Genomic DNA, 72089 nt, shown 5'->3' on the forward strand with positions numbered 1-72089 from the left:
ATTTTAATAAGTTACATTTTTTCACTTTGGACTTTGCTCTTAAAGTTTATATTGTTACTGTAAACCCTAATAAAAATGGTGCTTTATATGGTATTGTTGGATTTCATTTAATGAAGCTATTTTATTAACATCAAACTGAATTATGGGTATTTTTTATTTTGCTATTTCAAATGGTCTGAGACTTGAAATTTCAGATTATCATAATATGCTTTTAAGGTGCAGAAACAGGCATGCGTTTTTTTAAGATCCCTTCAGCAAGACTAGTTATTTTTAATGTAGCAATATACCATTTGGTTTGTTTTCTAATTCTGGTATTTACAAGCTATAAATGAAACAACCCTCAATAAGTCAATACAATAATCTATGTAGATTTGAGAAACGTTGCAGGCTCTGTTGCATCCTCCTGTAAGAGGAATATCATGTTAGCAATTGCAAAGCAAAGTAATTATACCTAACCAATTCTTTCCTAACACCTCCTACAAACAGTGGAAAGACTCCAGCTGATTTTCATAGACTTGTAGTCCGAAGTTCCTGGGAAGTTATGGTCCTTGATATTTCTTTGCAGATTTTGTTTTGGGTTAAATATATAGAAGAGTGGAACGGTCTATTACTTGATCTGCTCCTTTGTGCATACTTGGGACATTACTAAATGTATGTCTTCATTTCCATTTAGATTAGGAAACAGCTGGCTCAACTTGACTTTACTGTCAGCATCAAAAATCCACTGAAGCTCAAGACATGCAACTTTATAAGGTTGTTTACTTGGTTTTAGATTCTTCCAGTTTATTATTTTTTTGACTGGCTCTCCAGGTTCATATTCCAGCCTAGCTGCATATTTAACATTCAGATCCTACTGTTCATGCTCAGGAAAAAACTTATCTTTAAACAATTGCATCTGGATGAAGCAGAGGTTTCAGAACCACTGATTTTCTCCTGCCTTTTATTGGTGCTTCAGTATCAGAGTGCTGCTGAGTAATGTAGGGCTGTGGGTTTTACTTTCTCCCTTTACAGAAAAGGACTGTCAGTGAACTCAAGCAAATTGGACTGGGAAAATAATTTAAGGAAAAAAAAAAAAAAAAAAAAAGGAAAGGTTTATATCTGATTCATTTCCTTCCTATGTAGTTGTGAGCAGCCATGCCACCAGACATGGTTTAAGAGGCCTCTAAAGTCTGCTAAAGTCTGTTGTAGCACATATCTTGCAGACTTCAGAAGTAGAAAAGAAAGTCCTAGCTTTCATTTCAGAGAAGTTCATTTTGGTTCATGCTGAACTGAATTCAGATGAACTGAAGCATGGCTTTGAAAGCAACATAGTCCCTTGTATGCTGTATGGCAAATAGCCACAAAAATTATTGCTATTCCAGGAAACAAAAACAGCCCTTCCACTGGTTTTTCAGAACAATGACCAGACACACAAAAAAATGGTAGCAGTTAGAGTAGCTGCTGGGTTATAGGATGGGTGGGGTTTGAAAGAAGGTCCCTTTGCCAAGATTCAAGAGAAATTTCCCTTAATTCTGATGGCTTTCAGCTTACAGCTGGAAATGCTCTGTTTCTGCAGAGAATGCAAAAGAAAGTGATGGGAGAAGTAAACTGGGTTTGGGGAGGTCTGAATTTTTCCTTCACAGGAAGAAGTAGATCTGGCCTGGGGCTCAGTTATCTGTGTACTGCAATGTTTTGTCAGTTTCTGTGAATTCATTTAGTTTGTTTTTGTACAGCAGTTCACAGAGAAAGAAAACACCACTCTATGCTAATTGCACTTCCTCTGACACCAGCAATGAGAAAAAAAATCCCAACATTTCCCTGAAATCAGATCAGGTTTTGCCTGAATGAAATAAAAGTAGTGGATTTATATCCACTTGGAATATATATATATATATCTTCAGAGGAACTATTTCTTATTTATTCCAAGGACTATTTACAACTTTTTGCCTAAGGAATTACTGTGTGACAAAACCATATCTTCCATCGCACTGAGTAAATGTGAACAGGAATCAGTCCCACAGCTGATGTACTAGTAAAATAAAAAATCACATCAGAATCACATCACATCAGTTTGTGTACATAATACTAAATTGTGCATGTCTATATCAAAAGCATTCTATAGTCTCTGAAGACTTCACAATTTCAGACAACATAATAGTATACAAGACATCAGCTTAAAAACAATTGTTTGATTTCCTTGCAAAATCTCCCAGTATTGTATCAATTAAATTGCCTTCTTTTTAATTATCTCAACAATTTGCTTATCAATTTTCTGATTCTTTTATTTCCATTGGCTTTAATTTAAGTGAAAAGATTAGCTGAAAATAATTGTCCCTTATTAAAAATGTATTCATTCGACAAAAAACTTAAACAGGAGAACAGCTTCAGTGAGGCCTAAATTCTTAACAGTTACACTTAAAAATAAATATAGACTTGTGTTGTTTGTTGTTGTTGTTGTTTTTCAGAGCAGGTATGGACACAAGTACATATTAAAGTACCTTCCCAGATCATTTTCTTAAATATGTGCATAAATCCTATTTATCTCGCTGACATGAAAGCATATAGCTTTATATGTATGCTTAAGCAACTTATCAGGATACTTGCCTGAATTAGGGCTGAAGTAGACAAAAGAATGTTTTGACTTCCTCAGCAAAAAAAAAAGTCAGTGAAATAAAAAGGAGTTCTACAGAAATTTTATCTTAGCTGATAACGTAGCCTACTCTGTGTTAAAAAAAGAGAAAGTTATAAAAAGTAACACTGGAGGGTGAATTTAATCTGTAGTAAAAATGTTGGCCTAGGGCACATTTTATTTTATAGAGAGATGCATAGGAAGGAGTCAAGAACTGCCAGGATGAATATCCTACATTCCCCTCCCATTCTGTAGATATAGAGAAAGAAATCCTTTTTGTTTAAAAGCCTATGTGTTTTTTAATCTTCAATAAATGACATAGAGATGGATAGATTTTTACTGACTTTGGTTATTACTGGGTCAATACCATGAGTCAGTAGTATAATTCTTATCATTTTTATATCTAGGAGTGTCCTTATGGGACTGCTACTAGTCTTGGGGTATTTCTGTCAATAGAATAGAATTTTCCTAAGAAAATAATATTGCAAAGATCAGTCACCTAGACTTGCAAAATTCTTGTTTTCTTGAAACACTGCTGTTAAAAATATTACAAATGTGCATATATATGTGTGTGTGTATGTGTGTATCGTGCACATATAGCCTTTCAGGTTCCTTTTTTGAGTCAGTTTATAAACATCTTGGATGGATATAGGATATCGCAAGGAATAGCAGGATTCCTTGTTCCCTATTTCAAGTTTTGTTCAAATGATGCTCACAAGAAACATGAATTAAAATGCACTTTTTAAATGTTCATAAAGCTAGTCTCTTATAATGACTTTTCTCAAAGTTCTGATGGTACCTGTTCTGTACAAGTTTCTACTGCAAAGGAGTAGGATAAGAACAATAGCTTCAGAATGAAGCAGTCAAATTCAGGAAAACAAAACAAAACAAAACAAAACAAAACAAAAAAACAGAATGGCACCTTTGTCTAATAAAATTGTGACCTGTAAATAAATATTCAGAGAGCAAAATCTTGATTCAGCAGCACGTATCTTGGAGATAGGCTTTTATGGTTTGATATGCCAAAACCCAAGAGTTTAAGAGGTTAGAGTAATAACAATTAGTATTTGGTACTACTGGAAATACTTTTATGTGTGTAAACAATGCAGTTCTCTAGCCTGCAGTTGGGACCAACCTGTACAACACAGAGAAATTTCTGTGCAGATGAATCTGATAGTTACAAAGGCACAATCCCAAACTCAGGACTCAGTAACTAACTCTATTCTGCCAGTTGCAGAGGCAGACCCTTGTGAGTTCTCCACTCATGTTCCACCATCCACTATAGAAAAGCTTTTACCATAGAAATACTAATACATGTGTTGATATGTTTTAAAGCACTTCTGTTCATCTGTAGATCCCCCTGACAACTACAAAGTGAGTGTAGCATAGGCATTCCAGGTAATATGTCATGTATATACTGCTCTCCTTGAACAAGGATCATGGCTTTAAAACAGTGTGTTTCTGTTCCATGTTATACAGTCCGATGGGAAATTTCCTTTCTAAGTAAACAGTCCAGAGCACATTTTATTACACTCCTTTTAAAACTTTTCAAATTTAAATGACAACAAAAAGAAAACATTTATTGCTGTAATACATAATAGCAAGTTGATATTTTTTATAAGGTATTTTAAAAACCCCAAGAAATAAAATACTGTTTGATGATTACAGAGACTTTAGTATGTGATTATACAGTGTTTTAATCTATGTTCATTTTATACACAAAATAAAGTTCAGGAAACAGTAAGCAGCAAACTTTGCTATTTACATGTGTATTAGCTACAATTAACAGCCTGATCCAGAAGATGCTGAGCACACTCCAGCAAGTGTTAGAAGATGGTCAGCAGCTACAAGGATGGGGCCCAAAGGATGCACTGGAAGGAGTATGTGATAGCAATGACAGCATTTTTATGAATATTTTTCTTATGGAATCACCAAGAAAATGTATTTCTAATAGTCATTGGTAAGCACCAGCTCACAACACGGCATGTGGCTGCATGACTTGCACATTATGTTTCCTGACACACTGCACATACAATACGTCTAGAATTCTCAGCACAGATAGAACTGAGAGGTTTGTTATGTAGCACTTACAAATCACCACAAGGAAAATGTATTTTTAGTAGCATTTTAAACAGTAAAGTTGCAATATTGTTTTAGTGACTATGTTTCCTATCCAAAGGAAAAGTAGAAAGTACTCAGTGACATACTTCCTGAAATTTTAATACTGGCTTTCAGGTGTTAACAACCTAAAGTGCTTTCATGTTTCATACATTTTAAAAAAAATTTTCAATTTATACAAAAAAAAACCACAGAATATTTATAAATTTATTCTATACACTTGTGAATGTGCTAGACAATTTAGTCTATTCCTGTTTCCTCACCCAAAAAGTTGGCATTGCCATCTCCCAAATCTCTCTTTTGAAACCAAGTCAGTGAGCTTGTTCCTTGAATATAAGCATCCAGAAAATAGCAAATTCCAGGAATATCACTGGGAAAATTTGGAGGAAGTTCTTCTCTTGAGCGAGGTGTGAACACAAAACCTGGATATTCTTTTAACAACCTATAACAAAAATTAATCATCTTGATTAAAAATGAATCAGTCACTAATTGTTACTACATGCATAGACATTCAATAATTATTTGTGTATTCTTTATAAAGCAGGGCAGAATTTGATTTTATAGTTATACATTATTTCATGAAAATATTAAAAAAAACAGTTTGTTTAGTAATTTTGATAACCAGTTAATTAATGCACCAGTGCAAACAGGAACATTGCCCTTTTTTTTTTTTTTTTTTTTTTTTTTTTTTGTCTGTGCTTTTAATGTAGGTGATATATTTGTTCTAAGTATTTGCAAAACTGGTCTAGTACTGACAGCTAGCTCAGCTTAGCATGAGACTGGTAGCATGATTAGTGTTAATGAAATACTGAAAAGCTTATTAACTGAACTATTCAGATCCTCTTACTACTTCTAAGAATTTTGCTTTTTCACACATAGGTCCACTAAACCTAGTGGTCTTTTATATCTGAAATACAGATCAGTACTCTTTAGAGATAAATAATGTAAACCTGTTACTAATGTTCCAGACAAATACTTTTACATATAGGAGATGTGCCAGGTGCCATAATGTTATCAATATCTGTTTATAATTCATGTACAAATCAGAAAGTAAAAACACTAAACACAAAGTGTGTTAACACATCATTCATGCAGGGGAAAAAAAAAACATACCATGAGAATAATAACAATAGTTTATCCTTTAACTAAATTGCCTGTTTTCTAGGCATCCAAACAATTATTTTTTTCAACAGTGTACTCATTTCAGATATTCTCTTGAAATGAATACACAGCCATGCAGAGTATGCCTCAGAATATAAAAAAATCTTGTGTGGAAAAACTGTCTATTGATTTAAGAGAAGGGTATAGCCAATCTGATTCAAAATGTTATGCCATATGCACATGGAAGAAATCACTGTTGGCCACCACTGTACTTCTAACATACACTATAGCTCTTTAGAGTACATGATCCAAAAGCAGGTTACTTGCTGTGTACTCTGATACCTCTAACACGTGTGTAAAAATCACCTATACAAGATAATCTATAGTTTGGCACCCTGTAAGTCACATAGCATGTGCTGCACAGAATGTCAGAGGATCCCATGCCAAATTCTCTAACAGTGGCCACAGGACCTTGCCACAAGATCAGATATGCAGCAGTGGGTACAAACTGAATAGGAATAGGTGACTGTCCAGGCTGCAGTGAAGGCAGTAGTGCTTCCTTAAAAGGAAAAAAAAAAATATATCCATATTTCTGGTTATTTTACCCATCCAGCAATATTGCTTCCTATTACTGAATTCACTTTGTGTAGTTCACTTTTTTTGGCCACTCTGGAAGAAACAATAATCTGTATCAGTTTAAGTGGCATAAAATTCAGACCTGGACCTGGAGTAACAGTCTGAACTGTTACTACCACCAAATTCAAACTTATAAAACACTATTACTTAGCCACAAACATATTTGCAAGGTAATTTTAAAATACAATTAAATAGATAATACAAAGAGTATTACAAACAGCAATACAAAGAGAGGTTGGGAGTATGAAGGGTACAAAAGAAAGATGCTGTATTTTCCATGGGAGAGCTTGCTAACTGCATGACAACAAATACCCTAAAAATGTCTGATTTGAATGGATAATAAATAGTACAGACTAGATTACATACTAAGGTTCAAACTTAGCTGTGATCAAGACAGGTATAAACTAAACACTGGCTTGGTTGATTCATTGCAATCTATTCATTCAACTACTCTAATCAAAAGAGAATGGAGATGCATAAGGTGATGCTTAATAATTGTGCAGTTAAGTGGTTATTTTCAAGGGCACCTGCATAAACTTGGCATCAGTTTACACTGAAAGATACTTAGCTCAAAGAGGAGACAACTATTTGAGAGAAGTAAAAATTCAAGAGATTTTTCTTTGGCTTCAGGGCAAGAAGCAAAATTGGCCCTGATCCTCCATTTATTTTAAACACAACATCTGAAAAATAAATATCAGCTGTTCTGTTTCACCCTTTTTATTGCTGCTGGTTGCATTCTGAATAAAAATAACCACTGTACGATCATGGGCAATCAGATAAAAAGAGAAAAAAAAAGAAAAATAAACAGTAGCACTTCAGAGGGAAGAAAAAAGATCAGCAAGATAATGAATAAATTTCACATTAACTACTTCAGGTGGACATTTTACAGACGTACATTGTAAAGCACTGTACCTGTAAGTTGTTGGGCTGACATTTATTTTTCTAGGTACACTGCAAGACTCAAACTTGTTGGCAAGAGTTACATTATTTCCAAAGAGACAATAACGAGGCATTTTAACCCCCACAACTCCAGCAAAGACAGATCCAGAATGAAGGCCAATACGCATCTTCAAATAAAAAGATAGACAAAAGCATTAAATAAAAATAATGAAATGGTTAAAGTCAGTTTTATGCATTTTTCCTTTAAAATAAATAAATAGATTATGAGCTAGTAATACAAATTCAGTTGGTATAGCCTCCTTAAAATGTCTGTATTCTGTTCGTTACTGCCTGCGCTAGCCCAAGTTTACCTCGATGTATAAACATCATCAGGAGATGTGAAGACACTTGAATATTTTCCTGGGAGGAACTGCATGGCACAATGTTAGACTGGTGACAGTTACTAAATCACACACTTTTCTGTTATGGTCAGAAGACTTAGGGAACAGTGAAGAAAATATGTATATGCTGCAGTTTCAGTTGAATTGTATTTACAATGTACCACTTAAGAGTAAATCCCAATATCAGAGTACATAATTTGGCTAATTAATGAAATTATACAGCAGTTGATACATTTTGGTACCTCTTCTTTAAAACTTGTACTCAGATTTTTGAGTTTTGCTTAGCTGGTACTGGTTTTTATGTTCCTTTTTTTTTTTTTTATTGTATTTTATGCTCATTATACATATGTAGACATGTTTTCTTCAGCATAGCACTCTGACACTACAATGGCTGATGTTGGGAAACATGCATATCTACTGTCTGTGCTGTTCTTTATATACACACAGAATACCATATCATTTATGAAGAAGTTACAATTTCTAGTTTTGAGTGAGAAAGCAAAAAAAGCAACAAAAGCAAAATCCACCCACACAGCAAAGATGGCTCATATACGTACATTGACACAGAAGTCTGATTTAAAATAAGCAGTTTGCAGTCACGCCTTTTCTTTGACAATTTATATAGAAAATGACAGTATACCATGACATACTTGTTGCTTTGCAAAACAGTCATGAAGCATTTCATTAAAATAGATGTGTGCTTTCATTAGAAATAGAAAGATTCTGTTTTCTTCTAAGAAGGTTCTCGAAGTTGTTTATACATTTTTTTTTATTTCTATTTTAAAATTACTTTTTGAATGTAATGACATTGCTCATTCAAAACTATAGAAGTAGCAATTGTGTGGAAATTATAAACATGTTAATAATAATAATAATAATGACAAGATGTTTCTATATTTTTAACCCTAGTTTAATTTGATATTGTGAAATACAAAAAGAATGGTATTTATAACACTGCTGTTATATAAATGTATGATAAATGTGGAACATGTTATCCTCTTAATAATCACTTTCTTGTTTTTGCAATACAAACATTCATTATCTATAATCAAAGAAGTTTGAAGTTTTCTAAAGGAATGAATGAATAGATGAATGTTAAAAATGAGCAAATGAAAGACATAATGAATCGAGACACCAGTATTTAAAAAAATAGACCACATTCCAGGACATTTGAACTTAATGGAAGGCCCACATCATTTGTCATGCACACCAATCTTTCTCTCTTTTTTTTTTTTTTTTTCCCAGTGAGAGGTGAACCTATGTGGTAAGTTCAGTACATGCTTAAGTCCTCATTGAAAGGAGGCCATAAATGTAACTACCACTGAATCAGGCAGTTGTCTTGCCATTCTTATGGTATTGGTTCAGTATCTGACTGTAAAACATGAACAGCAACAGAATCCATTAAAGATATGTGGATTGCAGTATTTAGAACATGTATTTGATTATTCATGTTTATACCTGTTGCCTCAAAAGACTTTGATGTTCTCATTAGTTCCAATTCTAAGGGATTAGTCTCCTAATTATAAAATGGTAACAGAATATTTCACGCCACTTACAAATGTATTGCTACAGAGACAAAACCAGCAGCTTATCAATGTGCACCTACTGATTTCACATTTAAGCTTTTGGCGTTAATTTTCAGATTTCTGTTTCATCTTTAACTCTCTACAAAACTCTCATTCATAGAACTAAAACGATCAGTTTCTCCAGCCATACACCGTTGATCCCACACCTTGTTTGAATTAATGTGAAATCTCCTTGACACAAAAACCCTGAAACCAACTAGACAACCAAAAATTTCCATTTTTACCATATAAAATACAAAAAAATATATGACCTTGATAGGCTCTCCATGGGGAGACACCACCTCATCTGATAGCTCCATCATCTTCAGGGCCATCAATGCTATTTGAACAGCATGGGTTTCACTTTCTTTGTGTAAACCTCCAGCAACACAGTAGGCATCTCCAATAGTCTCAACCTGAAACAGGTATATTTGTTCCTTAGTGTTATACTGCTTGACATATAAAAGAATAGTCTGTGGTCTCAGCAGGAATTTTTACCTAACTGTTTGACTGAGATTTATTTGTCCTGCTAAATGGTCCTGGGCAAATCCTGCAGTGTCATTCAAAAGGAAATAAATATACAACTTGTATTTATTGCTACGCACAATGCTAGAATACCTTTCCTTACTCACCTGTTGTCAGGCACCTGTTGCTACATTAAACACCTATTTACCCCAGATTCACAGCACTGTATCTGAAATTAATTTTTAAAATGACCTCTTAGGTTTTGATGGGTTTCTCACTTGGCTGCAAGCATGGCCGATGCTGTTGATATACTTTTAATTGTTTTGTGATTGATTTTAAATCTTTCATAAAATGAAGGTGTAGGGCAAAATATTTTTTGGACTTCTATTATCCTCTGTCCCATTTACTCATAATTTCTTTTCCTGCCACAGAACCCCACAGAAGAACAATAAATTGTGTACCTTATAGACATCTAGCTCTCCACATTGGTAATCAAAGCGAGTATAAAGCTCATTAAGCATGGTGATAACCTGCATAGGTGAGCACTGAGAACAGATGGCAGTGAATCCAACAATGTCAGAGAAAAGCATTGTGACATTATTAAATTTCTTGGCTTGCACAACTTGTCCCTGCCACAGCTGCTGAGCAACCTCTCCGGGAAAAATAGAAAACAGAAGATCTACGGTCTTCTTCTTTTCCTCTTCAAGTGCTTGATGGGCCTGCTCAAGGGTTGCTTTCAGCTTTCCTAACCTCTTTTTCAGTCCATCCTGAGCTCTGGCTTGTTCTCCGATCAGAACAACATCTCTCAGTGCATTGTGAATAGGAATATCTGAGAGGTATAATCCACGTCCTGTAAAATCTTCTAGCCTATCCACACACGGGGATCCCAAGAATAGGATGGCACTGGATTCAAGAATATAGATCATTTGGCCTTTAAGATCCATTACCTGAAACAGTTAAAGAAACAAGGATTCATGCACAACTTGCATGGCAAGTGCTTAGAAACAAGACACACATTTTGCTGAACCACAGGTGAATCAGAGTGGCCCATAGTCCTCACATCTTCATTCAGTTGCTAAAGAGAAAACATGGAATACAAAATCATACAGCTAAATTGTAAGTTCAGCTTATTTTACATGAGCCTTCTGGTGCAAAAGTTAAACCACAGCTTAAGGACAAACCCCTAATTATGTTTGGGTATTAGTAAGTATCAATTTTATCTTAGAGAGAAAAGAAAATCAAAAGAAGAATTTTGTGCATTTTTATCTACTGTTTAAGATTGTATTGATTACAGTGGTCAATGAATTTCTGCTAACAACTGGTTAGCAAAACCATGTTTGGTTCATGCACTTCTTTCTCTGTAAGATAAAGTGAAAACAACAGTTTCAGTTTTATTAGAGGATGTTCAGTACTCACTGCAATTTAAAATTAAAAAGCAAAAATGCCAGAAATATCCCACTTTAATGACCTGAAAAGGCACGGTATTTTGTGTGAAGTGCTGTTTTTATGTCTCTTCCATACTCAGTTGTGTAATGTGCAAGATGCTGCAGAGCTCTCCTTAACATTGCTTTGAATCACTATTTTTTTTGAGAAAAAAAAAAAAAAAAAGGATATTTCATGATAGTGATTGCATCAGTTCAGGTATCTGAATATCAAAGATACAAAATCCTGAAGAAAGCAAAGGCTCAATGAGCACAGGAAATGTCTATTCCTTTCCCCAAATCTTAGAACTGTTGTTTTTAGGTGACTCAATTGCACTTAGGTTAAGCTTCCCCTGCCACCGTCTCTGTAGTGGTGATGCTCTTATTCTCCGCAGCATGACATGTCACTGACTTTATCTCAATTCACTGAGTTTATCTCCATATTTCAAATTACTCCTTTTTTAATAAAATCATGTTAACAGTCAGATTTTACTCATGTAAAAAAAAGAAGTTCTAATGGAGAATTTTGACTAAATATTGGTTCCAGAATCTGAATTACATTACAGTGCCCTCACCATAGATCATTATTATTTATTTGTATTAGATGTTGAAAGGTAGACAATGAAAAATACAACATAATTTTGTTTGGTGGCTATTTTAACTGTCTCGCATCTCCCAAAAGAAAATAAATTCCTCACTGAAGCCATAGTTTTAAAAATTCTCTTACCATGGATGATTTCATATCAGTATTATCCCATCTTCTCACTCGTACAGTAAACTGCATATTTAGCATTGTCATTATTCCACTGAAAGTGCAGCTTATTTTAGGGGTAAGAATTTCAAAATACTCTTCAAAATTAGGCTTAGCTTGAAATTCTCTCCTGGTCAAAAGTCTTCTTATCCCATTTCCAACTTGTAGAACAGACATGTCCTTGTCAAACATAAAATGAAATGGGAAAATCTTACAGAATACAGAGGCAGGAATCACAAGTGAAGACTGTGGTTTACATGGAGATAAAGAAGGTTTTGCGCTTTTGACTTGTATAGAGTAAAGTAAATAAGGCTGATTAACAAACTCAGTGCAGTCATTATGGAAACAAGGAGGCATGAGCATGACTTCCACCTCAGTTTCATACAAAATATGAGCTGCTGCCTTAATAATGCCAGATAAAATAAGACTCGTGACTTTCTTGGGAAAGAAGTAATACACATTTAAGAAGTCCTGATCTTTCTCCAGGCATAATATGGAGGCTTCTTCAAGTCTGTCCTTTTTTCCTGCTTCTTGGTTGTGGCCACTTTGCTTCAGCAGAGTAGTGAAACTGTTCAAGAAGTCCTTAAGGGTTCCTCCAATAACTCCTAGTATGTGTTCATCCTCTTCATAGCATATTTTGAATAGCTCTTCACCAAGAGATTCCCGTAGAGACTCCACAGGCACACCTGCATGGAATCATATTTTAGTCAGAACTGCACACATCACGCTGAATCTCAGGCTAATCTCCACTTTTTTCATCCTACATCAAACCAAATTAGCAATTTCCTTCCTTGACCCATCACAGACAGCTGAGGAGTTTCGCTCTTAGGTGTCCTGTTATGACCAATTAAAGTTGTACTACCTGGTGCCTGGAAAACATGGAGGCAATAGGCTGTAGTTTGGAATGATCCAAGACTCAGTGCTGTGCAGTAGGGGGTGTAGACAGAATGAATGCAAATTTTGGCACAGGACTTAACCCAGTTCCCTTAGCCTGACATAAAGAAATAAAATAATTTTATAAAACTAAATAAGAGTCAAAATTAAATCGTCTTTGTGCACACATGCAGATATAAATATTATGCTTGATCCAATAAATTAAATGACCCTAGGAATATTCCAGGGCACTGAGACCAACTGGCACAGAACGGCTCACATCTTTGTAGCAAATTCATTTTAATGGGATAGCTGCACGCAAACTGATTGTTGAGTATGTCCCAACTCCCCAACTGTTACTGGGAATCATTTGGAAAACTGTTATCTGTCACAGGCCAACTGTGTGCCAGGACCAGCTTAACAGCTTAAGTATACAGAAGACCAAGTTTCAGTTTCTGGAAATGTTAATTTACTACTATAGATGTAGCCAGAGAGTTCTCCTATTGCAAATTAAAGCAGTTCTCTTCCCACAGACTAGAATCCTCCAGAAGATGTAAAGGATCAAACATTTTTTCAGTATAACACTGTCATGTATTACTGAATGTATCTTACAACTCCCTATATGTTGTTATCTTTGCAGTGTATGAATTATGACATCTCAGAGTTGAGAAACTCTAACTCAAGTCTTGACTCTCTGAGCTGTTAGTTGAACAGATGTAGTTTACTATCTGTGATGTCAGCATCACTCAAGCCATCATGATGAGGAAATTATTTCTTAATAACAAGACTATTTTATACATGCATGCATTACTTTATAGTTATATCAGCTTTATATAATCTATGTATGTGCAATATCGATGTATTATTAAACAAGCTTACATTACCTGCTGCATCAGCATGATCACTGATTATTTTTTCAAAATCTTCTCTATCCCCAGTTTTTCTGTAAAGATCATAAAAATATAAATAAAACCCCTGAAAAAATCAAGATAAACATGGTAAAAATAATATGCAACAGAAGTTATATCTAGCCTGTCTTTACTCAGTAAAGACCAAGTTCTGCTGATCAAATAGGCAGTTTTTCTTTCATGCAAAATAGGGTTTTGGTGGGATCTTAGATTATCCTGTGCATTTGAGATAAATTAAAATTTTAGTCTGAGCTCAGATTATGGATTGAGGCCGAATGCTGCAGGCTGTCATTGATTAAAATCTCTTACGTTGCAACAACCCTATTTTTAGTTTGGATTATATTTTGTTACTTGAAGTTGTAATTATATTTCATATTCATGTATAATATAACTGGAATATACATTCAAGCATTTTACATTCCATTAAATAAAAAAGATTTGAGAAGGTATTTCTGTTTTTATAGAATAATTCATTACTTTAAAATTACTTATTCATAGGTAGTAATCCAGATGTCTGTGATACAGAATGGCAGCTCTCTGAGTTCTGTGAGGTCAAAAAATATCACCTTGAATGTCAGATGCAAAATGATGAGAAGATGTAGCTTAGATGAACTTCTATATAAACAGTTAGCCATTGATAGAGATTTTCTGAATTTCCTTAATTGAAATATTTTAAATAAATACATATGCAAAAGCTGCATTACAGATGTTTAGATTTGCTTTAGATTTGCCTTAATACACCATTCAGAATAGAATACTATGTTTTTGTTTCAAACTAATACTGCATGAAACAATACGTAATTAAAGTATTCATTTCAGTCCGCATTTGCAACACACATCTGCTCAGCTTTCTAGACTATCTATGATCATTCACCGTATCCAAAGCCAACATTTTTTTGTGTAATACTAATCATTTGCATTTAAAATTCTTTCCCCAGGGTCATAGAAATATCAGTGTTTTATTTACTATTAAAAGGCCATACAATTGTGAAATAAGGCAACCATATTCACCTTTCCATCTATGTCTGAGTATCTCCAAGTTCCTCCAAAACACCCGCTTATTTTAAGCAATATTTCCCCGCACAAATGGCTTATTTTGCCCATCAAGCCAACTTACATTGCATGAAATGTCACACACCAATTTAACAAGGTAATAGAACATAGATTCCAGAATTCCTGATTCCCAGTCACCAGCCCAGTTGTTAATAACTCTCAGCAAAACATTTTTGGTGCACAATGCAGTTGCAAACCCATTACACATACATACCTGGTTTCTTTTATTCTGTGTTTTGCTAGTGTTCTTTGAAGTGCAAGATTTAGCCTTTCAAACTGGGGAAGAAAAAAAATCTACATTGATTAAAATATCATTGCTGAAAATTTAATCAGAAGAATAACATTTTTATAAGGAGAAATACTTTGCTGTCCCTGGGACTAACATCTTTTTTCGAGGTGGTATCATTAAAGGAACATGCTATTTTTGTGTTTGGGGTTTAGTTTATGTTGATGTCTTCAACTCCACTACCACTGTAATTAAGCCCCCTTAGCTGATGTGTACCTGTAGTTAGGCATTTAAAATAGTGATGTACTTTACCTCCAAGTTGTCAGAGGATAATAAAGACAGTGCTACTGAGAAATAACTAACTCAACTTTCTATCATAACCCGCCACACCCAAAAGAGAATTACCCCTCAGTTCAGAACTACTTTAGTAAATATAAAATTTATTCTCATGACAAAACAAACAAACAAACAAAAACAAACAAACAAACAAACAAAAATACTACATTCTGCATTCTATCCCCAGCAAAAGATATTAAAAAGTGGTTCTTCTAAATATTAACTTTTCTTCGAATAGTAGATTTTTTTTCAGGGCAATTTTCAAAAGTGTCAACGTCAAAATTGCTAAAGGTAACAGCCTCAAAAGCAGACATTAAAGATCAATATAACATTCTGTGTTTCAGATTACTTCCTTTTCTGTTTTCAAGACTATAACATTTCAAGATGATGTTATATGATATATACTTGTAGAAAAAGAAGGATTTCAGCTAGGTATTCTGCAAACCCAAGTATCCTCCAGATGAAAATCTATCCACTGTAGATAACCTTTGTAAATATTTTTCATAATAAAGAACCTTTAGAGTACCATGAAGATTTACCTCATTTTCCATCAATCCTCTCCTTCCGTATTCTTTCTGTAGTTTCTAATTGGAGCAGATACAATACTTCCCAAATGTGTATTACAACTGCTTTGTGACCTGAAGAGCTGTCTTCTGTATGTAGTCTCCAATCATTTGAAACCCAAACTTCAACAGAGACAGGGTCATAGAATAGCATTGCACTTCCATGTTAGAATTTGTGTGTTATGCTTGATTTGGTCTGGCTTTTCTTTGGTTTTCATTCCCTAGCAAAATTATTTTTTCCACTGTATCTTTTACTTTTTTTGTTTGTTTGTTTTTTAAAAGGAAAGTTTTCACTCCAGAATAAAATATCCCATGAAAGAGTGGCAGTATCTTCTGGGGACTGTTTCCAATCAAAAATCTAAACTGAACTTTGCTAGCCTTTTGTCATAGCTGAGGAACTAGCCTATCATATTTATATAATAGGCAGGTGCATACACATATACCACTCTTTAAAGGAAAAAAAAAAAAAAAGTATTTCATTAAAAATACCATCAACAACTATATACTAAAAATAAAATTAGATGAAATAGAAGACTACAGCCAATCTGACTTAAAACAGCAATCATGACACTATACAAAGGGTACTTTTCAGTTCATTTTTGCCTTGGAAGTCTTTCCTTTAAACATTTAAAGTAAAGATCAGTTTAAAGGGATGAATTTCTTCTATGTAAGTGCAGCAAAAGTAAAAAGTCATCTATAAAAAATGGATAATGTAGAGTTTTAGCAAAAGAATGAGATGGATACGTTGCAAAAATATATGTGCAAATAGATTCAAAAAACTCCAGCACATTTATTAAGGTACACTGATTGTCCCTAACTGAATTGTAATTAATGAACATCCAGAGAAGACCATTCACTGTATAATCCCAATATATATCAGTCAGTTCATTCACGCCTTCCTCCAAATTTGAGGCAAGCCCAAGTACAGAATGTTACACAGCTGCACTTTAAAGTTGTGATTCTTTATACAGAAATAAGCCCTGGTATTCATCTTCACTCAAGCAAACTGCTGTGAATGTATTGTGCCTGTTTTCAGCAGAGTTGAGCAGAGATGTAAGAATCCCTCTGTGAACTGCTACAGGATTTTCTTCATCTTAACTAATAGATATTAATTAGTTCAGTGTTTCAATATGATCATTGCATTTCCCAGTTGCACAGCTATTCTGTTCAGTCTCTCCAGGGCAGGGAGTAAGACATGGTTTCTGCTGTGGGGACACTGGAATTAGGTGTCAAGTTCTGTAGTCTTCACACATTTAAATCAGTTAGCTATGGTACAGCCCACTTAAGACAAGTTCTGTTTGCTATGTTTGAATTATTTGCTTGAATACATGCTTAAGGATTTTCCTTTGCATGAAACACAGACAGTAATATTTTTAAAAATAACATAGCAGAGGTCAGTATCATAGCAGATGAAAACAGTGATTCTTTTTTTTTTTTGTGATAATGAATAATGTACTTAGTATGGATTCAATTAGGTGAATTGACAAGGTAACCATGTAATTCCTATAATTCATATAATTCATGTAATTAGGTGACATGGCAGAGTTTCTCCAACTGTAACACTAATAAAATGCTATGGAAATGCATGTTTTTAAGGAGAAATGATCAGTGGAAGGTTGCAAATGGAAGGCTAAAAATACAGGGAAGTACAATGGAAGAGATATTGTAAGAGTGGACAAAACTCATTATGGCAAAATTGTATACAAAAGGAATGGAAAAGGATGAAATGAGGGTTTAAGCTACACTGAGCTAAATAAGAATACAAACTCTGAAGTCAAAACAGCTTTCAAAATGCTTACATCAATGCATTTTTAATATGTATAATGAAATGGTAGTATTAATACACATTATCTGTTTACCTCAGGAAAGATTAGCTTGCAGATGCTTTCAGTTAATGTGTGCAGGTACACTCTACTTCTGCTTGTTTTCCTTTGTGGAAGGTCTCCTTGAGCATCTTTTTCGTGGACCTCTTTGCAGATGGGCAGAGCTGCACTAGAGCTGTTTTCTGTGCAGTCCTTCTCACGTTCATCAGTAATGTGAGTTTGAGTCAGTAAGGAGAAAGGACATTCCCCTGTGATCTTCAAGTCTTTCAGTTTTGTACAGAACATACTGTACAAAGTCTCTCTCTGGAGATTAAGAGTACTTGGCTTTGTGTTTAATAGTTCTCTTTTGTTTACTAACAAGAGAAGAAGATGCCAGAATATTAGATGAGGCAACCACTGTGGAAGATTATTGGTAGTTAAAAGTCATCACGGGAACAAATATGCACCCCTACAAAACAAGAAAAATAAAAGCACACAACAAAACGTTATTTTATTTTCTCCTTTAAATTCCCATGATGTTCCATTTTTACCATATGTACATTAAAATAATGGCTTTTCTAGGGCCTTGCTCAGGAGAGCACTTAAGCTTTACTCATGTGACATTTTAAACATGTAATCCGTACTGATTTGAATGCTTCAGGTAATGCTTCAAGTGGTGTGTGTGGTTAAGTGCTTAGCTGAACTGTGGCTCCGGTGATTAAGGCAGAGGAAATGTTTTATATGATACATCCTTGGTCATAGTGATGGATGAGGCTCCTAACAGAGTAAAGACCTGAATTTCAATGAGAAACCTTCTTAATTCTTCACAAGCAGCTATTAAAACTACCCGATGTGGCACAATTAAACTGATTTGTAATGGACACTTAAATCTCAGTTTAATTGATGCTCAAGGTATCCTTTTTGTAACAGAGAACTGCGTGAATAAAGTTGACACTTTCACTGCTGGAACTGCAGACCATCCAAGACCACAGGTTAATGCCTCTTGTAAAAGCCACTGACTAGTGACAGCTAGACCACATAACTGATATAGTTGCTTGGAAAACACCAAGGGATTTTATGCTTTTACAGGTGATGTCTTTCAAACAACACATTCAGAACAGAGTTGAACAGTTGATTTTAGTAATTATTCCCTTTTTGTTACATATATTTTAGTAAGACTTAATCTGAAAAGGCTCTTCCCTTAAGGGCTACATTTTCTATTGACCGTAGCTCTTTGAATCAGATCCCCTCATCTTCATGTAATACTCTAACAAGGTAATCCTTGAGACCTTCAGGCAACTCTTGAAGCAGCTAACGTGTTACATTTCTCTCTCCAGAGATGTAGTACAATAACACTTTCTTTCAGAGACACTGTGGCTTTAATCAGCCTGTGCACCACATTGCATTTTCCTCCCTCTGAGACACCCAAAGGGCTTTTAGGGTCACATAGCAATTGCACCAGAGTTTAAAAATAACTAATTCTCTGATACAGGTTATCAACTGCTTCTTTTGAAACAGCTGTATGAATGGCACAGCAGGGGTATGCTGCAGAGCCAGCACAAGTGGCATGGATAAGAGAAGAAACAGGCAGAAGCCACTTTGGCTGGACCTCCTGCTGAAAAGGGGGGAAAAAAAAAAAAAAAAAGGAAAAAAAAAGCATTGGCAGAAAAGGCCTTTTAAAGTATGCTTTAATACTGATGGTGTCAGGTCAGCTTCTAGGGGACATCTATCAAAATTAATATACTATTAGTTTAAGAATCGGTAAACACAATGCTAAGAATAAGAGGCTAAAGACTGTTTAAGATTCTGTATTTCTGATTTCAGTTTTTATATAGAAAATTATTTGTTTCTACTGCATGGGTATCAGTAATGCTTATTTTTTTATTGTTGCACACTCTTGTGTAGCAGATGAGGCACTGAAAAATTCTAAGCAAGAATCACACATTCTGTATGCATGAATATATATTAGTTTTCTTTATAAGTATTTACATATATATGTAAATATTTTCCTTCAGGAACCATTATATAACCTCATATTGCTTTAGTAAAAAAGGAAAGCAGAAAAAAATGCATCTTTTTTGTACTTAATTGGACAGTGTACTGAATCTGTGTACTAAAACTGTTAAGAAAAATAGTAATGTAAGTATATATGTGAAGCATTGCCAAAAATAGATTTATGTCTGTGATGGATCATACATATATACATACATGCTTTGCTCAATTTGGGCCTTAAATGTCAAGATAAATCTTGAATTTACAAAGTAACACTACTAAAACTTTTTTTAAATCAAGAGCAGTAAAATTTTGGAAAAAAAAAATCTGAAATATTTTTTTGTTGAAATATGTTTAAGTGTAATAAAACACTAGAGCATCTCCCAGTTAATGCCATACTTCATTTATGTGTTGCTATTAAAAATAAATAAATTAAAAAAACACAAAAGGTTCTCTGTCTGTGAAGAATGTGAGACTGAGTTACTGGTTAAATTAGGTACCAACAAATTTCAGCGCATTTGCACTAAATTACGAACAAAGGTAGTGACTGACCTTCAGCAATGATTAGTAGTTTTTAGTTGTGTCCAACCCTTCCCCTCCCCCAGTTGGCAGAATTATTTCTTTCTAGAAGACAGTAATCTGGAATCACATGGGGGTTCAATTCCATTGTAGGATATTGTATTTTAATAAAGTTTCATTCAATGCAGTATAAAAAATATCTGGGCAGGCAGAATCAGCTCAGTGAGGGAACTTATTGCCATTATTTTACACCAGGAAAACCTGGAGTGGCCAGAAGCTGCATGGTGGAAATCAGGTCCCACCCTAAGATCATCGCAGGCCAGGACTTAACTCAGGGGCAAAGTGGGCAGTGACACGAAAATCCCTGAGTTGGCAGAGCTGCTGGGCATGCATCTGCTGTATTCACAGCTTCTTTCTGGGATGCAGTCTACCGTCCTCGGTGCTGTAGGACACCCACACTCTTAGCCTCCTCTTCCCCAGTGGGCGCTAGAATCTGTGCCCTTCCTCTGAATGTGATGTTGTGTTCCTGCCAACTGCTGTTTATATAAAAGCTATCATGCATTTGCAAGAATGTAAAATGAGATCTGTGACATTTCTAGTAATAACACTGTTGTACAAAAATAATATTTTTCATGTGCAGATCTTTAAATTCCAAGTAATTATGACACAGTTCCTAAAGAATGCTTTTGCAGAAATACTTTGTAACTATCCTTTTTTTCCTAGGAACAAAGGGGATGAACCTTTGATAGCATGTACTCCAGTTCAAACCAGTATCACCTTATTAGGCATAGCAAGTTTAAAGCAGTGATCACGTTAAGATTCTGTTCCTGCAATGACAAGACCCCCTAAATCACATCTTTAAAGACACAGAGTGGAAACCTGATTACATCACAACTTCAGAGGATTCAAATACTGAAAATAAAAACCATACATATACTAGGTCTTTCTTAATTGAAACATCGAGTTTCCATTTGGTATCTTAAGAGTATCATGTACTTAAAGTAACTAAAATTCAGAAAATAAAAGTCCGTTAAGTTCTAGGAAAACCTGCCTCACTCAAACAGTAATTAGACAGGGGTTTTAAGTGTCTGAAAGGAGAAGGACAGTGAATCACTACTGTAGAATTTAAGGAAGGAATTCCAGCAGTATAATGGACTAAGAGGTATGAGAAAGATGAGATGTGGCACATATCACAGGTTAAATCAAACATTTGCAGATGTGTTTCAAGAATAATGAACTCCAGCCTTTCCATGGTTGATAATATTTAAAGACACTTTCTGACCATAACTAGAAAAAAAAAAAAAAAAAAAAAAAAAAAAAAGAAAAAAACAACTTGAGGAAAAGTGAAAAAAAGTTTCTGGTTTTGATTTCTGTCCAAACATGCTTTCTGAGAGCTTATCCCAGGGAAGCTGCACTGTTTAATGTGAATTCTCCATCTCTGCTGTATTAATTGCTGTCTTATTTACCTTTGGAAACAAACTGAAAATTAAAATTAGATAATCTGTGGTGAGATTAAACTACAAGCAATTAATTTATTTGATGTCTGACTGAATAGAACATGGCATTGTGCCACTCAGAAAAACTAAAATGACTTTACATAGTATAGTCATAGCAGTAGGATAATTTAACAGTGCTCAAAATGCTCTGTGCAAACATTTCATTGTATATTTACATCTGTACTTGTCTTACAGCCAAAATGCCTTCCTGTATGCTTGTTTGTACTAGTTGCTTCTGAATATTTTCCTCTGCTAAAACATTTCCTTGACAATAGCATGAAATAAAGTGCAGTGAATCAATCATACAGTAAAACTCTTTAATATTAACATAGCCATTTATACGAATTAAGCAATGCCACTTGCTAACAGTAGCTAAAGTTGTTTTATAATCTTAACTTGCAGACGTGGGTGAAAAATTAGAAGCAACATTACATACTTTTTTCTTCATGTAAACTGAGCCCTTTGCTTAGAGAAGGGCAGAATCTGTTATGTGCTACTGTGTTACTTTTTTTAATCAGACATACATAAGGTGAACTGCTATATGTTAAGCAACAATTAAAATATATATATATATAGTTTGCTTTGCATCAGTCAAAATATATTGCTGACTGGATCTAACTTTCTGCAGCACAAGAGTGATTGCAGCGCTTGAAGGAGCTTAGTGTGGTCTGGAAGTTATCGCCTCAACAGAAGTAGTTGTTAACTTCTATCTTGCTTTTATGTAAAATCTAGAGCTGCAATTCCTACTGAGCTCTAATTCCTGTGGGATTCAGAAATCACTGCCTTTTACACCTTGCCAGTAGGACTCTGCACAGAGCAAGGCAGGATCTGTTACTTTATGCACAGGCAAAATACAGTCAGCTCCTAGCAAGACAGGTTAGTAGTACCCATTACCCTATCAGAAATACCTCATTGTGGATTCAGCTCTTGTCAGCAAACAAACTGAGGGGAAAAAAACTGAATGCTGTCATTTAGTCTTACAAATCTGAAATGCAATATCTGCACTTTACTTTTTCTATCTAAAGTGGTGTGTGTAGCTGCAGAATCAAAGTGATTTGTCCATTTCCAAAGATTTTAAGGAGGCTTCTAAAATCTTCCTAGAAAATTGATCAAGCGTGCATCAAAATATAAGTTAATATTTTTAAAAGTCAAAGTAAGCATTTATTAATCTTGTTAAATCCTGTACAAGTAAATAAGCTAGCTTACTCTGGCTGCTTCACTAAACTTGAACACATTCAGAGAGCACACACCTTCAAATCATTAATTTGTTTCAGTATTGGTGCTTTAGAGAGCATAATATGCAAGGAACCAGAGGAGACAGGCAAATCTGTTTTCAACTTTCTGAGCAGTAGTAAGTCATAACAAATAGAAAATTGCCAGTTGGTGACTTAGGTAGAGGACATCTTGGAAGAGGTTTGTCCTCATAAAGAGAAATGAGATGTTTTCCTGTATCTCCCCAGTAAGAGACAAACCCTTCCACTGAAATTTGAGGATGCCTCATTTACTTCTTTCCAGTAACTTGGTCCTTTAACAGGGTTTTGCTCACATTTGCTAACCTACCTGAGGACAACTGTGACGTTATGCAAGAATAATAATAATAAAAAAGTATCACGTGTGCGTATTAGGTGAAGTGCAAAACTCTAGGAAACTCCAAATGTAGGTGATTATTCAGTCCTGAATCAGTAACACCCTTGTTTAGCTACTATTGACCAGGCTTCACTTGGACTACGAAGTAGTACCTTTGTATTCAGCAAAATTCTAGGCTTGTCCTAGGCGCAGTTTGGCTACTTGAACAAAGGCAATAACTGATGACAAGATTGTTTTCCTCTGTGTAGATCAGGTGAGATGAGACATGGTATTTGAAACTGGACTTTACAATACTTTGCTGAATCTAGTAATTTCTTGGATACCAGTGATCTCAAATTCTGTTCTATCTGTAGCAAGAAAGATGCTTTGTCAGTCATTAACTTTTCTTCTTATTCCCCCAAACATTCAGTCTTCTTTCTGACAAGTCATCCCACTTCTGATTTGTCTGTACCACAGAACTCTTTGGAGAAGTGTTATTTTTCACTCCAAAGTGAAAAAATTGCCTTTGTGCACTATGCAAGCCTAGTTCCAGTAGCCGGACTGCCAGATTTAGCTCTCTTTGGGGCTATTTTTAAGAGACATAAACTCACAACTCTTCTATAAATCATAGAATGCTTGATTTTGATAGGAAGGAGATATCACTGCATATACCAGACTATCTAGTGGAATTCCAGTGATTACTAAGCTATGCACAAAGTAGTAATGCAGTTATGATAAGATTAGACAAGTTATACTAATCAACTGTTGGTTTAACAACCCAAATATTTTGCTAAATCCAAATTCAGTGTGGTAACTTATCATAGTCTCTGTCCTGTATAACTGCTTAGGACAAACTAAAAAACCTAGACCTTGTTTACAAGGAAGACTTTCTTCCCGTGTCGTGTGGAATTTATTCATCTTTCTACCTTTTTTCTTCATGGAATGTTTTAAGAAACAGAAAAATGCAATCAAGTGTTTTCTTTGTGCTACGTCTTACAGAGTGTGATCCGTTGCAAAACTAAATGAAGTAAGAATGTTGAATTTTCCCTTTCTTTGTCCCCACTTTAATCAGCAGAAAATAAGTCTCAGGAAATACAAAAGTAAACCTCAAAACTTTTAATGCATCTCATGTTAAGGTCATCATGAGACATACATTTATTCTACTTTAAAATATTAACATTTGTAGAAGAACATCAAGCTCTGTACCATAGCATAGAAACCAGTATTCCTGGAGACAGGCAAAACCCCTAGTTTTAAAGTATCACTGGATTTCTGATACTGATTTTGAGACTGACTCATTTCCCTCCAGTGGTCTGCAGCAAATCCCTGGATCCAAATATAGTCCTGGGAGAGGCCCAGACTCCAGATGTGAAAGTTATGTTGCAGCTACATCTCTGGTTTCAATTAAAGGCACAGGGGGACCCTAATTACTGCCTCCATGTTTTGGCATGTGACTAAAGGAAGGACTAATTCCCAAATGTTGCTTATAAAATGTATATTTGTCATTTTAAGTATCACATGCGCATTCATTCATAAATATTTTTCCTATGCTAGGACCAAATTACAGGGAGGCATGCTGAGAAGATAGCGTGGGAAAAATATTCTCTTCCTGTTAGTCAAAGCCTATCCGTGAAAACACTCCACAGCAAGCCCAGCAGGCAGTCTCTGTGCACCTGATTCTCAGCTCCCCCATCATGCTCTCAGGCAGAAACAGCAGTTTCTGGTTATAGCATGTCCTCTCAACCTCATTGCTGGTCTGAGGCATGGCTAGTACCACCAGCTAAGTGACTTAGAGATACTAAGTGGAGATACTACCCATGGAAACCCCAGCTACCTTACTTTGTGGGTACTCCTAACTTTGATGGCACATGTTAGTCACACCTTAGTTCTGAGGCAGAGCTGGAGATAACTCACAAGCAGTGTAACCTGTTATGTGTATCCACAACAGATTATTTTTTTGAGTACTCCTGATATTGGTCTGACATAATTGATGACACCAGAACTATGCAAAGAGAGAAGCAAATGAAACAGAGGTGCTGCAGTGAGGACAAGCAATACCTAAAATTATCCAAATTTCCAAAAACTGTTCTCACACTTCTAAAGGAGTATATTTTAAACATGGCATTTCCCTTTAATCTTCATTTGCATTCCATGAAAGTACAATTTTTTAATGAGTGTCTTAAGAAAGCAAATAAATAAAATTTGTGTCTTCAGAATTCTTTCTGTCACTTCAGGAATTAAAGCTTGTCCTGCAGACATACAGGGTTCATGGCAATTAGGAGGAGTTAAATTAAATGCAAAGATCAAAGTCTTGCCCATAGTCAGTAGAATGTAAATTAGAATTTACAAAAGGTGAACACCGTGCCTCTAGAATGTGAAGAAGTTGGCAATTGTTGTGGCTACAAATTCTTTCAAAACACATACTTAGAGATGAATCTCTCAAACTTACCAGTACATATAGGTTTACTCATTTTAGTAGACCTATAACTTTGAGTGTCTCCAAATGCTGTTTTTGTTTAGCTCATAGACTGTAAACACTTTTTAGGAGCAAAGAAAATAAATAAAAAGAAACAATTTTAATCATCTGCAATAAAAATGAAATCTAATAAATTTCAGAGTATTTTTCACTGAAATCTTTAGCTAGTATTCATGATTTATCCAGGATTGCTACATCTTCTGTAATAAATGAAACAAACTTATTAAAAGTGCAAAATTTCTAATGCATGAAGTTACTTCTCCTTTGAGGACCATGGTCTGTATCAACTGTAAAGCATCTCCAGAGATGACAAAATAATTCTACTGCTTCTTCAGAGACACTTATATTGCCAAGACTTTACATGTTTGTATTCATCCAATTGAAGTTGAAGATGCGTAACTGTTTACACAACTGGCATATCTAACACCATTATTGTTACTCTTTTCCCAAAGATACTGGAATGTTCTAGAGGAATATAAAACACTGACTATTGTGTCTTATGACAGTGCAAACATTCCCTATGTGTTCTCAGTTTTAAATTAAATTTTAGAGATTTTGGATCTTGGAAAATTGTTTGAAAATTAGATCTGTGGAAAGCAAAGTGCTTCATCAGTAGATTTCAACCACAGAGTTTTTAAACTTAATATTTGTCACCTGCAACTTGTGCTTACAACATCTACAAGACCATTTTCACGCTGAAAGTCACTGACAAATGCCTTTCATACTTATTCATAGTTAAGCACTCATGCCAACTTGCACTGAGGTCAATAACAAGTTTCTGTATATAGTAGGAATAGCATTAGACCCTACCAGATCTGCCACTATTGTCACAAAAATACTGATTTGCATGTAGATGTGTGGATGTAATAGTAAACACAGAACTGATCTCATTTAAAATTCTGGAAAAGTTAAATGCTATGCATGGGAAGCTAATAGCGGAAACTTCTAATTAGTGAAGATGGTTTGTCCTGCAACAGCAAAGTCATGGCCTTGTAATTTCTTCAGATAGGAAAACAAAATAAAATAAAATATAGCTCTTTGATTCAAGAACTGTATTCAACCAGAACAGATAGTTGAAGATGTTTTTTCACAGCTATCACGCAACTACTGACACTGCTTTAGCTAGAGCCCAAGGCAAAGAAAGCAGCTCTGAAGAAGAGGAAAAATCAGCTACTTCCCTAATTGTTCTCCTTCTTGGTATCTGCAGGGCTGGACCAGAAGGCACCTTCCTTTTCAATTAAACGGTTACAGATGTTTTCTGCTACAAAATGCGATTAAAATATTTTAAATAGCTGATTTGGCCGTGCACACTGTAGATGAGTACCTTCATTTTTTATTTCACTGATTGGTCTGTCACTTTTCAGACAATGTGCTATTTTTAGAAAATATTTGAGTGCACAAAGGCAGTGAATCTTACCTTTGTAAAGTACAATTCCAAAGGATATCAGCACATCTTGTGCAACTGAATCCTCTAGGAATACATTACAACACCAATTTCACTGTTGAGTTGCTTTCTTAGTTGGTTTCTAATACTCCTTTGGAAAATGCAGCAGACACACATTTAAAGCAGGGAAAGATAGATATGTGAATATATAAATACATGATATAGATATATATAAATATATATGTGATATATATATGTGATAAACGTGAATTTATATAAAACAGCTTTTTTTTTCATTAAAATAATAAAACAAAGTGAAAGTTAGATGTTTTGTGAAATACTGGGCTTCCACACGTGGTATGTTAATTTCCAAATGTTCAGTAGCCCTAAAGAACAGAGAAAAGTTCTGTCCTTATATCTAAAGTGCTGTCAAATGGGAGAAACCTCAGTCAGTGTTGCTCTCCCAGTTATAACAGATGCATTTAGAAACATTTAGCATGTTCCAAACCACACAATATACCAACTCAAGTACATTAGCCATTGAAATGCAAATTCTTGTGGCAATATCACATTTGGGTATTTAATCCCACAGAAATACAAATAGTATCTATCTTCCAGAATTTCTGAAATAGCAAAGAAAAAATATGCTTGGCTTAAAATGCTTTTAAGTTCGATTGAAACTGTCTGATTTCTGTGGCAAAGCTCTGTCCTGAGCAAGTATGTTTCCCTGAACTGGGCCTGGAGAAATATAGAGAAAAGGGTGCTGCCAAGAGAAACAAAACAGATTAAGAGATTTGGAAGAATGGAAATCCAAGAAAGGGTTAACAAAGAATACAGTGGAGAATCTCTGGTCATGATGTACCAATCACTGGCTTTTAAATTCATACACAAATTCAACATTTAATTTTGGAAATAAATTAAACGTATTTTAACCATAAGGATTCTCCTGCTACTTTTCCCACAAACTCCTACGACCTTCTGGGCAAGGTTCTTAGGTCTTTCTCCCATTTGGAAAATGCAGATAATTTTTCCATAAATCAAGGGAGATGATTTCACCAGAGGACATAGATTTTTCAAAGGCAAGAATCATATGAAGAACTCTTCACAGAATTTCTAGGTTGGAAGAGACCTCAAGATCATCGAGTCCAACCTCTGACCTAACACCAAACACCTAACACTCTTACCAAACAATATGTTTGTTATCCAAACAAAACAGCTTCTGTGATGCATAACATTGTGCACAGTAGGAACCACAGCGTAAGTTTCCTAGGGTTATTCTATGAAGAGGACCTACAACTGACCATGGTTCCTGATCTCACAACCTGTTTAACTGCATTATCTGCAATATTAACTTCAGTGTATACTTACTGAAGTCTGAAAGATCAAAGCTCTGCTCCATTTCTCAGATAGCATAGTCTTTTTCATTTATCATAACATTATTTTACAATATCTGCCGTTCTTTATTATGTGAAGGAGAAAAAGGAGAGAAGGGATATAAACATAGAAAAAGGAACAAGGAGGGAAAAAAAAAAAAAAAACAAAAAAAACACGAGGTAGTAGAGAAGGGAGCCTATAGGAAGACATGATGATTAAAAATCTGTAAAAAAGAAGGAAAACATAGGCAACAGAGCCTATGCCAATTTGCAAAGGCATAGATGGTTCTCTTACTGATATATAGCTTTTTCTGCAGTACAAGTGCACTTCACTGAAGTACACTGGGTACTTACGCAAATCATTTGTCTGTAGTCTTCAGTAAAGCCAATAGAAAATGTTGACATGATAATAGCAATGAACTTTTTCAGCAATATTTTAGATTTTAGAAGATTTTTTGTTGATGTAGTTACTACAGCTTGTGTTTCAACCAACTTTATTGGTTGTGTATTATTCTCAGTTGCAGATTATATACAGAAGGATACAAGTTTATCACCCCGATCTGGCTTCCAAGATTGAAGTTCTAGTTTCAGTGTTTTGTCTCACTAGCATCTAATGGTAGGCAGGGAGTGACATACCTTGTTTTCTTGCACTGCTTAATGTGGTAACCTGGTGTTATAACAGAAAGAAGAATTTTCTAGACCTGACATTTCATACGTTATTTTCTAGCATTTTGTTTTAAATTGCATTGATTTGTAAGTTAAAGGCAAGATACACATTTTAGCTGATTTAAGATTTCATAGTTTTACATTTTATTTTGTAGAGGTATTTCACTTTTCTTTTATATGTCTGTGAGGAATCTTTCTTTTCTCCATCAGGCCTTCTGAAACACCATTTAGTGCTGCATACGCATCTGAGATACCAAGATGGAAATACTACTTACCTGGCTTCCTTAAAGGCTGAGACCTCCAACCTAGTGAGGCAGCATGAGACTGTGCTACTGTTAGCAATTACCAGTAATTGGAAGGAAGGTATGGCTTGCACTTTGGCACCACAGAAGGTAGGACAGTTCATAGTTCAAAGTATGGTAATTTACGCTTTGGTGCTGGGAGTCTTTGGGTTTCAGTCCTCAGGCAAAACAAAGAAGGAACAAACACAGTCTTGCTTTAGAGGTTAATGCTCCAAATGAGAGCGTCAGGTAAAGAGAAGTAGCACCACATAGGTATGTGGAAATGACAACTGACCAACAGATACAACGTGCCAGTCATTCTTGAAGGCTTAAATCTGAACCCTGAAGTAATAGGCAAGGACTATAGAGAATCTGGACTGTATTGCCTTTACTGAGGTAACAGGGTCATCTCAGATTTATTTAACTGTGAACTAATACTTATATCAAATGAAATTGTTAAACACCTTTGTCTCAGCACTTCAGCTTCTGCAATGATAGATAAACTACACAGATATTGTAAGAAACACTTGAAGTCCCACATCAAAAGTCTTTCGAGTACTATTTCTCACTGAAATGTTAAAGAACACCCACTCAGTATTTACTATTTTTTAAACCTTTAAAATAGGCATGCCACCCCCCAAACACCTGCTTTTTCATTATATTAAGGAACCACATTAATTTCAAAAATCTTACCACAGTGGAGATTGGAATAATAAGCATGTCTCTATTTAAAGATCTGCTTAAGTGGTTCAGCAAGCTGTCACAGACTATGTTTTTATACAAGGTCAGGTGTAAGCTGAAGTTCGAGGCAAAAACAATTTTAAAATAAACTATTATGAGGGTTATAAAGGGGCCAGATAATAGGATGTCTCCAACTTGCAATGTTGCATACTGGTACTCTGAATACTAGCTCTAAGACAGCACAGAAAACAATTCAGTTGTTTCAGATGCGTAAGGACAGGGAGAGGTGGCAGTGAACTGTGGGGTAAAACCATAAAAATAAACCAAAATCAAATTCTGGCCCTAGCAAGTCCATATGTACTCAGATTAGTACTTCAATATAATAATAATTCAAAATTTATTTGAAAATAAATGCTCCTTTGACTGGAAGGTTAAATTTATTGTTAATCGAGTTCTTCATAACCAAAACCCCGTAACAAGTAATAATTTCCACCTAGGTGTTTGTTTATGTGTACAGAAAGATGATGCTACACAGGAAGTTCCCTATTTTTCTAGAGATATGACATTTCGCAACGAAGAGAGAGATCATGTGTATAGTTGGGGAAAAGGGAGGGAATGATAGGCATGGATTTCTAGAGGACATAACCAGAGACCTAAAATTAAGGATGAAGAGAGGTCGTATACCTTTCATGAAGAATTCATGAAAATTTCCTGCCAAGATTAACTATCTTGGTATTTTGGAGCACCTGGAAAGACTGTGAATCTTGCAGAGTTTGTGTTCTCAGCAGTTAGAAAATGGGGAGGAAAGAAAGTTTTCTCCATTGTATATATAGTCTTCCTTTGCATGAAGTCAGAAGCTTTTGATATTTCTCTTTACAACTTAGGTGATACTGAAAATTCGAAATACATGTTTTAAATATTTGTACCAGGTAGTTTCCAATGAGACAAAAGCACTAACTTTCCAAGTATCCGGTGACAATAAAGGAATGAATTTCTTGCAGCATATTTATGTTGTAAACCTTTGCTCTGAGCTTTCAGCTCTGTTTATAACTAGCATCTAAATACTGTACTGCCCATTATATTTCAAACTGACAAAAGAAGCACATTGCTAAGTAATGTAGCTTCTTTGCTAAAAGCTGGATTACCAAATCTAAGTTAGGAATAAATATCTGAATTAATATATTAATATTTGACTAAACATTATCAGTGTTTTCCATGGTTTTAGAGTGACAGCAGGGAGACAAACCAGTGAGCATAAAAATTCTTGCATATTTATTCCATTGTTAGATAGACCGGCCATTTACAATACAGTACATTGCAGCAACTGCAATAAAACATAAATGAATTTTTTTAAAATATATCAAGCCCTTTTGGTGCTTTTCTGGCAGTACTGTTCTCATTTCAGTTTCTCTCATTTTTTCCCTATTCCAATTTTTGCTAACCAAAACATGCCCACAGCATGGGCAAAGACGGATGTTCTTTTCTAGCTTTTGCTATATGTAGATCATAGTCCCATATTCCTTCAGTACTCCTCCCTCTTCACCAATTCAAATCCTACTTGAAAATATAGTTCTATCTTTTAATTCCTCTTTAAATATATTTTTGCTTAAAACTTATTATTGTTTAGGACTGGAAATTATTTCCAAAGAGAAACTGGAAGGAAGATATTATTAAATCATATTTCACATACTATATTAGTCAATAGATAAAACACGGTTTTTACTCTTGATTCCTAGTGCCAGACTCAACTCTTCTATGAGAATAATATTTTTTCTGTCATGATGCCCACCATTATCTCAAGCGTGGTATACTTGCATATTTTGAACTCTGACTAATCTGTTAATTGGTTCCAAAATTTACCATTGATATGGTCAATGACTTTTTCCACATATACTTGACTATCATGCTGCATCTCTCGCAGATCTGGAGCACATGACATGCAGAGTAAATGCAGAGCTGATCTAAGCTGATGCTAATTTTCAGATCAGCTGTAGATTTTCAGTGTCAAACTATGTACGTAGTCTCTGCCTCATGAGCCTATTAAAACATTTTGAAAGCCATGCCTAACCCATGACTGAAAGATGCTCTACTCTATAGTATTTCATTTCCACCACACAACCAAACCTTTTTTTTTTTTTTTTTTTTTTTCTGTCTGGGAAAGGAACTAATGAATTACATTTTAGCTATCAAGTAGAATACCATTCAGTTAGTGACACTGATGCTTGGTCAACATATGAAAATTCTTATGGAGCCTTTGTTTACACTGAAATACTGTTATTTAACCTTCTGTCTGATGAGTTTATCTTTGGACAGGTTTCTCAACTGAGAAATTATGCCATTGTCATCTTGCGTTCTGCTGGAGTAGCTGTTTTTTCTCTATCGCTGTTGCTAGGTGTATTATTTGTTTATTTTAACTTCCCAGAAGGCCCAAATTAAGATCAGGACCATACACAGATATATAGTAAAAGATACTATTTCACTTGAAGGACTTGCCCTCTGAATAGCTAAGACAGAAAAATGGGTATGAAAGGAAATGTTACTATGCCTCTTTTAATAACTAAGAAATAAATCCAGATAATTAAGAACTAAATCCAGATCTCTTGAACAGAGTTGCACAAGTTTTTTGTGATATAAGTTCATTAGATCTGAGTGATTTGCAAAAATCATTTGTAAGATTTGACCTTACTTCTATTTGCATACAGATTTTAGAATTAATATGGGAAAGAAACACTTGCACATTCCTACAAGTGAAATTCAAATAGTTTTTGCAGATAGATTCATAAAAGTATGCAGGTGCTATATATAAAAGCAGAACGAGGAAGGTATCCTCATCATATAACTTTGTGCCTAACACACACCAGGGTTAACTTCATTTTCTCATTTCGGAAGGCCCTGCAATTGCTTATAAGAAAGGCATTTCCTCTTGGCTGGTTTTTATTAATATCATGCAACACATTTGGGAAGCTTTAACTTCAACTGCATCAAAATAAGCATTTAATTCAGTCTACAATTAATTGCAATTATTCCTGTCTTGATTTCCTGGACATTTCGAGGAGAAAAATTGGTACCATATTCACCAAAAGCCTTGTTAAGTTTCTTAAGCTCCAAGACTATCCTTCCCTTCATACCATTCTTCCCATGTGAAAGTCTAAAATCCTACCTTTAAACATGCTTTGTGGATTAATGGTTATTTGCACCAAAATCTGAACACATTTTCAATTCACTGAATATTTTTTCCTCCACAAGAGGCCAATGATTTCGTACTCTCAGCTTACTAGTGCAAATGGGTAACTATGAAGACAATTTAGGCAAAAAGAAAAAAAAAAAAGGGGGGGGAATTAAAAGTTAGATTGATGCATGCTTTCTCCAAAGACATGGAAATTTCGCCATTTTTAGAAGTGCTATTTAAAACAGCAACTGTAATAAGTATTTTAGGCTCCAGAATGCCTGCAGTCAAGACTACAAAGCCACACAGCTATTAGTATAAGCAGACACTCCTCCCTACCAACAAGAAAGCAACTGGGTGTATTGTCTTCCATCTTCAAATCATACAAGTAATTACAAGGAAATGCAAAAACCCAATTTTTCTAAGCAACAAACTGGAAATCTTGCTGAGGTGTTCTGCAATTGCCTTTTACTAATGCTCTTTCGTGTGTGAAGGGTTTCTGCATTTGCCAAAGAGGGAAATCAGCTCTCCCTGAGCAGCTTTTGTCAGTTTCCATCTGTATCAAGTGCCAAGTGAAATGCGAGGTTAAAATGAAATTAAACACGTTTACTTTGGTGAGGATTAGAAAGGCAGTTGCCACTGTACAACATATTCCCATTTAATATAGAAAAAAACGTTCTTGGGATCTCAAAAACAACCATGCTGTTGTTGATTAAAAGTGGAGAGTTTAGCAGCAACCCCTGTGTGTGTCATTGCAGAAACCATGTTTTATCGCATCCTCTGGAATCTGTGACGTTCTAGGATTATGCTGCACTAAGACTACCGGGAGGATTCCCACAAAAGACAGTTTCCGAAAAGAATGTTTTATTTTCATTCTGAATACCTTAGAATGGGGCTAAGGAAGAGATTTACTTCATTAACGTATGTTTGTTTCAATTTCCATTTGTGAAAAAAAATAAATGATTTGAGCACATTGCCTTATAGCAAGAAAATTTTACTCACGCTGAAACAGTTAGATGACTTGCATGGGATATTCCCTGTAACTGTAATACTAATAGCTGTCTAAGGGCTAGATTCCACAATGCTTGATAAAATCTTTGGAACTGCCTCCAGCCTCTTCCATGATGATGCACACACCCAGCTTTCTAGATTACAAGCCACACAATTAAAGCTCTCTTCCTGAGCCACTGCATGGCTGACCTATTTTCTATATGGACTTAGCTGAAACAATCAATGGGCATAGCCATGCGTAAAGTGCAAGTCATAGGCAAACAGTCCCTAAAGAGAGTTTCAGAGAGCTCTGTGCACCATAGGCCCATGCTGGGGTGCAATTCTTCAGGCATTTTTCTCCTTGTCTTATGGCAGAGAAAGGAGTATCTTTGGCACTCAAGCAGGGACAGCATTTGTAGCATTTGCTACACGTTCAGAAAGAAACACACAAGTGCAAGATACAGTCATAGGGGGTCCCATGAAAGAAGTGCCCCCTCAGAAATAATAGGTAAGGTCACTACTTGCTTATTATCTAGGCTCTGTGTGTTGGCTGTGGGAAATTACCCTACTGGTGCTGGCTTGTCTGAATATGACCAACAGGGCACCCTTCTCTTAAAAGAGCTACTTCTATAATGAATATGCAAGAAGAAAATCAATTCACAGCTTAGCTCTAAGTAACACAACTGAACTAATTTAGTTTGAGCAGTGAAATCAAGAATAATGAAATCAAAAATAATGGTAATACTGCCAGGTTCAAGAAGCAGGGAAGGTGCCTAACAGACTCTGAACTATGGAAGGGGACATTTCAATAAAATAAGAATGTTAGACTACTCTGCAGTTAGATGTGAAAGCTGTAATCTTAGCAGAGGCACTAATTCCACCTAACAAAACTATCATATCGTAAGAAATATGAATGAAAAATAAATGCAAGTGAATGTCACAAAACACTGTTCTCTGGTAGGGTGAGATTATTCTAAAGGTCAAAGGTCTGTCTGTGGAAGCCCTAAACCTCAAATTTACTTCACAATGAACAGGACTTGATGAAATCTCTATAGTGAAGTAAAATTAATCCCTACAGTATATCTGTGCTCTGATTTAATGTCATGAAGCAGCATAACAACTGACAGCAGTGGAACTTGCCCTCCTTAACAAACTACATTAAACTAAGCTAAGATAGTAGACATCAGATACATCTAAACTCCACATCTACAAAAATAAAGGATACAGTATGAGACATAAGGCATAAATGATGAGTTAAAATAACCAGGAAACACTAGCACTGATCTAAGAGTGGCATCGCCTGAGTAAGACAACCTAAAAACTAGAAGAACAACACGTTACCAAATGAGTAGTAATCTATACTTGTGTTACAAGTAAAAGGCTTCATTGGGGAAATTAACATGGTCTTTTCATTTTGTTTATAGTAATCAATACGCAAAACCCCAATAATAATTAAAAAACCCTGATGTCCTTAGCAAGTTTTCTTGTTTTTATTAAAAAATAAGAAAAAATCAGTGGTTTAAGCCCTAACTGGAAGTCCTAGCCTTAGCTCATTGATGCATGCACATAAGTACTGTTGGAATTTTAAAACTGAATATATACTACTACCCTGTCCTGAACAGTGTTGCTTTCTTGAACAAAGGCTTATACTTGAATACTGATTTTAAAATATCGCCCCTATCCAATGATAGACTTGATTCTCTACCACTGGTACCACTGGTCATGGAAGACCATGACCTCTAAGTAAATGCAATGAATTGCAATAAACACATAAACAATAAAGATCTTAAAAAATGAAATAGTACAGAATGCACAAAGAACTCCAGCAAAGAAACTCTAATGAAAGTTCTGAATGGTTTAATTTCCATTTGCTAATACAACAGGCAAGGTGCAATATAATGATTTCTAGGTATCATTAAATAAATCCTTAAAACATATCCTGTCATTTCCAATAGCTATTTTAAAACACTCTTTAAAAACCTACACAGAAGTTTTCTTCAATAAATATGCTTTTATAAAAAATGCAAGCTTGATGCTTGTCTACAGAGTAGAAAGAAAATATGACTAAATACCTTCCACTACATGTTTCCTTTCTTAAAACTTAGAATTTTGTATCTGTTTCCTTGGATTACAGAGGAGTTTGATATTGTTTTTTAAAACAAGATATAATTTACAACATCTCTTGGTGTAACAACTCATTTCAGTTGAAAGGAAAATAGCTGTATTTGATACAAAATCTACCTTGAGTTCTTGGATTGCTTGCTTTGCTTCTCATCATTATTTCAAACACAGCATTCATCTTCATAATGGTTGTGATACTTTACATTTTATTACATGGCATAGCCAGGTTTTGACTGTTACTGATATTTTGAGTAGTATATTTTATTATAAACTCTTATTTATGTTTTGATTTCACTATGGGATCTGTTTTGAAACAGACTGCCATATAACGATTAAAGACACTTTTAAATAAACATCAATCAGAATAAGATAAATATACAAGTACTCATTTCTGTGGACACAATACAAATACTAACCTTGACTTCTCATTTTTAAAGTTTTTTTTTTTCATCAAAACCTCAATTGAATAATCTGTGTGAATAGTCAGACAGCAACTGAACCAGTGGGAGAAAGAAAGATGGTGAGCCATTTTATTGATTAAATAAAAAAAAAAAAAAAAAGGATAAAAAAACCACTGTAGAACTACATTCCTTTGTTTCTCCTGCAATGTTTGCCTCATGATCTTGCACTGTCATGACTCACAGTAGCTGTAGGCTACATAATTCCACAAAACAAACAAAAACAAGAGATCTCAAGATGTGACTTCCTTTCTCCTTCCTTACTTTTCCTGGATGCTTTGGGTCAGCATGATATCAGCAATTACTTTTCTCTTCTGAGAATGTGGAGTGTAAAGTCACTGTTACAGTATTCCTCATGCTTCCTTAAAATCATCTAGTTCATTTAAGGGTCTTGCTGTTGGCAAACTAAAGAGAAAAGTCATAAGAGCTATGAATGTACGGCTCCAGAGCAAGGCAATCCAAGCAAGAAACCTCCCTACAATGAAGAGAACATCGCATGCGTTTCTAACACATTTGCACACATTCTCTGGTTGCCTCAATCACCTCTGTTCTCTGATTAATTACATAAAATAGTCTGTTACTGGAATCTCTCTCTAGCATGGACTGTCATCACCTTTTGTTCTTAACGCTAGAAAAGCAGTAGACCTATTTTATGTGATTTAAAGTGCATGCTTCCTTGCTCCTACTTTCTGTAATTTGGAAACAAATCATCTTAGCATAACTACAAGAAAAGGGAGTGGCTCTACAGGGATTTTTGCTTTAGGAAAAGCTATACAATTAGGCCACATCCAAATAAGTAAAACACTTTATTCTACTAACAAAGATAGTTGAACATTTGCACTTGTTTTGTTACAATTCACTTTTATGAGAAAATGCTCCACCACATTTTTTCTGTTACTAGAGTCTGACTAGAGACTTCACCATGGAAAAATATAAATGAATAAAAATTTATTTTCCCCTACTAGTATCTCAACTATCAAAAGTCTTACCATTTCTTTTTAGACCATCTCATGTGCAGCATATTGTAAACTGCAGCCCAGTGAAACTGGATGGGCTCAATACAGCATTACAAATGACTTCATTGCACTGCAGTACTCATTTTACCAGTGCTACATCTTTGCTTAGGACTTTTTCCTTTTCCTCTTAATTCATCCTTCATGCATAAATAAGCCATCTCACTACATACACAGAGTAAGCGACCAGCTCTAAAAATACAGCCATTTTAGGAGTAGCATTGGATCAAGCTTGGTAGACTACATAAGATGTATAAAAGTGCTCCTTTACATTAGAAACAAAAACTTTTCAAGTGTCTCAAATGTTTATACACAGAGATGATTTTATAAAGGAACTCTACCAGGCCTAGGCTAATGATGTTCCCTGGATTTAAGCCACAGAAACAGCTAGCTCTAGCCATGCAGAAAAGGAATTATGAGCCTACAGTTTAGAAAAGGAAAGAAGAAAAAAAAAAAAAAAGAAAAGAAAAAAAGAAAGAAAAAAAATCTGAAAAAAAAAAGAGATAAGCTGTGAAAATTGACTGCAAAAATGAATTGCCAGTCATAAGGAGTGCAAAGCCAGAAAATGAAATAAATGCAAAAGTGAAGTTATTGTTAGAGCATTAAGCATGTGATTAAGTATGAGGCTTGTGGCTAATGCATGAAGTGCAATGACATGAATTACTCTGAAAACGAGATAAGAAACCTTGCCTAATTGTAAGGCAGCGCAAGTAGCCTGAATGGTTTCAATTAGCTCGACGGGCACTATCAGCTGGCAAATTCTTGGAGAGCCTCACCACGCACAAAGGCCGCCCGAGTGCCCCTGGCGGCTTCAGCCCTCGGCAAGCCCCCAGCCCCGCACGGCCCCGCACGGCCCCGCACCGCTCCCAAAGCCGCCAGCACCGCCCCGCCGCGGTCCGGGGATGCTGAGCGGGGGCTGAGCGGGGGCTCTCCGCGCCCCCTGGCTCCCGGCGCTCAGCCCCCGCTGCCCCAGCTCCCCGCTGCTCGCCCCGTCCCAGCGCTGTCCAGGGTCCCCGCGGGCACTCACCGCTCCCTCCCTCTCTCCCTCACTCACCATGCCGCGGGGCCGCTGCCGCTCCCCGGCGCCGCCAAGGTGTATTTGGGGAGCGGGCGCGGCGCGGCGGCGGGGCCGCCCGGGCGGGCGGGCGGAGGCCGGGCGGGAGGGGCCTCCCCGCAGACCCAATCAGAGCCCGCACGGGCGGCCCCGAGCCCCGGGCCCCGCGGCGCGGCGAGGCGCGGCGGGGGGAGCGGGGAGGGGGTGCGCGGTCCCCGCCGCCCCGAGCAGCCCGGCTGCAGCAGCGCGGCTTGCTCCGGGCAGCGGCTCCCGGCTGCCGGTCCCGCCTGGGCTGTGGGTGCCTTTCCCAGACCAGAAGGTTTCTGAACGCGCCCTATGCGTGGCACTGGGGTGCTACCGTATTTGTTCCCTTTGCACTTTTGCCACCACCGCCTTCGTTTACTCGGCGCTGGGGATACCCTACATCTTTATGCGTTCCGTGATACACACGTCTTTACTGTAGCTATCTGAATACTGCAGCCAGTAGCTCAGCAATGACGGAAGGGAAACAATACCTTTCCAAACAAAAATAAGCACAGGAAAGAAGAAGAATTCAAACGATTTCACAACACTGGAGTGCCAAGTTAATCTCGAGATACACTTCAAATTCAGAAAATACTTTCTATAGAGCTACCCAAGTCATTAAGACCGTTTTTGACCATTCTTAACTCTTGAATATCAGCAACGAAACAGAAAGACATCTCTACAATTTTTAAATCTTCATAAATGGAGTATTTTCTCTGTGAAAACACCGGCTTGCTTTTGGAAGCCCTAGGTCAGAAATAGTTATTTTCCTGGACTTGGGCAATTAACACTGACAGACCTCACAGTAGGATTAATTGCCCTACACATGGAATCAAACAGATCTCACCAAGAAATACAGCTGTTGTGTGCTCAAGGATGAGTTTTAGGAGCACCATACACCATATAGCAGTTGAATACATGATATGAAAAGAAAGGATATAATGTCTTGGAACTTAACAAGCTAGTACTGAAGACAGAGTTGCAATCAACCAAAAGAAAACCAGCATATCTCTGAGTTTTGAAAGTGGTTTTGAACAAAGTGGTTTTGAACAGATCAACTTTGCATGAGAGAGATATCAAATCCCAGAGTGTGAGTGATTTCTGATTTGTTGCCTTCTTGACTATCAGAACTTAAAAATGGTTTCATAAATGTCTGCTTCACACCATTCCTCCCTCCCTGCTGTGTTGACAGAAGACAAACCTGACAGCTAAAGTAACTGATGAATTCCTCCAACCACCAGTCAGTCAGCTGAAAATAATCTGCCAAAGCCCATTTTGTTGCCATATCTGCAGTTATTGATGGACAATGTGAAGCTTAATTGAGTGCTAAATAGACTGGGACATACTGTACCTGATAAAATTACTGAATTAATAAATAGTGCATTGATAGAGTCTCTTGCCTCTAGAAACAAAGACTAATCTCACGGCAAGGTGTGGTCTTGCCAATGTTTACCTGCATCTAGAAACTACCCTCACTCTTCCTGTTCAGTCCCATTTTCTGAACCAGCTTTTTCTGTAAGCACCTGATATGATTGCTTCTGTTGTCAGGATTCTCTACCAAAAAGGAGTAAGAGCTTCTGTTGCACAGAGAATGCCTATTCCACGATGTGCGACACAAATTTAGAGCTGATGATCACTGCAGTGTGAACCTGTTGTGCCCAATGTAACAGACTAATGCTAGGTGACAAGGGTGGATTTGGACATTGGGTGAATAACTGGATCATCAGCATCCAGAGGTCTTCCAGAGCTCTTGAAATGATGCTGCTCATCCCTGCCACATCAGTCACTATATGTGCACTAGTAATGACTTACAAACTTGCACTAAAAGGCAAAGAGAAGGCTTAGGAGTAAAACCTTTGCAGTGAGGATTTGGAAGAAGAAAATGGTATTTCAAATTACATTAATTGAAATATTAATCTACAGGCAGTATTCTTTTTTTCTTTAACCATTGAAAAGTTAGTTCCTCAAGCAAAATTAGATTAGATAAATTTATTTCATAAGATCTCAAAAAAAAAAAAATCCATCAAGAAACGTTTATGTTATACTTTAAAATGGCTGCATTTTCTTCAGTTTCTTTAAATTAAAGGTCTATTTTCAACCAATAAAATGTCAAGATTTGCTGTAATGATGCTAAGATGTATGTAAAATCAAATATAAGGGAATCATAATTCAGAGCATAATTAGCACTCCTGAACTGCCATTTACTGGCATCTGCTGTATTTAAATCAAGTTCTCAAAATCATACGTCTTCGAAGAAGTGCCTCTCAAATTTATCATCTCCCCCATGGCAACTGCAATTTCTGACACTGATTGAGCGAAAATATAGAAAGCTGCAGCCCAGAGCTGGGTGCTGAGCAACTGATGGCTCAGCCTTGATGGCTTCAGGCAGCAGCCCTGTGGGACTGGAGGTACTGGCGGATCACAGAACTGCAGAAAGACTTGGGTCGGAAGGCACCTCTGGAGTAGATCAGTGCTCCAGATGTGTTTTACCAGTGCTGAGTAGAGAGGAAGCATCACCTCCCCCCAGCTGATGGCAATGCTCTTCCTAATGCAGCCCATACAAAGCTTATTGCAGCCCAAATTATATTTCAGACGTCCATTTCAGTCAGTGGTCCATTATTTATCCAAAAATTTTATTAATGTGGATACACTACTAAGAACACTTTGGTTTTCAGCTTTTGAACCCAAATTGGTTGATCAGGTTCTTCATGGGCTCCCTGGCTCAGTTCAGCTCTACTTTCTAAATTACTGAACTTGAGAGTGATATGGTTATACTCTGTGTATTTTTTCAAGGCATGGGCAAACTTAATTGTTCCTAAACTATAGCATTTACCTTTGTAACTTTTTTTTTTTTTTTTCCCCAAAGTGTTTCTAGTTTGTAACTGCAATTTATACTCCACCCATTAATGATACATTTTCAGCATTGCATTCAGTGACAAATATTGGAGACTCACACAAGGAACACAATAGCTTTTCACTCTAGTGCAGAGGAGGTTCACATGACACAGAAAGGTGACAGTCACTTGATCCATGGCACTTGTAATCACATTGTTTTACAGATCAAGAAATAACAATTATTCCTCAAGGCAGATGAGAGTATAAGAATCTTAAAAAAAAAAAAAAAAAAAAAAGAGAGAGAGAAAAAGTGTCATACGTGTCATACACTATCTTTTTAAGACCCTTCTAAAATCAATCCAAGTCCCAAAAAGTGTGCTGTAAATTGGAGAGTTATAGTTTTGCACTACCTAAAATACATCCAAGCTCAGATTAACTATTGGTGTTGGACACCTCTTCCAGCTGGTTAGGATTCTTTTATTCCTTTCTAGTTCTTGCTATAGGGAGTTGAAAACACTGTGGGAACCCGTGATGGATCTGAAGGGGTGTACCAGACCTTTTACTGAAATTGTATCAAATTCAGAGGAGAGTCCAGTGATTTATACAAATGTAGTTCAATTTATCCCTTTCTGGACAATGTTAATTCATCTCAGTTAGAAATTACTTATCCTTAAGCTCATAAATACCTTTATCAGGAACATGTGTCTTGCTGTTTGTATGTACACTGCATTCCAAAAGGGCACCAATGTTAAAATGTCTTTTCATTCACCCTTTTCCCCTGAAATACTCCCACTTATTTTTGTTCTTTTTAAAGACTACGTCTCATATTCTTACTGTTACACAGCTTTGGTCGGTCAGATCTGAGTATTTATGAGGAGTAATGTCTACTTTTTCACCAAAGGAAGTTTGTTGCAAAGAAAGCTTCAAGTCTTCCGTGAAGAAAGGTGTTGTGTCAATGAACAAATAAAAGCATAGGTTCCACATTCTTTCATAGACTTTGTACACGTTAAAGCAAGCTGTCCTGGAACATATGATTTCCAGGACAGAAAGGATTTTTTGTTGCTGTCACAAGTTTTCTTGGTAAACTGTTGCCTGAAGGACTGGCTAGACTTACTGCATGTCCTCCGACAATATGCCTATATACTGTGTAGAAATACAATTTTGTGACATTCTTAAGATGACTTACCACAAAGAGTCCCAGAAATACTACTATGGCTCTAACAGTAGCAACAGAGAAATAGGATTCCCAGCCTTCTTCATTGGAAGTTACTCTGCCAGACAGATTTGCTTTCTTATCCAATATTCTTATTTTCATTCAGAAAATGAATGTAATGCTTTGTACTAATCAATTATTAATATCTCCCTTTAGTCAGGGAAGCTGTGACACTTGGCCAGAGGATAAGTTTCTTTCACTTCTGAAGTCATACTTAAGAAGATTTCAACTTAAAATACACATTCCAGCTTGGGTATTTACAAACTTTTTGCATCCTCCTCTAATTTAAATTGTTATTGAATCCTTCCTGTCCCAAGTGACTTGTTATTAAATCTTTGTCATGCATTGTACTAAACAGTGGCTATGCCTATGCTGTGTGATCCAAAATCATTCTTCAGCTCCTAGTTCCAGGTGCATGCCCCGATGACACCCCGACTTTTTCTTGGATGAGATCTGCAGATGCATTTGTTTTTTTTCTGTTGTGCCTTGATTTGCATTAAAAGAAAACTTAGGCAGGCAGGCAGGAAGGAAAGGAGCTGCAGAGTGCTCCCATAGGGAGCACAGAGCTCCAGGAGTTAGGACTGCAGAGATCAAATGCCATAAATTGCATTTTTGCTGCAATAAGTTTTAGCCTGTTTTACATGTTATCTTCAGGTTAGTGAATTGATTCTTGTAGGTACAGGAATTCTGAATATCAATTTAATTCAGCTGTTGAACTGATGTAAGAAGAAAATCCTGTGCACAAGTTGGCAATCACATCTGAGGTGCTTGCTTTATCTGCTGTCTTAGCATCATTGAAAAACAGATCAAGTATTATTCTTGTGCACACCAGTAGTTCTCATTCAGTATTTCAATCTCTAATCCTCTAAATTAGATAAAGTTGCATAATTACATTGTTATAAAACTTACTCACTCTTTTTTAAGGAGAGTCTGTTTGCATTGTGCCAAGTACAATGGGTTCCAGTCATTTTTTATATGTTTGGCTGCTGTGACATTACAAATATATGCTAAGATCCAACTTTCTACACACACAATATCTCATTTTTCTACAACTGAAATCACTCATGAAAACATTCTCAAGCAAATTCATGAAGCTTCTGTTCTGGATATTGTTTTGCAAACATCTGGATCCACTTTTGCTTTTGTAGCAAACTATCATGAGTAGTTACAGAGATTTCATTCCAAAGATCCTTTTGTGTCAAAAGAAAATGGAACGCAGTACTGAATAATCTTCATTGAAAAAGGGATAAAATTTGCTTGATCTCAGTTTTGCAAACACTGGTTTGCATAGATAAAGATTTCTTTCTTATTCCAGTCATGTATCATGGCAAAACTCCTACTGACCCACCGTAAAAAAGGCAGTGTTCCTTGTTTTCTGATATTGCTCCTTAATTTCCTCGTTTTAGTTTGAATCCTCTTAGCTTGGTTCACAAGGAGTTAAAATGAATGGACTACTTACAGAACAAAGGTTTTATCATCAACAGAATCCACCTCTCAGCACTTGATACTGAATGCTGGAAATGTTTTAATAGGCTTATTGTACTGCAAGGAACTGATTGCATTTATCTTTCTAATTCATCAAGAAAAGTTCCCACCTGCCCAGTTAAACAGAGTGGTTTAGTTTTAGAGTGGCTAAGAGAGCTGATGAAGAAACTGCCTCCCGCTAACGCAGCAGCAGAGCACTTCCTATGAAATGGCACCAGGAAAAAGGTATTCCAATATTCTTTCTGAAGCCCAATGTGGCTGAGCATTGAAAGTGTAAGAACAAGGCTGCTCTTCCGACAAGCACATACTAATTACTTCAAGACTGACTACGGATGAAAGTATATTATCACCTGAATTTAACACATTAAGCACACTGAGTTTTGATTTTCTACAAAATAAAATGAACTTTTTTTTTTTTTTTCCAAATGTGATTCTTTCCTTCATTCTAAAACATCTTAAAATCATTTTTAACATGTCCCACATCTCTGCAGAACCTTCCTTTTTATGTTAGGCATGAAAATTTGTCATTTTCCCTTCACCTCACAGTTGTATTCATCAAAAGAATTATTTTTTTGCAGTGCACATTGTCCTATAATGAGCCTGACACTCCTTTTGTTCTTCAGACCTTTCCATGGAATAAGTCTATGAGTAGATTCTTTGTGTAAAATCAGTACAAAGTAACACTTATGCTCTCGGTTTTGAATAATTAAATATGATAATAAGACAACAAAAGAAGGAAATCTGAAATTGACTTAATATAATGACTAAAACCAGAATAAGGAAGAGAAAAAAAAAAAAAAAAATCTGAAAAGCCAGAACTACCTGGTAACAGATAAAAGAACAGGTAAGAAGAATAAAGTAATGTGAATAGTAACAAAAGAGCAGAATCACTTGAATGATTTCATACTTTTGCCTCTGAATTCAAATTCAATACACATTAGCTGTTACATAAAAATTTCCACTTCTACTTTACACCAGGTACCAGTGCACTTGCTACAAGACGGTGAGCAGCAAAAACATGTCCCTGCCCTGCCTAAGTGCACATTTTCCAAAGTGCTGCTTACAAAGGCAATGTAGAGAAATTCCAGTAAGAAGAAAATAAAAGACACGATCTGAAAGACCCACACATTTTATGTGACCCACACATCAGTATGCAGATAGCATATATCTCTCATACGTGTCATTTTCATCAAACTCAGATAATATTTCTAATTTCCTTGACTGATCTTGGATTTTGATGGCAGAATATTTCATCATTTGAAGAGACTAAACAGTTCTGCAGTATGATTATCTCCAAAACATGCAGGGTGAAGATGAGATCTGCAGTATAGGCACTGCTCTAAGATAAGGCTTAAAGCACAGAGAAGGGTGCATGCTAGTTTTTCAAAGATATGATAGACTTTACAACCAATTTTTACAATCTGAATAGGTTCAAGACTGAAATTTCTTCAGGCAAAAAGTCTTTTTCAGAAGTTTCAATGGTTTCCAACAGAAAAGACAAGGATATGGACAGTAGGAGTAGCTGGTCAACTTTAAGAAATTTTGTGGGAGAAATATGGGCCATGGTGTATTGGTGAGTGCAGTGATGTGCTAGAGTGAAGAAACTAGTAAAAATCATACTCTTCACATAGTAATAACATTTCTGTAATGCCCAGAAAGAGAAAATAGAGCAGTAAAGTAGTACTATATAAGCATAATTTAATTTGATATTAAAACTCAGGTAAATAAAGATGAAACAAATAGCTCGGTTTAAACTACATCTCAAGCACTTTTGAAATCCTCATAGTGAAGGGCTGAGTGAACAAAGATGTTTGCTTCTAATCAAGTCAAGCAGATACATAGCTGAGCAAGGTAATTCCACATGATAAAGCTTCAAAAGTGAATTTTGGTATTGTCAGTCTTATGATAACTGGCTTGATATAGAAAAAATCCTGAAAGTTAGAGCTGTACGTTAGATCAGTTTTGCACAACCGAATCCACAATGCATCCTTAGAACTGAAGTAAAAGAAAAACAAACAAACAAACAGAAAACCTTCAACCAGCAGACTGAACAGTATTCTTCAAATAGTAAAGATCTTATACGCCTGTGCTTAGCCTTATTACCTCCCTTGTCCTGATTTGGTATCATGAGGTTTAACTTGGTTTTCTTGAAATAGGTCTTCAGGTTAAAATATTTATGAAGCAGGGTGAAAAGTACATTTTATTATATTTGTAATATTTTCAAGTTATATACTTCACGGTAGCAAGCAGGAGAATCCAAAGCACGTAAATAGTCTTACAAATGCATGTGCACCGAAGTTCACTTTCCTCTTGTACACCCAAATGTTGCTAACAGGATCACCTTGTGACAGTTCTTGTAATAGAACTGCAGGTCTTTTACCTCAAAGCTGAATTTAAAAAATATTTTAACTTTTATTTTTATTTTTATTTTTATTTTTTAATTAAAAGTGTGGAGGATTAAAAGACTTTCTTTCAGGTCTTAAGTAAGAGTTTGTTATGTTTACGGTGGGTTTAGAAGTCTGAGTAGGTGGCCGAAGCTGGCAAGATTGCTGATCTTCCTACTAAGGAAATGAGCCCACCATATAGCTATCGTATGCAGCATCACCATAGACTAAGTTGTTTACAAAGCTATGGATTTTTCAGCTAGCAAGGCACTGTGTAAATACCGTTGTAGTGATAGATACCAGACCATAGATACCCGTCTATGCTTTGTTTGTACTATTAGCTTGCATTTTTAAGTTCGTTGTAATTGCTATCTGAGTTTTCCTACTTACTGTAAGATTGAACTTGGTAACCTTATAAACCAGCATACTAGATGGTACTTACTTGTCTGTGGTGGAAACACGTCTAGAGTCAGATTATCATTTAAATAATACATTTCCAATCCTTTCCTACTCTTAAGAAAAAGCCTGACAAAGTCTGCTCTCCCTTTCATATTGTGCAAAATTCCAGTAGTCTGTTTGTTTTGTTCCTTTGCTCACCTGTACAGATAGTCAATACAATTTTTGAGCAAGTCTACAGTGAATGGATCATGTAACTGTTTAGAAATGTTCATGGGTTAAAAATTGTCTGCATGCTGCTTTCAGGAATGATCTAAAACCCAGAAAATTTACCATAAACTTTTTTTTTTTTTTTTTCTTAGTAGCCACAATTTTATATTTGTCAAAATTGAGATGTTATTCCATTTCTTCCTTTCTTTAAATCAAATTGTTATCATGGAGCTCATAGTGATATAGAGACCTCAAGATGAGACAACTGATGTGCTTAAGACATTCCAAGCAAGGTTCAAGTTTTATCCATCTGCTTTAATTCTATTTTAGTTACATTTATCACCTCAGTGTATAACCTGCTGCTGTCCCAGGTGGTTTTGACATTTACTATGCAGAACATTCTCTTTTTAATATCTCTCTAACAGTTCTAGATAAGAGTTGATGGTATTCTATTACAAAAATCCTTATAAGGCAAACTTCTGAAATAGATGACTTGATGAGACTATGGTGTGCAGTTTCTTATCTACCTCTCTGTGAGGGTATGGGAAGCAGCAGCTGAAATGATTGTCTTCAGCAGGAATCTGAAAGCACACAAATGGACTTCCTGCCTTGGGTCCAAGTGACACGGACTTATTCATGCACCGAATACCAGGTGGTAGTCACATAAGAGCATAGTTGAAAGAAAAAAAGTCACAGGTGAATGAATTTGAGGTAAAGGTGCAAAAGATGGTAGATGCCCAGGAAAAAAAATAAATAAATAAAATAAATAAAAACAGTGGAAGGAAATAAAAAACTACCTATATTCTAGATTTAGATTTTAATGAATATGAGGAGAAAAAATATATATATTCTGAATTATCCTATGACTTCTGGACTTAATTATTCTATTACTAGACATTGAAATGAAAAAGTCAATATCCATTGGTAATGAACTAAACTGGATGAAACAGTGTGCTGTGTTTGAGTCAAAATATAAAAGTTCTATTTTTATTTACTTACTTTTAAACAGCATCATTCTGGGAAAGGCCAATTGGGGGATAATAATAATAATAATAATAATAATAATAATAATAATAATAATAATAATAATAATAATATTTCCAGTCTCCATGTTTCTGTTAAACTGACAGTTGTATTATTAACATTTTTGTTTGTTTGGTTGGTTGGTTTGGTTTGGTTTGGTTTGGTTTGGTTTGGTTTGGTTTGGTTTGGTTTGGTTTGGTTTGGTTTGGTTGTTTTTTACCCAGGGCATTTTGTCAACTTTAAGAGTGACTCAGTGTAGGATCCTATGTTCAGTAAGATACCATATATTAGGAGCATACAAGAGGATCTTTGTCCATCACTATGAAATTTCTGTGTTTATAGAGTATGTAAGGATTCTTATCAATAATAGTTTCCTAAGTGATGTATAGGTATGCAGCAAGATACAACAGACTGTTATGTTTTCTATTGTTCTTCTTGCTATACCTGAGGAGTATTAGTCAGAGGACACCAAATAAGCAAACTTTATATTATGGACTTCCTTACTGCTTGCTCATTTACTTGTTACTTTAAATTCAAAAAGAACTAAAAAAAAAAATTCTAAGGTCCAATGGAAAAAAAAAGGAAAAACACTAAACACTAAAGAACACTAAAAATCCTAGCTCACAGAAGACTTAAAAATTTTCCTCGGTCTACTTATTCCCAATTTTATAAAATAGCAGGAGAGCTCCTAAACAAGGGGAAGGGAAAATGGGTAACCCTGTGTATGAGAAATGTTTTTTAATGATTGACCCGTATTACAGGGGAGACTTCGCAAACAAATAGCAAATGAAGAAACCAACCAGTTCTCAACAGTAAAAAGTAAAAACCTGTTCATCCCTGTCTGTGCAGACTTTGTAAGAACAGTTTTCTATGTTATCTTGTACTGCTTTAGATACTAAACAAGATTGCCAACACTATTTTTGCAGTGATTACTACAGGATGTGTCAGAAACTGATATTCAGCATAAACACAATATTAGTATGTATGTGTTGTATGGACATTTTGATTGTTTGTAAAATGTTTTTTATGTTTTAAATCAAGCAGTCAGCTTTATTTATGCTCTCAATGAACCCCATCAGAAATTTAGAAGAGTAGTATTTTGTTGTCTTTGATCTGATAAGATCAAAGCAAGGACAGAACTTGAATCAGTTCACTGTAGCCAGTGGGAGAGGGACTAAAATAAATGCAAATAAATTTCTCAAAGTATAAAATTGAAACATATATAATATGACATATATACTTATACAAATAGTATACTTTCAACAGGCTTTCAAGCAAAAAGGGGACAACATGAAATTAAATTCTCAAGGGCGTATAGCATATTTTAGTAGGAATATATCAATTTCTACAGATATCTTTGAAACTACATAAAAATGTATTTCAGGGCAAAAGGCAGATGAGGTCATCATCCACAAGGCTTGCTGACTTACTCTGTTCACATGCCTCTTGTCTAAAAAATCTCTCACCTGAGTCTTGGAATGATGAATTAGTTTATTAACTTTGGTTGTGGTTCAGCGAATATATTTTTCCATGCTCTGTTGGCATAAATTGTACGGTTGGGATTGGATTATTTTTCCTACTTTAAAAAAATAAATCCAGAAGAAAAGTACATTTTAAACATGTAATTTTCCTCTTCTATGGGAAATATAGGACTTTTTGAGATAGACAATTTAATATACTAATTGAATTGAAGCATTGATGGGGCCTATTCGAAAGCTTGTTATGCAATTTCAAAAAGACTATTGAAAGAGAGATAAATGCTTTTAGTCATGAACAAAAAAATATATATTTTTTTTTCTTTAGCATCTAGGGTGGCAGTACTCTTTTGTGTCTCATATTCACATCTGTGTTTAGGAGAGCACTGCACAAAATATTCAGCTTAGCACAATGAATAAGGATTTTTCACAATGAAGAAGGAATATTAACAAAAGGCACATCAAGATGAACAGAGCACACAACTGGGAGGAACCCTCTACAACTTCGTTAAGTGATAAGTATTCGGTGTTGAACTGAATCTAGACTGTGTGCTAACAGGAAGGAACTGCCAGTCTAACGTGGCAAGCCTTAGTAAAAAGAAAGCCTTTCTTTCTAAAACCCAGCCAGTATCTAATTTCATAGCAAACCCTTGGCATTTTAATTTTAAACAGTGCATATGTGTTTATGCAATAGCTCTTTCTAGCCTTTTGCCTTTAATGTAGTTTAAGAGAAAATAAAAATAAAAGTCTGCAAATGGTAGAGAAATTAGCTTTCTTATACAGCGCAATTGAAAATGAGTGATTTTGTCTGTTTGATATGTTCTGTTACGCTGACTTGTGCAATTAATTATATTTGTGCAATCAAAACTTTATTATATTCATTTTATCTTTTCTGATTTATTGTTAAAGTATTTAATTTGCATTTTGGTGATTGTAGGAATGTTGAGGAGTACAGAAACATGAGCCTATAAATCCTGTAGATCTGATTAGGTGTCGAAGACAAGGCTTTATGAAATTTACCTTTCCTCCTTCTTCTGGTCTTTGTTTGTTCTTCCCTCCCTGAATTCCCTCAGAATTCATAAAATCACCCTTTCATGCTGCTTCAACACAAAACAGGACGTGACATATACAGAATATTCTCATCACATTGCCCGATGCAGAGCTGCAAGAGGCCTGTTTTTAACACACAGTGTGATTATGTTTGTATGCCTCTTCAACTAAAGATGGGCACTTCTTTAAAGCATTCACAACTTACAGATACTAACTGATTCCACTGTAGCTAAAATACACGTTTCTAAACAAATATAAAACACATAGTTCTATTGTAGCTAAAACGTAGCTAGTTCACGTCTTCTTGATTATATTCAATTTAAGGATAAAATTGCTCACAGAAAATCTAAGGGGAAATACAGTCTTTATACCATCTCCTTAAGTATAAGATGTGGCAATGTGTATTTTCTGAAGCCAAAGAACCTTCACAAGGAATGGCTAATGTGCTAGTTAGTACTTTCTCCCTAAGTATGAGAAGACAACTTTGTAAGCAGAGCAATGACAAAGGAACAGTTTCACCATAAGTGTGATCATCAGGGTTGTCCAGGGAAGCTGTGTAGTTTCTATCCTGTAGGTTTTTGAGATTTACCTGGATAACAAATTCACTAGTGATTTACTGATAGTGAATTTACATTCTGATTCAGAGGGTTAAAACACTTGTACCGAAAACATCCTGGCATTAAACTGCACTACAATAATAAGCTCTTCTTTAAGCTAGTTGCAATTCTTGTTCTGGCTCTCTGCATGCCACAGGTTGCAATACCTTTATTGCTTTTCTTGCTTAGTGCATGAGCAAAGCTGTGTGTATGCTCAGAGTTCAAGAGATTAACAATGCTTGGGTCAGGGCTACAAGGATGGCAGAGAGTCTAGAGGGGAAGGTGTATGAGGAGGGACTGAGGTCACTTGGTTTGTTTAGCCCAAAGGCTGAACAAGAGGAGGCTGAGGCCTGTGGAGGCCTGAGGGGAGGCTGAGGCCTCCCCTCATGGCAGCCTGCATGAGGGGAGCAGAGGGGCAGGCGCTGAGCTCTGCTCTCTGGGGACAGAGACAGGACCAGAGGAAATGGCATGGAGTGGGGACAGGGGAGGGTCAGGCTGGGTGCTAGGAAAAGGTTCTGCACCCAGAGAGTGGTCAGTAACTGGAACGGGCTCCCCAGGGAACTGGTCATGGCACCAATCCTGATGGAGTTCAAGAAGCATTTGGACAAAGCTCTTAGAAGTATGCTTTGATTTTGGGGTGGTGGTGTGTGGAGCCAGGAGTTGGCTTTGATGATCCTTGTGGGTCCTTTCCAACTCAAGATATTCTATTATTCTGTGATGGTGAATGTTTTTAAACTAAAAGAGGAGAGATTTGGTTAGGAGTAAATTCTTCACTGAGAGGGTAGTGAGGCAATGGAACAGGTTCCCCAGATGCCTCATCCCTGGAGGTGTTCAAGACAGGTTAGATGAGGCCCTGAGCAACCTGGTCTGGTGGGTGGCATCCCTGCCTATGGCAGGGGGGTTGGAACTAGATAATCTTTGAGGTTCCTCCCAACCCAAGCCATTCTGTGATTCTAAGATTCCATGTCAATGGACTCACTGTAGTGAGTAAGTAAAATATGACTTGTCTGGCTAGTATTTGTGTGACAGCTGTTACACTGGTGGAAATCCACTTCATCAGTGAAGCTATCTGGACCTGGAGAAAACTTAGCAACCTCTAGCCTTGTTGTCAAAGAATGGAGAGAGTTTTCTGCAGCCAAAATGCTGTCATCCGTTTCTTTCATATATCATGGTTATTATTTTCATTCGAGTATTTGGCACATCTATACATACATTCCCTAGTTATGCACTCTGTCCTGCAGGTTAGGCTCATCTGTACTGACAAACTTGCTCTCAGTCTGACAGGTGAGAAATGGCACATCTATGAACTCCCACATCAAAGAAGCATCCTTCTTATGTCATGAAAACACTCCAAGCTGAGACTTAGGATTCACTATTTCCTTCATCACTTGATGCTTTCACTGTTGGCAAGGGAGGTTGTAGTATGCTCCAACACATCCCTGATCTACATGACAGGGAAAAAGGCACACTTCGGGGTGATTCTACCCACATTTTAGATGCAGTCATAGGGTCTCAGACAATCAAAAAGGTGCTTTCTCTGCCCATTTATTTATGTGGCCACACCACAGCAGGTATGATGTTTTCCCTCACAGAAGCTTGGTCTTTGTTTCAGTTTTCAAGAAGCTTCTATGTGTAACATTCCATACAAACAAGGACTAAGAAACTGTAGTAAGGCTTTAAAAAAGAAAAGTAAAAAAAGACACAGAAGTATAGATTTAGAAAACTGCAAACTTTGATGGAGCTGCTGAAACCAAACCCCTCAGGATCTAATGCTTGACTTCTTGACCTGTTTTATAAAAGGAAGGGACATCCTGCCAGCACCAGATGCTAATATAATGCCATCAGTGTGCATGACTGTTGGCCCCACTGGATGACACTGTCTGTTTGAGTTTGCTGGTTTCAGTTTGGTACAAATTTACATTCAACTGGAACTTATTCATTTTCCACCTGCGTGATTCAAGGTTACAACCTTGCTGGGGATCAGACCAGGATCAAACTTCTACATACTACCTAGACTTAGACAACACAGGTAAAAGATGGAGAAAAAGGAGACACAAGAAGCAGAGATAACTTTAGATTTTAGGGATTCAGGAACATGTAATTCCTATTTGTTTGATAGTTCAGTCAGATCTGATTAGTTTAATGATTACTTAAGCATTATCTCACCAATTTTAATGAGCTGGTTTGGCATTTGTACAGGTGCCACATGTGTTTCCAAGATCTATCAATTCTAATTGTATATGCACAGTGGACCAGATGTAAATTATTCCCAGCATCAAATCAGGCTTGGCAGCTGTGACAGACATGCCAGATTTCTATCCCTTCGGGGGGGCAGGAGAGCTATGAACTCCTAATCGCTGCTCTGAGAGATATCCCAGCCTCACCAACTGGGAAAGCCAAAAGCCTACTTCAGCCAAAATATTGGCATTATCAGCTAGCTGTCTTATCTTCATTGATTGTTGTGTTAGCTAAAATAAGTAACAATAAGTTACATACTCTAACTCTTTATTTAATCTGTGAAACCTGAAGACAAAGGATTTGATTCTCAGTTTTCAAGATCCCTGTCTAGGTGGTGATAAATTCCCCTTGTTTCCAAAATATGGTGTACAGGAAACAGAGTTGGAGATCGTCAATCTGCACTATTACATCCTGAGGAATGTGCTGGCTTAACAGGTTTCACTACCCTCCTGTTCCTCTTTACACTTGTGCTTCTTTCTCTTCACCCCAGCAGAAGAAAAAAATAGGGGAGAAATGATTTTTTTTTTTTTTTTGTGTGGGAACAAATTGTAAAATGAAAGAAGATTATCACATAAAAAATCCCAAAGACTGAGATGCCACCAGTGTAATATTGTCCTCCTCTTTTGAGCATTTGGAAAGCATTAGCTAGAAAACATTCATAAAAGGTACCACAATTATTCCTAAGAAAGCAAGAAGAGAAGAACAAATATATTTGAAATATTGAAATACCTTATGATATTAGGTATATTATTATATTAGTATTATATTATTATATAATTATATTATATTAGTGGCTGTGCCTGTGTATTATATTAGTGGCTGTGCCTGTGGTAAACCTGGATGAGATGACAGCAGAAAATTAAGAAAATATTCCACACCTTTGAGTACTCTGACTAATTTAGGGAGTCTCATTTTTATTATATAAGAAAAGGATAATATATGTTATACAATAGAAATATTCTAGCTCACACTGTTCCTTTTCTTTCTTTCTTTCCTTCCTTCCTTCCTTCCTTCCTTCCTTCCTTCCTTCCTTCCTTCCTTCCTTCCTTCCTTCCTTTTTTTTTTTTTTTCTATAAATAATGTGTATGTATGAGGAAAAAAAGAAAGACAATAGTTCAGATATCCTTATATGCTCCAGCAATATATTGAAATAAAGCTTACAGTTATACTTCTTACATCCTCCTCAAACAAATCTTCATTAATTCTCTGTTTAAAATAGAACACATCGTGTGTCCTCATAATGGGCCATATCCTGCTATCAATATTTTAACAGATCCCCCATGGACTGTAATGTGGAGCCTGCTAAAAAATTGATGGCACCGTTATGTTCAACTACGAGTATATTTATAATTATTTTTTTTTTCTTTGTATTCATTCAAATTTATGTTCATGAGAAACAAAAGTGCACTGGTTTAACTCATTAATTGTGAGCACATTTTGTTTTGTTTATTTTGGTAATATTTGCTTCAGTCTGAAAACCTGTCATGAATGTTCATGCTTTCCTGTTATGGATTAACACATGAATCTTCAGCAGCTTGGTACAGATTCGGAAGATGTTGCAGAAACCATTTGCCGTAATTTAGGAAACAATCATTGTAACAAAATGTGATATATCTACAAACAGAGCCTTGCTGATTAAAGCTGGATAACAGAGAAGAAGGGTGGTAGAAACTGCAGAACAGCAAGCTTATAATAAAAACTGAAATACAGGAGTTTATGAAAAATTCTATATGTAAGCATTTGATTTTTATCAGGGTTCACAGAAGTAGACAGCACAGTCTGTGGAATTTCACAAAATTACTGAAGTGTGTTAAATCTCAGCTAAAGAGCTGTCTGCCTTAGAAAAGATTCTGTATGCCATTTAGACCAAGTACCTAGATTTATTGTGAAAAATATACTGAAAAATGTATTTAATAGGTTAGACTTCCCTGTGTAAGGGAAAGATTAGGGTAAGTTTCTGGGTTGTAGCACATTGGAAGAAACCTTTATCTACAGTTCTCATTTATTGACCCTTTCAGGTAAATTCTTATTTCTGATCATTTCCTACCATTGACAGGTGGAATTAATCTATTGCTAGCTGTATTTGATAATTTTCTCTCTCTCTTTTGCTCTCTCTGTTTCTCCTGGTATCCTTTTGTGCTTTTCTTTCTTTCCTCCCTTTGGTTCTCTGCAGTTTCTTTTACCATGTTTGAGCACTTCAGAATTTTAATGTACTTACTCATTTTCATAAAACATGTGGAAGATAAGTAACCTATGATTGGGCTACTATCAGTGCATAGGATGATCAAAATCTCCATGAATACACTGTTCGGATTTCTTTTTTTTTTTTTTTTTTTTTTTTTCACATGATAGCTGCTAAATATAATTAAGGTTTCTAGCCCTTCACACTTCAGAAATACATACATGTATGTAAGTCTGTTTCCAATAAAAAATAAATTTAAGTGTTCAGCAAAAGTGTATCATTATAGTAGGTATACTTACTATATATATATAGAGAGAGAGAGAGACTTATGTGTAGGCTTTATATATGCTATATTTTTAAAGCAACTAGTTTAGTATGGCTAGATTGTTTTGTATCTCTCAGACAATAATAGAAAGCAAGATAAACCAGCAAAACTGGAGAACAGAAAGCATGTTGCTTCACTTTTCTTCAGCTTTTAGAGAATATGGGAAACATTAGGCCAGGCTCTTTGGAATGGTGTGTATTTTTCACAGAAACAGAGGTTGTGGGGTTCTAGGCATCTTGTTTCTAAATGGAAATTCTACTCTTTCAAGCAAAGTTTTTAACAGGGTTGGAAAATGACAGGTTGGAAAATGGCAGGTTGGAAAATGACAATCAGAGTAATATGAATGGAAAACTGCTTGATTGTAGCTTCCTGTCTTCACCATATTAAAGGTGAGTTTTTGTATCCCTTCATGGTTACAGCAGGAGGACACCTATACTATTCTTTTTCATGCTGTAGTGCATTCAAATTATTATTCACTAAACAGTACTGAAGGGATCTCTTGCAGTGACAACATGCAGTTTCAGTGTTGATCATTCATAGTGTGACTCACTATGTACATAGATCTATTTGGCACGTGATTTGCAGAGGTCCTTACTCCCAAAATTGAATCTTACCTTTGTATGGCAACCAGACTATTCGTTTATGAGAGAACTCATAAAGCAAAACTTTCTTTACTGTCTTTACTTTACAAAAGTAAATCAAAACAAACATGGAAGTCTAGCAGCTGCTGTTCTTGCTTTGTACTGTACTACAGGAGCAATACAGTCAGTCAGTTAACTCATAAAGTTTACCTATTTTTCTTATTTATGTATACAATAAGTAATTTATGAATGTGTGTGAATATGCACTTGTGTGTGGAAAATCATCTAATCGATGTATTCCAGGTTATAAATAAACCCTGTATTACCAAATGAAAGAATCCAATATCTCATAGCAGGATCTTTACAATTGCACAAACAAGATGCCAGTTACTCAAAATGGGCAGAATGAAGAAAGGTAATGCTTCTCTTTTCCACTCCCTGGCACGTGAGAAGTGCTGCAGTGTGGGTGGTGCACTCTTGCCATATATTTTTGGACCACCAGTATGAGACATGCATCTCAAAAAGTTACAAAAATATTTGCATCAAGGTCTTTTTCTGGAGTCTCTATCTTTACATAGCTCTTTCAGTTGGCTAGTTGATACAGTGCTGCAATATGAGAAAAATCTCTTGAAAATCTAAAAAAAAACTATATACAAAACTAAATTTATACAACACTGCAAATGGACATGTCCAATCTGGTTTTGCTTACAGATACTTTCAGTAGATCTGCTTAATAGTGCCGTACACTGTTATGCCTTACCCATAAGTGACATGAATCAGCATATGCAGGATTCTTTGATTATCAATGGCTTAAAATTAAGATTGCCCCTTTACAACTTGATGATCCCACTTGGTATTTATGCAGTGACATAACATTAAGTAAATATATCAAAAAGTCTGATTATAGTTTTCAAGGCAGATACACTGGTGTCTGTTATTGCTGTGGTGCAGGTTTTGCACATGTGCAAATATTGCCCTGAAAAGTAAAATACATGTATATGGAGCATGACCCTTAATATAACTGAGGAACATATTGTGTTTCGTATTAACTTATTAGATTTTCTAGCTTTAAAAAAGGTACAGAGTTTCTGTAATTAAGCTGATCCTACGAGCTATACAATGTCTGCTGCAGTATCATTTAAATGAAAAAAAATATATATAAGTAAAGCTGAATTCCAAACACCTACTCTACCTGATTACTGTACGTCAACAAATAAGCATGGCTTCAAAGGAATAAAATTAAACCTCTATCATCTACCAAAACCCTTTGACTATTCCAGCAGAACCATGGAAAAAGGATTATAAATTAATTTAGTTATCTATGTTGTGGTACAGACAATATAACTTTCATTTTGTATTATATTTATTTATATATATGTATTTATATATATATTAAGCACAGAAACCTTAAAGCTTCATGTCAGCTTGTGCTGAATTGCTCTTGGCTGGATTAGAGCCAAGGAAGTGGTTCTGCATCTTACTTGGTCTTCTGTCCCAAACAAGTACAGGTAGCCATATGCTACACTCTTCTGATACCTTCATGTAGAGGAAGCATGCAGAAGTAGAAGAGGGCACAAATAAAGCCTTCAGTTTTCAGGTATTTACAGCCTCACCTGTGATAAAGGTTCTGAGATTGATTTTTGATTGTTCAAAGCAAAATAACATGCTCTGGATATGGGTAAAGTAGAAAAAATTCTATTTGTCTTGTACTGTTTATAAGAAAGCTAACACTGTTACCTAGAACATAATGTTACCTTACCAATGGCAGAGCATACTTACCTTTAAATGTATCTCTCCGAGAAATACTGCACATTTTAATGGGATAGGACTCTATGAATCTGATGCAAATATTATATATCAATCATGTCTTAAAAATGGATCCACCTAATCAAAGACACATTCACCTTGTCATCTCTTACTCAAAGCTTAGCATTCAAGCAACGCAGCAGAACCACCTTTGTTCTGAACTCAGTGGGATGTGAAATGTCAGTATAGCAAGAAAACACCATTTCCCCATGTGGAGACAGACCGTCAAAGATGTCAGGATTAATTATAAAATGGGCTGTCAGAAGTACTATCTGTGCTAAGAAAACAGATAGCAAACAGCTTTCAAAATGGAAGTAGCATGCTTTTTTTCCTTAGCATTAAACACTGTAAGTTCACTTTTGTGTCATGAGACAGAAACTATGCCATCTGGTAGCAGAAGGAAACTCTTCAGGTTCTAGTCACAAGGAATGCAGTTGGCTTAGCTTATGGTTATGTCTATACTGCACATTGCAGTACAATGCAGAATTACCAGAGTTATGAATAAATGGAGAAGATTGAATACTGGGAGTAATAAAACCATATTAGAGAAGAATTCTGCTGGGATTCATACATACTGCTTTTCATCATAGGATTTGTGCATGAAAAGCCAATTGGATTAGCCTCAGTGCAAATGCTGCTACTATTGCTGCTGATATCTAATCTAGTGTCAGTGTGACGTTGTATAAAAGAGCTAGGATATCCTAAACCAGAATTTGTAGATAAAACTAACATAGACCCTTATCTTGAATACATGCTGCTCCATTTATGTGAATCAATTTACCCCTATGCTAGTAATCTCAAGAAGTCTGTTGCTTGCCACAGGCCCAGAGTGAGGATGTTGCACAGAAATTGCCAAGGCCATCTTACGGGGACAATTACCTTTTGCTGCTCACCCATGTAATCACCAACAGTCTGCTAAGGAAGATAACAGACATATCGGGAGTGACTGTGGGGCTTTGGAGTCCCACTGGTGTTTTTTGTCCTGCCACTAGAAAGAAGAAAGTTGAATAAGATTGGACATACTTTCATGGCGGGTGTCAAATGCAGGGCTTTGGCTTTTATGACAATGTCCCATCTCAAGTGCCTGTATGCAAGCCCATGCTTCATGGGAAGCAAACATGACAAGTTAGAGATTCATGCACTTTTGCTGATGTGTACCGTTGAACTCACATTGGTGGGATAGCTCACATCACAGCAGTACTGCAGGAAATGATAGTGTCCTTAGGAAAGCCAAGCTGGGGGAGCAGGAAGAGGGCGCCTGCTGCACACGGGAGCAATTTGTGCATGCAAGAGCTCTGCAATGGACTGAGCAAGGGGAGAGCTGAGAGTTTACCTGTCAGGATCAGTGAGGTCTCCAACTTGTGCGTGCCATGGTAGGCTTCTGCTACAGACTACCCAAGCAAAAATGTGGCAAAGGCCTTCTTTAAGCTACTGAAAGAAGCATAATGGCTGCAGGCTCTGTTTCTCAGCAACCGCAATGTGTGATGGAAGGGAAACATAGCAGGGTGCAAACTGTCCAGGACATTTTAAAAGTATGTTGATGTGCAGCTGGTGAATGAGATGATCAAGGGAGGTTTGCTGGTGTTTTAGTATCTTATGGAAGGCTATAGAGAATATGGAACCAGAATCTTCACAGCATGCTATTCAATCTATCACCAAAGGAGGTGAGATAACAGACACAAACTGCAAGAAGGGAAATTCTGACTGGCCCCTTCTTTAGTTAGTAGTTTGTGTATAACCATACTAATTAGTGTAAATAGTGTAGTTAATAATCAGAAGTGATATTCTAAATGAACTCATCCCATCTGTAAGATATGAAACATTTAAACAGTTGCTATAATGTCTCAATTCCATCGACAGACCTTCTGCTACCAGAATGTAGGAATGAATTAGCTATGTGCCCTATAAATATAATTAACTCCAATCTAGCTGAAAATAGATTTGTAGGTCACAGAATTGGTCTCATTTTGGGAAAAAAAAAAAAAAAAAAAAAAAAAAAAAAGAAAACCAAATGTGTGATTTTGTGTTTTTCCTAATTCTGACTTGATTTGAAAAGTTATTGTCTAAAAACAGAGAGTGGTGATTCATTTTGGTCGAAATACAAAGGCCTTTGGTACAAAGTATTTATCTACCAACTGGTTTGAAAGGCTTCTTTCTGTTTTTAAGTTGTCATAGAGCCAAATTCTGTTTTCAGACAGAAGCATGTGGCTACCCTGCAGTCAGCAGATATGAAGTCATTGGAAGCTGTATGTAAACTTGTAATGGTACAATTTGGCTCAAAGTTTATAGTAGTTCTGTCTAGTCTGTTTCAACAAATTATTCAATAATCTAAATGCAAAGCTTTATGCTAAGGACTTTTTGATATATTCTGTACAGCTGATTGGTATTGAATATGTGACATTAGTGAGTGGCTGAGCTTGCAGTATGATCAGTGATCAGTTTTTCTGAAATGAAAGGCCCTTTGGGATCAGCCTTGCGGAGTGCAAAGCATTATGATTTCAGTTCTGCCAGCTTGTTCAACATGTACTTGTTATTAAACATCTGAGTCAGCTCATAGAAGTAATGAGGTTGCTCTTGTATTCAAAGATAAACACATACTAAAATGCTTCTCTGCTTACAGCACATATATTCCTACAGGACTGGCTTTCTATCTTATGTGCATAAGTATCAACTTGGCTGCTAACTCTAGCAAACCATAGTGTTACTCTTATCAGACTGTCTGACAGCAGCTTGGAAAATACAAATTATAGTACCTGCCAAGATTTTATATTACTGTTTGCTAAGTCAATTAAAATGGTAATAACCACAGTTGATACTGATGTACAGGCATAATCAATTATCTGCATTGTAGATTCATTCAACAATGATCAAATCAGAGAACATTTCCTGTAGGATAATAGCTAGATAATAATCCAAGTCCATTTAGTTATGATAAGAAGGATAGAGTATTTTAATTGTGCTGCAGCTACAGTGCTAGAAGTACATGATATCCAGAGCAGTGCTAGAAAACAGAAATTGTGGTTGAATCCTTTCTCGACGTTGAAGAGTGGGGAGCACTGTTCAGTGAAGATGCAGTTAGATTCTTCTTTGCAAGTTCTTTTTCCTTTTTTTTTTTTTTTTTTTTTTTTAATTCCCCTTAAGAGATGCTTCACTTTGCGTCAAACCCAAACAGACTAGTTAAACTAAGCATGAGGTCTTTCAAGCTGTCTTGTTAACTTACTACTCCTACTGCAAGCTTTAAACATGAACTATGTCACTACTTTTAATCAGAATAGTTTATTTTATAAACTAATCATAGCTTCACATATAAGACATTCTAGTAACTGTGCAAAGTCTGCTTTTTCATTATGTGTTTAGAACATTTTACTGTTTTGTTTTGAAATCCGTGTAGCTGTTGACAAACAGATTTTGTAAGTTGCTGTGATACAGTGTGTGTCTCTGTCCTCTTCTGCAGGAGCTGACTGGATGTGCTGCACTAAAGCTTAGGTGGCTGTGCTTGCGCCTCCTTAAATGCATGGTGAGCAGATAGGCCAGGCCATACTTCCCGAGGGCATGTTACAAATGCATTTTCAAAAGTGAAGAGCAAAATAATGAATTAGCATATTCACTATTGAAGAGGTTACTGACTGAAAATTAGCAAGTCACAGACCTTTACTGCTAACTCCGTCATCCATTGAGAAAACTCTTGATCTTTTTCTCTGTCATTTCAAAGTACACCGTGGGAAAGAGAAGTTCTAATTAAAATTCAAGCCAAGTAAAACAGAGGAGAAAAATGTTGTTTTCTGTGAACTGAAAAACTGGGTTGCATGTTTGCGTAGATGGAAGGGGCTCTGAAGGGTCAAACTTTTGAAATCCTTCATACAGTGTGACAAATATCTAAAAATACCAGTGAGCTTAAGACCTTTTTTTTTTTTTTTTTAACTTCAACAATTCCCCTAAATTTTAGGAGATTACAAGAAAGAATTTACCCACACAATGATTTTTATTTTTATTGTTTTAAAAAAACTAATGTGACCTGGTAGAGAAACGAGTGCATTTACTCATTTCCATGCATAATGTATGCATATTTTGAACATTTTAGTGTCCCCAGGTGTGTTCCTGTGCCCACACAGGAACTCCTGACAAAGCCTGAGAACAGCTATGGAGTACCTCCCAGCTTAAGTGGAATGCACACACTACAGATCTGAGACAAGCTATGTTACTTAATAGATTAATAGAAAATTTGCTGTAGATTACTAAAAAAACTGTGACAGAAACACTGTAGCACATTAGTGGCAATGTGTTCAAATAATTTGAATTTAATTAATGATATACTTTCCAAACACTTCTCCTATGATTTGCAGTCTTTAATCACATTGACTAATTGCTTAGCAGACTTGAGGGACAGAAATGGAAAAAAAAAAAAAAAGATATATTGGCAGATCTTCTGGGAATATTGTTAATGAACACTGTGTTGGCACTAAGAAATAGGACTTCTATGATTAATGTAATTTGCTCGTACCATCAACAATAAAATACAGGTGGACAGGTATAGCTGGGAAAGGAATCCAGAACCTGCTGCTATCCAGGTTAGGGAGCAACTTAGGGTTGTAATACAAAGGCAATACTTGGGACTTATTCTTAACTTTTTTGTCAACATCTGTCTTGTGTCAGAAGACCCCAAGCCCAGTTACTTTTTTATCTTTACTTATACTAACAGATATGGCTGACCTTAAGAATCCTCAAATCCACATTCAGCAATTATTAATGTTGTAATGACTTCTTCACAGTGACCCCAGAAAACTAGCTTCTTTTCTGGTATCAAGTCAACGATTTTCATTTTCAGCAAGTATTTTAAAATTTACCTGTTAAGAGTTTACTTAAACACAGGAATTTTTAAAATATTCACATAAAATTCAGCAGCACTCTTGACTTGCCATGTTTCTGTTCCTGATCCCTTCTTCTGACTATTCTAAGAATACACGACTCAGAAATAAAAATGAGTCACCCATAGACTGATTATTGAAAGGGAATTACCTTTGACAAGAGAGGCTCATTTGGCTTAGGTCAGCTAATGGTGATTTCATTGTCACCTCTGACAGGCTAAGTATGTATGTATACATTCCTGTTCAATCAGGTACATAAACAATGTAAATCAAAATCTAACTCCTATTCATTTAAAATAAAGTTGAGCAGTTCTATGTAATAATTCTTAAGAGGACCTAGAGAGCACAACATTGAAAGTGTCTTCAGAAAGACTGATTTTTTCTGACTTTTTTTTTTTTTTCATGATAAATATCAAAATAATGCATTTTCTATCATGTTGTTTGACTTGAATTGGTATACTGTATTTCATGTGTCATTTCAGTACTTTCAGTGTTGAAGGAGGGAGGAGGTCTGCAATAGTGCCCACAGATTTTGTATCTTGGAGGGCAATGTCCCTGTTTGTTTGTTTGTTTTGTTTTATTTTTTTTCATCTAGGCTGACATCCCTGGCTCAACTATGTCTTTCTTCCATAAATCTAAGGCAGTTTCCTTTTTCCCTTGAGTGTCAGGGTGCATAGGAGAGTCAAAATACAAATTAAAATTTTCTGAAATTTTCTTCTGCTTCTTTCTGGAACATAGATTTTCAAAGATCCTGTTCACTGAGGCTACAGTAAAAAACAATGTAGATCATCCAAAACTAACTAGAAATCATCTGAGTATTTCTAAAAGTCTGCTCATATATGAGGTGTTGAGATACTTCTCTTTTACCAGTATAGGAGTAGTTGATTAATATTGTTTATACAGTCAGGTTCTTCTTTTAGCTAAGATTAGCTCAGGAATGAAATCTAATGTATTTATCTGACTTTTGAACTCTTAAAGCCTTCATTTGACATCTACTTAGCCTCAACCAAAACTTACTCCAGCTGTGCTATTGCTATTGACTGATTACAAGCATTTGCTATTCAGGTGACCAAGTAAAAAGATTCTATATTACAGTAAAACAGGTATATACATGTATATGAAACGGCTTACCAAGACTCAGATTTAGGTAGCTAACATCCACACATTTCTCCTCATTTAATGTTTCCTATTGTTTAGCACTGGGATTTCAGGATAACTTTTAACTATATATGTGACAATTCATGTAGCTTTATATTTAGAAATGAACATATCAAATGAATTATTAATAGAACAAAAGAAAACAACATAGTGATTTGTTATGCATAAAGTGAGATTCATGCTTATATATAAAAAGAAAAAGTTTAATCTTATGATTCATTGGGGCACTTAAGGAAAATATTTATAATTTCTTTGAAGGGTACTGCCTAATTAACAGAACTCAATAGGTAAAAGAAAATATTTTATTAAAACAGCACAGAGCACCCATAATTTATACCTACATTTTCTGTGACATAATTCTCCATTATTTCATAACTTTCATTTTACTATACAAGGAACTCCAATAGACAGGGTAATATGCAATAATTAATATAGAGCACTAGCAATTAAATAATTATGTGTTAAGACATGCATTTCCTATGCTGATTTCATATTTAAGTCTAGTGTAAAAATGTGAATTTCCTACCCTAACAAAAGCACAAAGCATTTCCATACAATCAGTTTCAGGAAAAAAAAAAAAAAAAGAGTCAGATAAAGGGAGTCAGGTTTTGCTCTAACTTTGACAGAGCAGTGCAATGGATATATCACTGTAAAATTTGCCTCAAGAAAGTTCCAAGTGTCATTTGGGAAATTTAAAATAACTGTAGTTGAATCAAAGAAGAGTGTTGATGGCAGCTATTATGACAACGTATTTAAGTGAAAAAAAAAAATTACTGTTGAGAACCGAGAAAGGTTCTCACGATAATTAGATGTAATAATAGAAGTTGCTGGCAAAGCAACATAGCATTTTAATATCCCTACAGTTATTTTTGACTGAACTGCCCCCCCCCTCCCCCCCCCACCCCAGCCTAGCAAATAATAGATCCAAAAGCAAGTAGCATGCCTCTTCTAAGGCAAGGATATGAAATTGGCTAGTTTACATGCACAGTTGGTTAGGCTGCTGCACTCCTAGTGCATTGTTTGAACTACAGTGTGAGGCACTGGGTCAAAGACAGTCATGACTAAATCCAGCCCCCTAGCAATATCTGTCAACTCTTTCATGTAAGACTGACACTGTCTGCCCCTGTGCAAAGTTCCCGTGAACAAGGATCAAATATGAGACTTATGCTCTTGGTTATTAATCAAATATATCTGGAAATGTGAATCCCATGAGTATTTGCTAGTTAAAATGTAATGTTTTCAGTCAAGGAAAACTGTTAGCCAGAGGCAGGAGATTCTCTTTAAATGTATAAAGGAATGGTATTGGTTCCACTCAAAAAAACAGGTTCTGAACACAACAGATAGGAAAAGTTGCATGTACGCACAAGCCAAGTAACAGTTCTCAGTGAGAAAGAAGAGAGGCACATATGATAAGTTGCATTGGCTATGAGCATGTCATGTTGTCAGGCTGTGTGGAAACAAGCAGATTTAACCCATACTAACATTATTTTGTCTTTGTTTTGAGCAAAATAAATGATTTTTATTTACAGAGAAAGAAGTTGAGGATAGACCTGCAAAGAAAGTTACAGAAGTATATCTGGGAACTTTGGGGTGATGGAGCTCATTAGTGACTGCTTGCCACAGGGTGGGACAGACTGACCTCCATCTGCATGGGGTTATCATCCCCTGCCAGGATTACAGTGATAATATTTCCTGATGACACAGCTTGGAAATGGGGTAATGGGAATATGCCTAGTACTTCTTCCATTGCTTATGCAAACATTCTCATTGAAGTTCATAGGAGAAGGCATATACAGTAAGTAACTCTGATGACCAGGCATCTATCTGTGACTTTTTTTTTGTCAGAGTATCAAAGAATTACACATAACCAAATCAGTCAGTGATATGTATTTTCATATCTATATTTAACGATAGCTACCGATGCATGCCAGAATTTCTCAGTTTTCATTTTTTGTTTTGACATCAGCAAGAAGTGGGTGTCTTACAACATCATATGACAAACAGCAGATGATATTGCATGGTCACTGTGGAAACTGTGCATTGCAGAAAAAGAGGTTCATACTTGTACTTCTGTAATGAGGACAAAACATAACATTTTAAAGTGTCCCCATTGTTACTTTGAAGTTAGGTCACCAGAATTACAAAGACAAGGTGGAAGAAATATCTTGAATTCTTTTTCCTTATTTTTAAACTAAACTCAGTAATATATTTCAAAGTTTAAAATATGGAATACTCTACATGGAAGAAACAGGTTTTCTAATAAGAAAGTACCTGTTCACAGATCTTGATAACAGTCCATCTCACAATGAGAAATCAGAAATTATTATCTGATCTAGGAAGCAGATTAAAAAATATGTGTTTTCTTTTATTCTGAATTTGCTAGGTGTTGGTTCATTGAGGGTGTATAGAGAGGGCTGCAACAGGAAAGACTGATGGTGTCTTTACAGAGTAGGTTGTCCTGAGTTTGGTAGCATCATAATAAAGACATAAAACTCAAGTGGAAAACATTCTCTGATGGGGAATACAAACCCCACACTGGCCATAGAATGATTAACAGGCTGCTGTATACTAATTTAGCCCTGTCCTAATTTATTCATGAATGTTATTGCAGAGGAGGAGTGTCAACTCATCTGACAGAGGCTGGAAGGAGATCTGGCTCTCCTTATCTGGTGCCTTTAGGGAAGTGTTATCTAGCATTTCTATTGCTGGGTGGGACTAGTCTTTTTGACACATCAGACTGGTAGTGATTGAGTTATGCAGGTCCACCTCAAAGAAATGAAAAAGCAGGTATCAATAATACACTTTGAAGAAGTTGTCTGTGGAACAACGATTTTTATTTATTTATTTATTTTATGATGTGATGTGACCACCTCCAGAGTTGCCAGGTGCTTTCTTATCTGCTGTTTTGGTGAATCTTTGTGATCACATTCAGTCACACAGGGCTTTGTGGAAGCTGCATTTCTGCCGTTAAATGTGATGTTAACTGGTCGGTCCTGGAAGGAAGGAAGTGGTGTCAGTAATGTGTGCTACTTAGGCTGGGCAGTCCTCTGAAAAGCAGGATTAATTAGTCTGGACACATTGGTGTGCTAATGCAGTCCTATAGTATCTCAAGTAACAGCTCTTTTTTTTTTTTTTTTTTTTTTTTTTTTGATGCTGGGTCACACATGTACTCATTGTGGAATTTTTGGTGTCTAAACATGGACAACGAATTGTTTTGTTCACTACAGGAGAGAAAACATCTGTAAAAACATCTGTATTTAAGTGGGGAATGCACCTAGACCACACTCACATTAGCTAATCTTGTGGTGTGACAGAACTTCCTGGAATCAAGCCCTTAGTGACCATACAGTACAACTCTCAAGGGGGTTTGCTTCAGACAAGATTCTGTGGCTTGAATGGCCAGCTGTGGTCAGAGCTCAGTAGGTGGTTTCTAGGGTACATCTTCTGCTTTGGTTTCATCTAGCAGGAACCCAGTCAGGTTCTCCAAGCCTCTTCTCAGTAAGGGGACACAATTAGGAGATTAACTTTAAAAGTGCACTCCTGTATGAACTAAATATGTATGAAGCACCTTTGAGAATCAAAAAGCGTACCCTTTCAAAAGTGTATGAGTTATGCTACAAATTTTATATTACAAATTGCTGCCAGATAATGAAAATAGCTGGATGAAAACACTGGGATATTTTGTTTCATACCATCAAAAATTTATCATACTAAATAAAAAATGTGTTCTATATTCTATTTTAACTTTTTAATTTTTTTCAATAAGCCTTCGTTTTGAGACTTTTTCTGAATTTTCTGGACAGATAGAGATAAATCCAATGGTCTTTTGAAACCTCTCCCTGCCATAGGAAATAAAATTATGCTATAGAAAAATATAAATATATGAAAATACAAAATAAACCTTCCATTCCATAGTTCTGCAACTTTTTGTCCACTGGCAAAATTAACTAATAAGTTTGTTTAAATTTTAACAAACAAACAAAAAAATCCTTCTAAATCAAGGTCTCTGTCCAATTAATCTGGACAGGAATGATTCTACTGTTTTGTTTGTATGGAAGAATTCAGCTATAAATCAAAGTGGGGGGATCAGTGAACAAGCTGTGTCCTTACCACATAGATGAAGAGCTGTGAGTGCTTTGCACAACAGGTCTTGAAGACAAACCTCCTGTTAGAGGACAGTGAACCTGACTTCTAGGGCTCCTTTAATTCAGAACTCATTTGTTTTAATATACTCTGGAAATATTCAGCCATTTTGTGTGGTAACAACGATGAAGCCATGGGACAGAGATGTGTGGCACATAAAGCGTCATCTCTTCATAAGAAGAGCCCTTCCAGAGATGAATTAAACACAGGTCCTTTTCCCAGCAAATGAAGATTTGAGTTGACCTGCATATAAAGTCACATTTACTTATGTTCCACAGATACTTATCTGGTGTACACCCAAGTCTTTTGAATATTATTTGAACAAAATAGCCTGCTGACAGTGCATGTGATCTCTATGCAAAGACCTAAATGAAGAAAAGATACAAGCTGTCAGTTTGAGTCCAAATACATGCAAGTCACTCAGGCACTTTCATCAACAGCAATCCAGATATAATTCCTCATGTCACAAGTACATAGAGATGATATGGAGGAGAGGGAGAAGGAAATAGTTTGGTGTATACTCAGGTTTCTGTATTATGACTGTAGCATAGATGTACTTATATAGTACTTGCAACTGTAACTGTTTTAGCTGTAAACACTGCTTTTGCTTGTGGACATATTGATTCACTCTGACTAATTCCTTCTCTGTCAGAGTTGCCAACAGCAATAATTGCTCTGAAAACAGAACTGGGATCTAGGCTTCCACATTTATTTTATTCTATGGTGTCTGAGACAAGCAATCAGATATGAGGAGGTGCATTACTGGTACAGGTAGTTTCAATAGTAACTCTGATTCTCCTGAATGAGGCTTGGCTACAGATATGACAATGCACTTCTAACTCTTCAGATCCATGCTAAAGCATCCTCCTATGTTACTGAATTTCAGTCTGAGTCTATTGATTTACTTCCTGCATGATCATTTGATATACCTGTTTCTTTAAGAAAGTCTTCAGATTTTGTCTCACTCCATGAATCTTCTCCTTACTTGTCACCTTAGCATTCCTTTCCATTCATATTCAGTGGGAGATGGGATGGAGAGGAGAGGAGAGGAGAGGAGAGGAGAGGAGAGGAGAGGAGAGGAGAGGAGAGGAGAGGAGAGGAGAGGAGAGGAGAGGAGAGGAGAGGAGAGGAGAGGAGAGGAGAGGAGAGGAGAGGAGAGGAGAGGAGAGGAGAGGAGAGGAGAGGAGAGGAGAGGAGAGGAGAGGAGAGGAGAGGAGAGGAGAGGAGAGGAGAGGAGAGGAGAGGAGAGGAGAGGAGAGGAGAGGAGAGGAGAGGAGAGGAGGGGAGGGGAGGGGAGGGGAGGGGAGGGGAGGGGAGGGGAGGGGAGGGGAGGGGAGGGGAGGGGAGGGGAGGGGAGGGGAGGGGAGGGGAGGGGAGGGGAGGGGAGGGGAGGGGAGGGGAGGGGAGGGGAGGGGAGGGGAGGGGAGGGGAGGGAGGGGAGGGGAGGGGAGGGGAGGGGAGGGGAGGGGAGGGGAGGGAAGGGAAGGGAAGGGAAGGGAAGGGAAGGGAAGGGAAGGGAAGGGAAGGGAAGGGAAGGGAAGGGAAGGGAAGGGAAGGGAAGGGAAGGGAAGGGAAGGGAAGGGAAGGGAAGGGAAGGGAAGGGAAGGGAAGGGAAGGAGATGGCAATATTGGAGAATGTAACTGAAAATGTGTTTCAAAAATTGCATCATTTTACTGTCTTCAAGGGGTACCTGTTCTAAAATGATTATGAATAGAACTCACACTTTACAACTGTGAGTTGTACTGTGTGTGTGTGTGGGGGGGGGGGGTTACACTGAAAAGAAGGCAAGGAAGTATCTTTTATCTTTACATGTAAGTAAAAATAGATGCCAATTTTATCTGTCAATAGAAACAAGTATGCCTATGACCACCATGAGAGAACATGATCTTTACAAAACATTTTCTTTATCAAGAGTCAATCCGCTTCATGGACAAATCGTAAGGAGTCTAAAATGGGGAAGCTACAACTTGTCTTCAGATTGAACTAATCCTTTCAGATTTGGTCCAATATCCCCTGAATTCAGTAGACTATCACCTCATAAATGTTATGCAGGCACAGCATGTACACATCTTTGTACTACCATGAAGGAAGTTCATTCTATACTTCCTTTACAGAAGTAATTGCACTGTAATTGCTTTACAGAAGTAATTGCTGCCAAACTTGAGCAGAATATTGGCATATTAACAAGTTATATATTCAGCATAATGAAATTCATTGAAAAATGCAAGTTTCTGTCTTTGACAGGATGGAAGGTATTCAAAGCTTATGAAAAGTAGATTTAATGTGAAAGCCTTGATTCTTGACAATGCTAGCTTAAAAATTTGGGCAGAGTAATGTGAGCAATGTGAAAAGGAGCTATTTGCCTGATCATTTTTTTTAATCAGTTAAACACACAAATTCTTATGGACCTGTGCTCCCATGTTTCTTTCACACTTTTATTGTAGCTCACGGTAAATGCAGAAATCCACAGGAAAGTTGTAAAGTCCAGGCTGACAGAAGAAATGATTGCTAGTGAAACTGATGAAAAGGCTTAATCTTATCTGACTAAATCACCAACTTTTCTGCTTCTGATTTCTTATTGGAGATTTGTAAACTTCTTTCTCAAGATCTGACAGTGAAAATTATAGAAAATACCAATGCTCTTTTATAGATACTAGAAATAAAATAATATTCAGGAAGAAAGCAAAATGTAGAGGTGAATGGAGATGATGTTCCATCAATATGAAAAAAATATCCTAATATTCTTGCTACATGAATAGGACAAAGTCTCTGCAGAAAAAATGAAGTTCAGACAGAAAAGAGAGGAGAATAATTGCAGTGTACATTAAGGTTAGTATTGGATGTGGTCATGTATTTCTCTTTTTCTAGAAAGAACCCTGTACTGTGGAATTCTTACTGTCATCTCCAGAATCTCCAGAATACATGATGAAGTATATGTTCCTTTGGCAGTCAGAATTCTGTTTAGGACATTGTTATAAATAATAGTTTTCTTATTCCAACTTAAAGTTCCTTTTCTGTACCTAAGTCACCATATCCAAGTATCAATAGCTGACCTATAGCATATCTTATCCAAACTGATGAAAGTAGTAAGTTTGCATAGAGAATAAATAATGTAGTAGAAGAGCATGTATGGTGTTAGTAAGACCTAATTTTTAAG

At 36.3% G+C, this 72089-nt stretch overlaps 1 protein-coding gene across 3 annotated transcripts; it reads right to left on the reverse strand.

Moving 5' to 3' along the window:
* Positions 1-4136: 4136 nt before the first annotated feature.
* Positions 4137-39056, reverse strand: GUCY1A1 (guanylate cyclase 1 soluble subunit alpha 1). 3 transcript variants are annotated; one of them, XM_082760051.1, is made up of 9 exons: positions 38943-39056; positions 17764-18175; positions 14994-15055; positions 13703-13761; positions 11922-12631; positions 10235-10720; positions 9581-9724; positions 7376-7530; positions 4137-5168 (listed from the first exon to the last, which is right to left on the reverse strand). In XM_082760051.1, the coding sequence occupies exons 2-9, from the start codon at positions 18010-18012 to the stop codon at positions 4967-4969; spliced, it is 2067 nt and encodes a 688-aa protein (XP_082616177.1). In that variant the 5' UTR covers positions 18013-18175; positions 38943-39056; the 3' UTR covers positions 4137-4966. The 3 variants fall into 3 exon arrangements, with proteins under 3 accessions (XP_082616177.1, XP_082616178.1, XP_082616179.1); XM_082760052.1 differs by lacking the exon at positions 38943-39056 and adding an exon at positions 27173-27267; XM_082760053.1 differs by lacking the exon at positions 9581-9724.
* Between the last annotated feature and the right edge of the window lie 33033 nt (positions 39057-72089).

The sequence above is a fragment of the Aythya marila genome, assembly GCF_965140915.1.
Source record: "Aythya marila genome assembly, chromosome: 4".
NCBI classification, from domain to species: Eukaryota; Metazoa; Chordata; class Aves; order Anseriformes; family Anatidae; genus Aythya; species Aythya marila.

What these genes read in the sequence shown, in the direction of transcription:
- GUCY1A1 (XM_082760051.1), bottom strand. Translation starts at nt 18,012, where the DNA reads ATGTTCTGTACAAAACTGAAAGACTTGAAGATCACAGGGGAATGTCCT. An exon ending in TGATCATGCTGATGCAGCAG is followed by an intron (nt 12,632 to 13,702) that starts GTAATGTAAGCT and finishes GATTCCATGCAG; the next exon opens with GTGTGCCTGTGGAGTCTCTA. An exon ending in GAGAGCTAGATGTCTATAAG is followed by an intron (nt 9,725 to 10,234) that starts GTACACAATTTA and finishes TACCTGTTTCAG; the next exon opens with GTTGAGACTATTGGAGATGC.